This window comes from Cebus imitator, unplaced genomic scaffold (assembly GCF_001604975.1).
Source record: "Cebus imitator isolate Cc_AM_T3 unplaced genomic scaffold, Cebus_imitator-1.0 Scaffold148, whole genome shotgun sequence".
NCBI lineage: Eukaryota > Metazoa > Chordata > Mammalia > Primates > Cebidae > Cebus > Cebus imitator.
The window spans coordinates 1,351,630-1,406,901 of NW_016107463.1; the positions used below are offsets into that span (position 1 = coordinate 1,351,630).

Below are 55,272 nucleotides of genomic sequence, written 5' to 3' on the forward strand. Positions count from 1 at the left end.
ATTGCTTCAGCCCAGGACATGGAGGCTGCAGTGAGCCGAGATCGTGCCACTGCACTCCAGCCTGGGTAACAAGAGCAAAACTCCGTCTCAAAAAAAAAAAAAAAAAAAAAAAAAAAAAAACCCAAAACATAACAAAACACAGATTGCTGAGCCCCATCCTAGAGTTTCAGGTCCAATGGGTTTGGAATGGGGCCTGAGAATGTGCATTTCCACCAAACTCCCAAGTGATGCTGATGCCGCAGGTCCGGGCACCACACTTTAAAGATCAGTTTATATGTAATAATAAACTGAGCAAGGTTGGCCATGTGATGTAAAACCTCAACACTGCTTTGCTCCAATCCCAGAAGTTAAGCCTCAGCCAGCAAAAATATGGGCTAGGGCTTCTTGAGACACAGCCTGGGCAACAGAGGGCGGAGGCTGGTGTCCTGCAGGTGAATCCACTTGTGAATCAGAAGCCAGACTACGGCCAGGAGTCCATGAGTGCTCGGATTGGCTGATCCGAGAAAACTTTTGGGGAAGTTTTCCCTGTGGGAAAACTTTTTGAGATACAAATTTAGGGTTTGCCTCTTTCCCATAATTCCTATTTCTCTAGGAGCTGCCCTACCTGTGCTTCTCTCCCCCAACTCTCCTCATTCCAGGCCACAGCTGGAATAGCTCTATTTTCATTGCATAAAGGAAGGGATGATGTAGTACAAGTAAAAGAAGCAGTCTACTCCCCAGCTTTTGTATATCTAAGTGTGCAGGCGAGGCGGCTCATGAGTGAAGGGACAGTGCAGTTGTACAGGACACCACACTCAGAAGGGCTCTGAACCTGGGGTTTAATGCTCCCTGGTGACTGTCTGGCTATTTTAAATAATTTTTTCTTTGATTCTGCGTCTTGTAAAATCCAATGGGACAATGACATGTGCTCCAGGGGCTTGGAGCCTTGGCTTTCCTGCCTCCTACTTCCTCCAGGAATGCTTTCTTTGCCACTCACTCTCCTGTCTCTGGGTGCTACAGGCCCTACCTGCTTGGCCTTCTCTTTGAGTCCTGCTGTGTGTCTCCTTCCATGCCTGTCACGGACCTGGGCACAGGTGTCAGGAAGGTCAGGGTCTGGTGCACACACCCCACTGCTTCTAGAGGTAGGGTTATAGGATCATGGCAGTGGCCTCTGGCCCCAGGCTGCAAGTGCCACACAATTTTGTAGATAACTCTGCAGAGTCTCTTGCCATTTCCAACCCAGGGGCTAAGTGTGTGCAGACAGGAAAGTTTCAATCCCTTGGTGTTACCTGCCTGCCCTGGGTTGGTGCTGTGGGTCCATGGAAAGGGGAGACTGATTTTGTAATCCCCAACCTGAAATTTTCATTGTTCACTAGTTTCAAAAATGGCATAGCTGGCCTGAAACAGCCCCAGGACACCTCTGCATTTTAGAGCGGCAGCGATGTAATAAAGTGTCGGCAATACCTCGACGGAGATTTTTCACTCTTCCCAGCATTGCATGGGAACAGAAGACTCATCCTTTTCACCTCAAAGAAGTAAATAAGTGAGCAGAGAGAGCTGGAACTGGGGAGCCTTGGGTCAGAGATGACTTAGCCAGACCTAAGGTAAGACAGAAAGAGGGATGCCTCAGGGGATGCCAGAATGGATAGATATTGACCCAGACTAGGTGAATCCCAACAACTGTGCGCACGGTGTAAATTCCACCTCGACAGATTAAATTCCTACCATCAGATGAAATGGGGGTTTGAAGTAGAAAATAAGTTGCATTGTAGAAAAAGAAAGAATATTAAATTCCTTAGCTAGGCATGGTGGCTCATGCCTGTAAATCTCAGCACTTTGGGAGATCGAGATGCAGATTGCTTGAGCCGAGGAGTTCAAAACCAGCCTGTGCAATATGGGGAAACCCTGTCTCTACAAAAAATACAAAAATAAGCTTGGTGTGGTGGTGCCTGCCTATAGACTTGGCTATTTGGGAGGCTGAAATGGGAGCATTGCTTCAGCCCAGGACATGGAGGCTGCAGTGAGCTGCAGTCATGCCACTGCACTCCAGTATGGGTGACAGAGCAAAACCCACCTCCAAAAAAAAAAAAAAAAAAAAAAAAAAAAAAAAAACTATCTCCAAAAAAAAAAAAAAAAAAAGAAAGAATATTAAATTTCTCTTGCCTCCTTGTTCATAGATTAAATGCATCTGCCAAACTTGCCCAAAAGATGGGAAGAGGAGTTTGCATGGGTTAAGAGCATGCAAGAAAAGGAAACCTCTTTAGACATGAAAGCGGGGAGAGATTGTTCAGAGCTGGCAAGAAACCACTGTTCAGGGGACTTAAAAGAGAGCTCTAAAAGTCAGCCACAAAGGCCAAATTACCCCAGGGGTCAAGAAACATAAAGACAGAGGCTGGTCAGAGGAAGCCTACCAAAGAAGCAGCAAGTACGGATGCGCAGCTTTCTTGTAATAAGAGAGCTGTTTAAATTGCTCTTTAAAATATGTTGTTCTATTACAGACATATGTTCCTTTTGTGCTTTATCTGGGAGAAAACTTTCCTTAAAGCCACTTGGATAAATGGCTTGGGGAAAAAAAGCTGGTTGCTAGGGGCAATGCCAGGACTCAGGGGAAAAACACTTGATGAAAATTAACAAGAACTGAGTCTCAGAAAGACTGAAAAGAGTGAAGTGAACAAGAAGCCTGATTCTTATTGGAGAAAATTTTCTTTGAATAATTTTTTTTTTTTTTTGAGTCAGAGTCTCCTCGCTCTGTCGCCCAGGCTGAAGTGCAATGGTGTGATCTCAGCTCACTGCAACCTCTGCCTTCCGGATTCAAGCAATTCTCCTGCTTCAGCCTTCAGCTGGGATTACAGGCACATGCCACCATGCCTGACTAATTTTTGTAATTTTAGTAGAGATGGGGTTTCACCATATTGGCCAGGCTGGTCTCTTGACCAGGCTGGTCTCGAACTCTTGACCTTGTGATCTGCCTGCCTTGGCCTCCCAAAGTGCTGGGAATTACAGACGTAAGCCACCGTGCCCGGCCCGATTTTTCTTTTTATCAATATCTTCTAATTTTTCTTTTTATCTATATCTTCTATTTTAGCTACAGCAAACATGTTTTAGTTGTGCAATTTTTACAAGCAAAGAGACCTCTACATTGCAAGGAGACTCACAGCACTTGTGGTAAAGAGGCATTTATAATTCTAATCTTCTTTTCTCTGAATTTGAGAGAAAAGGAGGAAAAAAAAGACAAAACACCACAGTTTCATTTTCTTCCCCATTGGCTGAATCCAGACAAAAATGAAAGAATAAACATTTCCAGTGAGTAACCAGGAAGAAAGCAGAGGCAGGGAGGTCCCAAAGAGGACCAGGTTTTTAGAGGCCCAAAGCCTATCCTTCGAAGCCGTCCTCAAGGAGTTACTGCAGATTCAATAAGAACCTCCCTTCAGGAAGAACCACAGCAGGTTACTGTGCTTTTGGGATTGTGCTGATTGTGACTGTAGGTGGATTTTGTGACCAGACTAATTCTATGTCAATAAAAATTCTCATATAACCAAATATGTTCCAGATTGCAGTAAATAATACAAAGCTCAGATAAAACAGAAACCACTGCATCAAAAGTGCGGGAATGGTTCCCTGGAGCTCCCTGGAACCGGATTTTACTTATGGAATGTTTTAATTTCTCCACTGGGTGCCAAACCAGCCATAAGAGAGAACTCCTGATATGAATGCAATGCATACCTGTGATAGACCAAGACAGAATAAGCCATTCCAAAAGCTGAAGCACTTAAGGAGAACAAAAAGGGAGACGGGAAATGCGGACTCAGGAGAAAAAAAAAGTGGCATTTGATGACTCAGAGTAGATAACTGATTTGTTCTCAAGAATCGGGTAGGGTGAAAAGAGCTTCTTCAGAAGGGGGTCAGATCCTGACTCATTTGAGAGTGTACACCCTACTTGGCCAGGTGCCCTTCTTTATTGGGGTGGCCTCTATGGAAAGAGAACTGGATTCTGGCTCTCAGAAGCTCATGTTTCCTCTCTGTCAGGGATCTTGTTTAGCTCATGATGGGAATTTTGTCCTTATCAGCATCAGTTTTCAAAATTCTACACACTGATACAAAGTCAAGAGGGAGGGAAGACTCCCTTTGGGATGTTTTATATCATGAATCATCGGTACCTTCCTAACTTTCCTGGGAATTTCATCCACAGACAGAGGTCCCATTGACTTCTGTGGTCCCTGTCAAAGCCAAATTCAAGAATGGAAAAGATGAGCTGGAGTAAATTTCATGTTTTGGACTTATCAGCTAAGTTCTGTTGCAGTCGGGGGTCAGAGCAGCTTAGTATTAAAAAGGCAGAAATAAAAGAGCTTGCTATTCAAATAGCTGGGGGTTTCTAAAACTCTGATTGTAAATGGATCCAATGATTTACATGCAGACCATTGAGCAGGGGATGAATGAACAGCAGAGCTCTGCAGTGTCCTTTTAAACATGCAGTTCAGCCTGTTTTGGTGGTCACTGTAAACATCTATAACTACAGGAAGTGCTGGTGTCAAAAAGCCTTGCCAATTTTATTTTAATTCTACAACACACAAGGGAGGAACAGAGTTTAAGAAAGTTCATTCAAACCTGTGCAATCCAAATGCTTTCTAGAGACATAAGACATTGGATTTTGAAAGACTTATCTGACTTAAAGATTTAATAAGAAAAATTATAGTTTTTAATTCACTTAGGCTAAAGCCTTTCTGTATAATATCGCTCACTCTTCCAGGAAGAGAATGGAGGAAAATTGATCATGGCATAGTTATCAGAAGTTTGTTCCTTGGAAGCATGAGTTGTTCTGTGTTATTTGTAAATAAGTCATAAGACTTTGCTTCATTCATTCATTCATTCATTCATGCATTCATTTTGTTTATTCAAAGAACATTTATTAAGTCCCTTCCCTGTACCAGGCACTGTGCTAAGCACAGGACATATAAAATTAAATAAGATGCATTCAGTTTCATGTAAGATAAAGTAACTTTATCTCTCCCACCGAATGCAGCTATAAGACCTGGATACATTGAGCCGGTATTTAAATAACATGAGAAGTAAAAATTAGCAGGTAGATTGAGGAAAAGACCATAATTTGAAGTAGCACTAAGCTGATGGTGAGCTTATGACGTTTTTTCTTCTGGTATTCCCTGGCCTAGATTCAAGGCAGCCTAAAACCTAGATGTGAGTATTGCCAAGAACAGAGAGAGAGCTCCAGGAAAACCTTTTAGTCCTGACATGAGGAGTGCAAAAGGAGTCTCCTAAATTCTCTATTTTCTTTTGTCCTTCTTTTCTTTTTTCTAATCTCTCACATCACCCAGTCTGTGACGGCCCATAGGCACCTAAAACTCAGGGAGAACAACTTCCTTTCTGAATGGAAGAGCTGTGGTTCCCAAAGGGTGGCACAAATGCATGTTGTTTTTTTCTCTATCCTCCCCCAACTTGGCGCCTGTATTAAAGAGTCTGATTCTATTTTTGATGTTTGACTGCTGACAGCTTTCAGACCTCACCACTCCCCCTTCCCCTTTGGCCCCACATCTGGGCAGGCTGATGTAAGAGCTCAGATACTCCCTTGGCACTGGTTGGAAGTTCAAACCATGTTAGCTCCAGCCCACAAGCAGAAACTCTCACCCCAGCCTTGCCCCCTAGCCATTGTAAAAACGAACCCATCCCCTTTGCTGGCTCTCCCAAACCATTTTCAGATCATCTTGGGCACTCTTTCTGCTTTCCCCAGAAAGCTTCATCACGCGAGTGATAAACCTCTTCTTACCCTCTTGTTGCATGTGTGGCATCATTGATTTTAATATCCAAACTAAATTTGTTTTGGGGAGGGGCCCATTTCATTTTGGTTGAGTGACAACAACAACCCCAGACATGGGCCCAGTTATGGGAAATGCAGAGCAGATTAGGCTCAAAAGGGGACACTCTAGGGAACTTGAATGTGCTCAGAGAAGAGAGAGCTGGGAAAGCGACCCCATCAAGTTGTTTTAAAAACTTGAGAGTGGGTACAGTGGCTCACATCTGTAATCCCAGCATTTCAGAAGACTGAGCAGAGAGGATCCCTTGAATCTAGGAGCTCGATACTAGCCTGGGCAACACAGTGAGACCCTGTGCCTACAAAAAATTAAAATTAGCTGGGCATGGTGGCATACATCTGTAGTCCCAGCTGCTTGAGAGTCTGAAGTGGAAGGACTGCTTGAGCTCAGGAGTTCTGGGTTGCAGTGAGCTATGATCATGACATTGTACTCCAGCCTGGGTGAGACAGCAAGACCCTGTCTCAAAAAAAGGAAAAGGCAAGAAAGGAAGAAAGGAGGAAAGAAAGAAAGAAAGAAGGAAAGAAAAGAATGAAAGAGAAAAACAAACTTGGGCTTATTCAAAAGAGAAAGAAAGAAAAGAAAGAAAACAGGCAAGAAAGAAAGAGAGAGAAAGAGAGAAAGAAAGAAGAAAGAGGAAGAAAGAAGGAAAGAAAGAAAAGCAAGAAAACAGGCCAGAAAGAGAGAGAGAAGAAAGGAAGAAACAAAGGAAAGAAAAAGAAAAGAAAGATAACAGGCAAGAAAGAAAGAGAAAGAAATACAGAAAGGAAAGAAAAAAGAAAAGAAAGAGAAAGAAGAAAGAAAGAAAGAAAAGAAAGAGAAGAAAAAGAAAGAGAAAGAAAGAAAGAAAACAGAAAGAAAGAAAGAGAAAGAAAGAAAGAAGAAAGAAAGAAAGAAAGAAAGAAAAAGAAAAGAAAAGAAAGAGAAAGAAGAGAAAGAAACAACTTGGGCTTATTCCCAAACGGTACATGCATAGGTCTGACCATAAAAAGTCTATCTTTAGACTTTGAGAACTGAACTGTGGGAGAGACCATTACCCATGTGCCAGACTGGCCACTAGGTGGCACGTTCATCAGCTGGATCTGCATGGCTCTGCAAAGCTTTGCAAACAGCTGACATTGAAGCTGCAACCCACAGAAGGTTGGTCAGAACTTGGAGCTTGAAATCAGCTGGTTTGAGTGATGGCTAAAGCAAAAATGTCAACATTCCATCTGATTTAAATAACTCATATGTCTTATAAGATAATATTCAAAATGTCCGGGACATGATCCAAAGTTATTCAGCATACAAAGAACCAAGAAAATATCAATTTACACGTGTTAAAATTCACAAACTGTACACCAAAAAGTCAGTTTTACCGTATATTAATTTAAAAAATGATGCCCTTTGCTTGCAGGGACTACACAATCTAGTGAGAGAGATAGAATCATAAATGAATAACGACATAATATTTAATATCCTACGATGATTTAAAACAAAAACAAAAACAGGCCAGGCGCAGTGGCTCATGCCTGTAATCCCAGCACTTTGGGAGGCTGAGGTGGGCAGATCATGAGGTCAAGAGATCAAGACCATCCTGGCCAACTTGGTGAAGCCCTGTCTCTATTAAAAATGCAAAAATTAATTGGGCATGATGGCACGCATCTGTAGTCCTACCTACTCGGAAGACTGAGGTAGGAGAATCGCTTGGACCAGGGAGGCAGAAGTTGCAGTGAGCCGAGGTCGGGCCACTGCACTCCAGTCTGGCAACAGAGCAAGACTCCATCTCAAACAACTGGGACAAAACATGGATAGGATAATGTGGAAGCACAGGGGGATACCTAACTCATTCTGGGGAGTGGGGATCAGGAGATTGAGATCAGGTCTCAACAAGAACAGATGCTTTAGTTGATTCTGAAAAACAAGTAGAAGAAGTTAGGTAAAGTAGAAGAAAGTATTCATACCTAAAAAAGAGGCAGCTTGAGGAAAGATACCAGGAAAAGTAGGGGCAGGAAGTATAAACAATAAAATAGTACCCCTATTTTATTGAGGTACTAGCTAACAGGCAGGGAGTGGCAGAAAAGATGGTAGATTTCCCAGGACCAGGTCATGGAAGGCTTCAAATACCATCTTATACCACATTTAACCCTATTAGAAATCCTACTGGGCCAGGCGCAGTGGCTCATGCCTGTAAACCAAGCAGTTTGGGAGGCCGAGGTGGGCGGATCACCTGAGGTCAAGAGTTTAAGATCAGGCTGGCAAATATGGTGAAACCCCCGTCTCTACTAAAAATACAAAAATTAGCCAGGCGTGGTGCTGTATGCCTGTAATCCCAGCTACCCAGGAGGCTGACGCAGGAGAATCACTGGAACCTGGGGGACGGAGGCTGCAGTGAACCGAGGTTGTGCCACTGCACTCCAGCCTGTGCAACAGAGCAAGACTCTGTCTCAAAAGCAAGAAAGAAAGAAGGAAAGAGAGAGAGAGAGAGAGAGCGAGAGAGAGAGAGAAAAGAAAGAAAGAAAGAAAAAAAGAAAGGAAGGAAGGAAGGAAGGAAAGAAAAAGAAAGAAAGGAAGGAAAGAAAGAAGGAGAAAGAAAAGAAAGCAAGAAAGAGAAAGAAAGAAAGATCCTAATGGAAATACGTTCTTAGTTTTGTCAACATTAACATGATGGTCAAGAAAAATCATGGCACCCCTGTGGGCCTTGATTTCTTGTGGCAGAAACTGTTGGTATGCACCAGTGTCTCTTTGGTCTTCTCTGTTTTCCAGCTTCCCTTGCCATTAGGTTGGCTATGTGATCAGTGCTGCCTATGGATGTGAGGGAAAGTGATACATGCTATGCTCTGGTTTTGGATGTATCCAGGGTGCCTTTCTAGAAGTCTGTTTCCCTTTCATATTGACCTGAGAGGCCTTGTGTTGAAGGACCTTGAGACAAAATGGAAAGAACCTGGATCACCGAGTCATCAGTTGGAAGAAAGTGCCTGACCAGGAACATCTATGAAGCAGTTTGCAAAAGTGTGCGATAAACCATGCTTGTGTTAAGCCACTGAGATTTCATACTTTGTTTTTTAATACATTATAGTCCAGCTTATTTGACTAACAGTTTCTCCATCTCTTTATCAAGAGCATAAATAGCCTTCCTCCAGAGTTTTTTCCAGCTCCATAAATTCAACTTATTCTAAGGAGGCCCTCCTCCAGTCAGCTGACTCCTTCCTGGTGCTTTGCTCAGGCTTCTCGGGATCTGTCCTGCCTATGTTCTTCCTCTCCAGGATAGTTCTATATCTTACCTTGGAGAAGGATCACAACCCCAGAGACACTCAGGATGGATAGGCTCTCAAAGCTCACTTACTCTACCTTACTTCCTAGTACCTAAGTCACCTCTACACCATCCTTGCCGAGTGGTGGTTCAGGGTCTGGTTGAAAACCTCCAGGACTGTTAAACTCATTGCTTTGACCATACAAAAGTTCTTTCTCTACATTCTAAAAAGTGCATTTCACTGCCCATAATAGCTAATCCCTGTGGACTGTGCCTAAGTTCTCCCTATGTTATTTTTCAAATGAATTAGTAGTGACTCCATTTAAGTGAATGAGTAGTAATTGCATTTGAGACATCTGAGCCTTTTTCTGACCTCTTCCCATTATGGTGAGATTTTTTTTTTTCTTTACACAATGACTCTTACTTTGATGAATTTGTGTGGCCTGTGTGTGAGTTCAGAAATTATCCTTATGTCCATCAACTCCATGTGCCCACTAGCAGAGAGCTCCTTCTTTGAGAAGATCTTATGTGTAATGTCAAGAACAAAGTCTGATGATGAGCCATAGCAGTCCTACAGTTAAAATCTTTGGAATCTTTAAGTCTCTATATGTCCACAGGGAATCTCTAAAACCGCAAACATCTTTAAAATGTCAATACAATGAAAGAAGAAAACAAAAATGAATATCCTTATGTGGCTGGAAAGTTTTAACTCGAAAGAGTTTTGTAGCGAGGGACTCTCTGATGCAGAGGCTATTCAATTCATAATGCCGGATAATTAAACACAAATTACAAAAGGAAAAATTGATCAATTTGAAACTTTTACTTTGAAAAAGACTGCTGAGAGCATGAAAATACAGACTGGAAGAAAACATTTGCAAACCACATATGACAAAGGACTAGTGTTTAGAATATATAAAGAAGTCCCAAAACTAAACAGTATGAGAAAAAATTCAGTTAGAAAATGGACAAAAGACATTAATATAGTTTGGATATTTTTTCCCACCCAAATCCCTTGTTGAAATGTCATTCTCCATGCTGGAGGTGGAGTCTGTTGGGAGGTGTTTGGATCGTGGGGGCACATCCCTCATGGCTTGGTGCTGCCTTCATGACAGTAAGTGAGTTCCCACAAGATGTGGTCATTTAAAATGTGTGTGGCGCCTCTCCCACCTTGCTCCTGCTTTTGTTATGCGAAGCAGCTGCTCCTGCTTTGCCTTCCACCGTGATTATAAGCTTCCTGAGGCCTCCCCAGAAGCGAATGTCAGAGCTATGCTTCCTGTATAGCCTGAGAACTGTGAGCCAATTAAACCTCTTTTAAAAAAAAATTATATATATATATACACATATATATAAATTACCCAGTCTCAGGTGTTTCTTTAAAGCAATGCAAGAATGGCCTAAAACAGACATAAAGAGACATTTCACTGAATAGTGGCAAATAAATCCATGAAAATCACATCATTAGCCATTAGAGAAATGCAAGTTAAAACCACGATGAAGTCTCCCAGTAGTGCAGCTGCCATAACCGCCGCCCTCTGTCCTCCGGCCAGTCAGTCTACCTGCAGTATAAGCAGCCTGAACCTCTACAGCACATCGGTCACTGGCTCCCACAAAATCAAGTCCCAGCAGAGTGAGGTGACCTGATTCCTGGATGGAAAGCGCATCCAATACGAGCTAGTGGACATCTCCCAGGACAACGCCCTGAGGGATGAGATGCGAGTCTTGGCGGGCAATCCCAAGGCTGCCCCACACCAGACTGTCAATGGGGACCAGTACTGTGGGGACTTTAAGCTCTTCATGGAGGCTGTGGAATAAAACACGATGCAGAAGTTCTGAAACTGGCCCGAGTCAAGCTGGCCCACAGTTACCCTGCTGGTGTCCATCACCACACTCTCCCTACAGCCCTCACCTGGCCATGAAGGACCTTGTGACCAAAACTCCCGTCATTCCTAACCTGACCTTAGAGTCCCTTCCCACAATGCAAACCACTTCACCTCCTTTCTAAATGTAGTCTCCTCTTCTCCATTCAAAGGCAATATTCCTTACCCACTAGTCTCAGAAATTGTCTTAAGCAATAGCCCCAAATGCTGGCCGCCCCCAGCCACGCATTGGGGCTGCCATCCTGCCTGGCACTGGTTGATGGGCACCTCTGTTGGTTCCATCAGCCAGAGCTTTTCCAAAGGCCCCCACAATCCTTCTCCCAAGAGGACCCTAAGGACAATTAAATGTTCTGTTACACTGGCAAAAAAAAAAAAAAAAACCCACAAAAAAACAAAAACAAAAGCAGAAACAACAAAAAAAGAGAAAACCATGATGCAATATCACTGCCCACCTAGCAGAAGGGCTCAGATATAAAATAGTGACACCACCAAACACTGGCGAAGATGTAGAGAAACTAGATCACTCATTCATTGCTGATAGGAATGTAATATGGTACAGCTACTCTGGAAAATAGTTTGGCGGTGTCTTAAAAAACTAAACATGTACTTGTCGTATAATTCCACTCAGAGGCATTTATCTCAGAGAAATAAAAATGTATCTTCACAAAAAATACTTGTACACAAATGTTTATAGCAGGTTTATTCTTAATAGCCCAAACCTGGAAACAATTCAGATGGTTAAGCAAACTGTGGCATATCCGTACTGTGGAATACTGCTTAGCAATCAAAAGGAATGAACTACTGATACATGCAATGACCTGGATGAATTTCCAGAAAATTATGCTGAGTGAACAAAGCTAATCCCTAAAGGTTGCCTATGGTGTGATTATGTTTATATAACAATCTTGAAATGACAAAATTGTAGAACTGGATAACGGATGGGTGCTTACCAGAGGATAAAGAGGAGGTTGCAGTGGGTGGGGAAGTGGGTGTGGTTATAAAAGGCCCACAGGAGGAAGGGATCTTTGTGGCGATGGAAATGTTCTGTATCTTGACTGTATCAATGTCAGTGTCCTGTTTGTGATATTGCATTATAATTTTGGAAGATGTCACCATTGGGGGAAACATCATTGAGGGAAACTCTCTGTATAGTTTCTTACAATTGCATGTGAATCTACAACTATCCCAATATAAAACAATTAATTTTAAAAGCACTCCTCTGCCAGGTGCAGTGGCTCACGTCTGTAATCCCAGCACTTTGGGAGGCCGAGGCAGGTGGATCACCTGACGTCAGGAGTTTGAGACCAGCCTGGCCAACATGGTGAAACCCTGTCTCTACTAAAAATACAAAAATTAGTCAGATGTGTGGCAGGTAACTGTAATTCTAGCTACTCAGGAGGCTGAGGCAGGAGAATCACTTGAAACCAGAAGAAGGAGGTTGCAGTGAGCTGCGATTGTGCCATTACACTCCAGCCTGGGAGACAAGAGGGAAACTCCGTCTCAAAACAAAACAAAACAAAACCACTTCCCATACCTAGGTTGCAGCTCATACCAATTAAATTACAATGTCAGGTGAAGGAGCCAGATATCGGTATTTTTAAAAGATTTCCAGGTGATCCAATGGGCAGCAAATTTGGGAACCACTGAATTAGGCATCTTAGAAGCCTCTGAGATGTTTAAGAGAAAGAAGCAAAAGTTTTCCTATAGTTCTCTTTATAGAGACGTCTTTGTAAAAAGGAACAGTTCAGACGCATCCTATTACATTTTGGCCACAGCCTCAGTCAGTATGAGGGAGAGGGCTTGGACATTTCTTATTCATCTGGCTTCACTAACTGAAAACTTAAGCCTAAAGGCCATCATTACTAACTACCTTGCTACTGGAATAATTTACCAAAAATATTTTATTTATTTATTTACTTATTTATTTATTGAGGTGGAGTCTAGCTCTGTTGCCCAGGCTGGAGTGCATTGGTACAATCTCCACTCACTGCAACCTCCATCTCCCAGGCTCAAGCGATTCCCCTGCCTCAGCCACTCCAGTAGCTGGAATTACAGGCATGTGCCACCACACCCACTTAATTTTTTAAAACAATTTTTAGTAGAGATGGGGTTTCACTATGTTGGCCTGGCTGGTCTCAAACTCCTGACCTCAAATGATCCTCCCACCTTGGCCTCCCAAAGTGCTGGGATGACAGGCATGAGCCACCGTGCCTGGCCCCAAAAATGTTTTAAAAAGCCATTTGATGAATAATGCAATTTCTTCCCCTCCATCTTCATCCCAATACAGTAGATATACAGTTTCACTTTCTGGGGTGTTAGCCAATGGCTGTCCAAAAATATTAAGTGGAAAAATTCCAGAAATAATTAATGTTTTAAATTGTGCATGATTCTGAGTAGCATGATAAAATCTCATACCATCCCGCTCCAGCCCACTTGAGATGAAAATCATCCCTTCGTTCAGCATATCTATGCTGTCTACACCACCCTTTGTTTAGTCTTAGTAGCCCCCTTGGTTATCAGATCAAAAAATCCTAGTAGACTGTAATACAGTTCAGTACTATTCAGTTTCGGGCATCCACGGGGGAGCTTGGAATGTACTCCCCATGGATAAGAGGGCTGCTGTAGTCTTTATTCGATCTAGCCCGAGAGGTGAGCTAGAAAGCCGCTCCTAGGTGTCCCGCAGTCTGTGTAAGGTATTACAGGTGTGTTGTTCTGTTTTAAAAGAAACACTTTATCCACAGCTGGGTGGCACTTCAGATCCCTTTAATATTCACTCCCCTTCTTTCCAAGAAATTTTTTTTCTTTTCCTTTCTTTTTTCTTTTTTTTTTTTTTTTGAGACGGAGTTTCGCTCTTGTTACCCAGGCTGGAGTGCAATGGCGCGATCTCGGCTCACCGCAACCTCCGCCTCCCGGCCTCCCGGGTTCAGGCAATTCTCCTGCCTCAGCCTCCTGAGTAGCTGGGATTACAGGCACGTGCCACCATGCCCAGCTAATTTTTTGTAGTTTTAGTGGAGACGGGGTTTCACCACGTTGACCAGGATGGTCTCGATCTCTTGACCTCGTGATCCACCCGCCTCGGCCTCCCAAAGTGCTGGGATTACAGGTGTGAGCCACCACGCCCGGCCTCTTTTTTTTTTTTAAACACAGGGTCTCTCACTGTCACCCAGGCTGGAGTGCAGTGGAGTGCAATCCTGGCTCGCTGCAGTCTCATCCTCCAGGGCTAAGGTGATCCTCCCACCTCAGCCTCCCAAGGACCTGGGACTACAGGCGCATGCCACCACACCCAGCAAATGTTTGGCATTTTTTATAGAGGCAGGGTTTCACCATGCTGCCCAAGCTGGTCTCAAACTCTTGGGCTCAAACCATCTGCGCGCCTCAGCCTTCCAAAGTGCTGGGATTACAGGCATGAACCATCGTGCCTAGCCCTTTCTAAGAAATTTCTTAGAGATCCCACTTAAACTTGTTAAAACAAGCAGCTCTTTTAGAACAAACTATAAAAAGAAAGAGAAAGGGACTGAATCGTTCCTCTCATTAAACTTGTACCCAATTTGACCTTAACAGTGAGCACCTCCCATTGCATTGTTGAGAGGATTTTAGAAGGTTCCTGGATTGCATATTTTCAAGTATTATCAGGCTCTACTTTTCAGTCTAAGCCTTCTCTTGGGACTTTTTCTTTTAAATTAAAAACATTGTTTAAAATGTGATATCAGAGTACCATTAATGTAATGAGAAGAGGCAACCTATCAGACAAGATAATCTGTTTTCCCTGAAGGATGCCATTTTCATTGCATTAAGGGTTGTTTGCTCACAGAGACCTGAAGGAGACGCATAGATTAACCCTGCACATCAAGTCTTCTTTCTCACCAAGCCAATTTTCTGTTTGATTTTTACACTTCAAGAATCACAAGTACAGTAGCAGCTCCATGGGGACAAACAGAATAGGAAAGATTGAGCTATCTTTAATATTTTGTCTTTGGTTTTTATTTCCAAAAAAAAATTATTTTAGAAAAGATGAAGTTGTCTTTTCCATATATGCCTGTAAATGCATGTAAATCCATTTGCCATAGAGAACAACACAATTCTTTTACTATTAAAGCCAAATAGAAGAGTCAGTAGTCATGTTGTTCAAGATAGAGGCTCTTCTGGCCTTCAGTGTGCACAGACATGTAGCATTAAATTCAGTTAAGGGCAAGCTGCACACAAAGATTACCTCTCACCCCATCATGTAAAGTTTTCATTCAGCAACATCTGGAGACTGCACAGCTCATTTGATTTAAATAGAAGACTCAGAGGCAGAAACCATATTCAGCCCTTTGTGAACATAGTATGTTGGTGAACCAATTCACTCTGCTTCTAATTCACAAATCTTCAGCCCTAAGTGGCCTCATTTGGTCCTTATGAGGCACAGAGCCCTTTCCCCACCGAGGGCCTTTGCTCGGACCATTCCTGCTGGCCCGCATTGTGGCTCCCCTGGCTCCTCGCCTGCTGGCTCCCTCTCAGACTTCAGGTTTCAATTAAAATAACAGCTCTTCCCACTCCCCTTACTCCAGAGTTAGTCTCCGACTTGGCGCTCTGTTGATTTCCGAGTCCTATTCCAGGGCTTGACATCTCATAGATATTTGTTGAATTAATCAATGTTAACTTCAAAAAAAATAATAAATGCCTCCTCCAGTTAAAAAAGTAGACATTACACCATTTCTTAACAGAATATTAGTTACAAATAAGAACTGATCATCTCAGCTGGGTGTGGCAGTTACAGCTACTTGGGAGGCTAAGCTGAGAGGGTTACTTGAGCCCAGGAATTTGAGGCCACAGTGAGTTGTAATCTTGCCACTGCATTCCAGCCTGGGCAACAGAGTGAGACCCTGTCTTTTAAAATAAAACAAAAAAGATTATATTTTAGTTAAACATACACCTGCAGGTGTATCAAATACTAAGTATTTATCAAATACTAAGTCTGTAATAATTAGCTTAAGCCATTGAGAAACAGAAGCTGTCTTCTAATGGTGACATGCAGAATGTTCAGGCAGAATTTTAAGTGGGTGCCACATTGAATACCTGTGGCCTAACCTGACCGCGCTCGTTCACAACTCTTCCTCTTTTGAATGCTTCTATGCATTTATTATCTATCCCATTCACCCATCCAATAAGCACCTCTACTGCTTTATGACATGTATGAACCTCTTTCACTAAATTTTAAGCTTTTGTAGAGCAGGAACAACTCTTTTAATAATAATGGCAAATACTATTTTGACATTATTATTGTATCTGCTATTACGTATAGCACATATCTCCTATGTGCTAGTTATGCGTTTTCCCGTATTAATAATGTGGATATTCTTAATGTGATGGAGGTATGACTTAAACCTGGACTGAATGACAGCAGAGTCTGCACACATACACTTTTCTTAAACCTGGATCTAGGCAGGGCACTGTGGCTTACATCTGTAATCCCAGCTCTTTGAGAGGCCAAGGTGGGCAGATCACTTGAGGTCAGGAGTTCGAGACCAGCCCGGCCAACCTGGTGAAACCCCTTCTCTACTAAAAATACAAAAATTAGCCAGGCATTGTGGTGCACACCTGTAATCCCAGCTATTCGGGGGGCTGGGGCACAATAATCACTTGAACCTGGGAGGCAAAGGTTGCAGTGAGCCGAGATCACACCACTGCACTCCAGCCTGGGCGGCAGAGTGAGGCTCCATCTCAAAACAAAAACAAACAAACAAAAACCTGGATCTGACACTTCTTAGCTGTTTGCATGACCTTTGGTGAGTTGCCTCAGCTTCCTCCTCTGTAAGATAGGGAGAATAGAGTGTCTACCTCAAGTGTTGTTGTGAATATTAACAGAGTTGATACTTGTAAAATGCTTAGAACAGTTTCTGGCACACAATAGGCACTCATTAAATATTAGTTGTTGGTTGTTGCCATTGTAACCATTATTGCTTATAGGAAAGTCCCCTGTCTGGGAAAGCCTCAGTTCTGGTTTTAAATTGGGAAGTCCCATGTCTTTGGCAAAAGTTCAAAATGGGTCCAGATGGCAGGCTAAGGTCAGAGAGTCAGCCTGGTGCCCTAGTGGTCACTCTCCACTGGGCTGCATCTTTTTCTGAGCCCACCTCTGAAAAACGTCCCCTTATGTTTTGTAATTGCCACCCTCCCAATATTTCAGGACACTGTACTCCTTAGCCAACAGGGGGTACAGAAATCATATACCTTTTTCGCACATTCTTCTATGTACTAAGCTTGTCCAACCCACCTTATTTCGTTGTTCTGTTTTGTTTTGTTTTAGGCTTTTAGTAGCCTGAGTTACGGCTTTTAGTATCTGTCTCCAATGACAAACTAAAAAGAGGGATGAGGAAGGGGCTTTACTAGCCCAGCCAGAAACAGAAACTAAGAACTCATGACTGTATTCTGTCTCTTGAACATCCCTGATTGTAGACCATCACTCTGTTTTCCCCATTTCCTGTTAACTTTTATAACTATCTGTGAACTCTAAGAGAACACTATTTGGTGACTGTAACTAACTTGCTAAAACGCCTGTGCTAGCTGAATGAAACCCTAGTATCTGGTGCCCCCTGCTGCCCTTTCATAGGAAAGGCAAGAATGATGAAAGTTTGATAGTAAAATTTTAATTGTCGAGATTTCAATAGGAATCTAAATAATTAAATAGGAATCTTAATAATCCTAAATTATACTCACATTTTATCTTTTCTTTGAACTTACTCCTTTGCTTAGTTTTTTGTCTTGCCTTCGTGGACATTCATTTTTGCTTAATTATATATTTTTCTCATTTATATTTGCTTTCCTTGAATTTCCTTTTGGCTGTTTTGCTTTTGGGATGTGAACTTGTTTTGTCTTGGCTGTTTTTCACTTTGGCCACGGGCGCGCGGGGGCGAGAGGCTGCGGGCTCCGCGGGAGGAGGGCGCATGGGAGCCCCTTGGCCTCGGGCCTGCACCTGCGGTCCTCGCGCGGGATCTCTGGGACCCTCCGCAGGGCCCTGGCTCCGAGACACCGCTAGAGGACCACCCCGCCGGGATTTAGAGCGCGGCCAATGGGACAGCGGTGCATGGCTGAGTGTCAGGCAAAATTAGCCAATGAGCATGTAATTTGGGCAAGGTGGGTCCGTCCCCCAACTCGGACCCTATAAAATCCGCCCACTGCTCCCGCGGAGCCGGACTGTCTCACGCTGGGACGGTTGTGGGCTTGCTGGGTGTGTCAGAAGCAAGGGAGAGGAAGACGCTCTTGCGGACAACAGGCGCCACCAAGAACGCACACGAGGCCGCCCCCGACGGTGGGTCGCCAGGCTGGGGCCAGAACGGCGCCAGGGCGGACCAGAGGAACGGCGGCAAGAACTAGGGGGACGCGGGGGAGGTGCTGTGGAGGTGGCGGGACCTGTGGGATCGACGTCGTCCGGGAGCAGCCCGGGGGGAGCGGAGACTCCGGAGGAGGGTGTGCGCTCCGACCCGGGTGAGGGTTCCCCTCGCTCCCTCATCTCCCCTAACCTCCACCTGGGCTCAGAGTCATACTCTGACCGCGGGCTCTGCCCAGGAAGACCGAGTTCCTTGAGAGCGACTCCTGGGCGCCGGGGAAGATCGGGATAGAAGAGACGGCAGCCCTTTAATAAGAAGGTATGTAAACCAACAGCTGTGACGACTGCGTGGGGCGTGGGCCCCGTGAGGTCGCCTTTCCTTTTCCTCTCCCAGCCTGGGGATCTGTGGTGGGGGTAAGTTCTGTTAGGGCCAAAGTGGATCTCAGTAGGGGGGGTAGAGATTTGTGAACAGCTGTCGAAGGTAGAATCTTTGCAGACTCAGGGTGGGTGGGTGTACACTTTGCCGTGGGTGGTGGCTTTATATGTAATCCTTCCAGCGAAAGCTTTGGGAAATCCAGTCCTCCTAAACTCTTGGCCTTTTTGTAAGACTTTATAAGCCCATGGCTTCTTCGTAAGACTTCTCGTGGCCATGTGTCTCACTCTACCATTCCTGTCACTAATGAACCAGAGCTGAGATACCAGCAAAAAGGACCCTAAAGACTATTTTACCACATTTGAAGCGGTCGTTGGCCATCCCCCCAAAATGAATCCCAACACTGGAAGACCAAGAGGTGCAGCTCCTACAGAGAAGGTGAGCTGTGTATTCCATCAAAGGTCTGTGCCTGCGGGATTGGATTTCTAAGAGAAGGCATTCCTGATCATGTCTGAGCTGCATGTGGCCAAGTGCGCTGGGGGAAGCAGAGTTTAAGAACGTGTTCCTGATTAGTGGGGAGTGAAAAGTATTAAATCTATGGGCTGGAGTGGTCCAGGAAGAGGAGAGTGGAAGTTTAGTACCTGTTTCTGTGCCTGTTTGGGCCCCTGCACTAAATGCTTCGCATATAAGAATTAGAAAAACACACCCAAAGATGCTGGAAATAGGCATTTCGGTGCCATTTCACAGAGGAAAAAACTACGATGCAGAGAGGATTAAGTAAGTAAAAGAGACCACATAGTAGAGGGCGGAACATCAAGGATTCCAACTCCAGCAGCCCAGCTTTACGTCTGGAGGAAGCAAGTCTTAGATTGGGCCTGTCAGGCCAGGAAGAAAACTCAAAGCATGGATAAGGGCTCCGAGGGAGTGAGAACTGATTTCTATGTGTTTAGGTAAACCAGGTGGATTTCTGTTTTGGAGGAAACTGGAAAGTCTGGCTTCGGTAGAGGGTAGTGTGTTTGGAGGGGTGAAATATTTTGGGTACCTGTATTTTGTGTATTCCACCTGTAATGGAATCTTGTGGCTCAGAAATAAGGAACCAGCCTCGAGTGATGTTACTAAGAAGTGCCAATGAGAATTAGAACCAGAGTCTACCTAACCCCTTCTCAGAAGAAATTGTCCACGTTTTAGCACTGAAAGTCTTGCATTGTGGGAAACCGCGCAATCCCATTTTAATGCTAAAAGTTTCTTATTCTGGGAAATCCCTTAGTTGTGGCTATAGCTCTGACAGTCCTGCTTCCTAGGAAACTCCTCATTTCTGGTTTTAGCCCTGAAAGTCCCCAAACCCCTTAGTCCCTGGCAAATCTGGATGATTGATCCACCTACCCTTCTGCTGGAACAGATCCTAGATCAGAAGGAGCACAGGTGGGTGGCCATAGCATGGACCCCCAAAAAGCCACTGTCATGAAGAAATATGCTGTGAAGAAAATCTTTACAGGGCATCTGAACCCCCAAAGCCACTGAGGAGAAGGTAAGGAAACACTTTGGTGAGTTTGGGAGGTGAGTTTCTCCCCAGGATGTGGTTTATGCTCCCAACCAGCCACCCGTAGATGCTTTTTTCTTTCTTCCTTGGCTGGTGGAGTTGTCAGTGGAGCTGCTTTCTCCTCCTTTCTTGCCTTTGGATGGCTTTCTTTTCTGAGTTTCCTTTAGGACCTGAGCCAGGGGAAGGCATTGGCCCTGAACTTTGCCTGTGTTTCCAGATGGAGGCCATTGAGCTTTCAGTAAATCTGAAGTCTAACAAAAGACAACGTCTTGTTTTCATCACCCGTTAAAGAAGAGGAACCTGTGAAAAATATTCTGGAGAAGTTTAACACCATTAGTGGAAGCGGGGTGAGGAGTCTCTAGCTCCATGTGCCTCCCCTCCTACCTCTGGAGAGGTAGCCCTTGGGTTCATGGCGACCCAATAGGGTAAGCAGCCATCCCAATTTTAGCTCTGAGAGCATTGTGTCCTGGGAAACCCATCCCTGGAATGTGAATAATCCTGGTTTTGGCAACAAGTGTGGAAGGCTGCAGGAAATGTACAAAATCCATAAGTTTTAGAGGGGCTGAAAGCAACATTGTCTTTAGTATCAAAGGGTTATGGCACAGATTGTCCATCATCTTTACTGTTGTCACCCATTTGACCACTGATGCTGGCACACATAATTTGTAGTTCAGAATGGTCATCCATCCATGTTGCATCATTCAAAGTGATGTGGCTTAAGTGTATATAATGAATATTAACAGTTCATCTTTGACTTTGCCTGCAGATTAATTGGTGTGCTTTGTAACAAGATAGTGCCAGTTTAATTTTTTAACATTGTGAATATTGTGACCATGTTTTCTAAGAGGTCAGATAATGAGAATGATTATAATACCAATGCAACCATGACCCCATCACTGAAGAAGACTAAATGACTATGGATGGAAGGACACAAATTATTAGGAAGGTAAATAACCAAAACGGAGCATACTGCATAATACGCAGAAAAAAACTTGAGATTGGACATGACGGAGAAGGGATGTGAAAGCACATCTGGAGACCAAATCTCACCAGTAAGATGGGACAAGTGAATGCTTCTAAACCAATCAAAAATACTTTGGTTTCTCCAAAAGATACCAATGCTCAGTCAAAAATAGCTGCTGAATTAGCTTGGGCATACCAGGTGGACAAGCATGCCCTTGTCGCAGCATTCCCTTGACTGCTCTATGAAACTGAGTAAGCTTTCATTTCCTGATTCCGGGATTGCAGCTAAAATAGCCTCTGGGCAAACTAGGAGAAATTTTGATAACAGATGTGTTGGCCTCTTACAGTGTAAGACCAGCCTGTCATACCTCACCAACAATTCTGCTTTCTATAGTATATCAGTTTTAAGTAATAAGCCGAATTATGGCAGCAAAAATATGTTCCCTCTGTTAGGTACTTGACTTGAAAACGGGAGTTTCAAGTCATCTCTTCATTTCTATGAGGATTTTAATGAAACTGCTGAAATCACAAACTACTGTTGATATTTTATCTAAATACAAACTAGAATTAGCCTGTCTATCTTCATGATAGATTTACATATGTAAATGTTGGCAAATTGCATTCAGTCTACAAACTTCTTACAAAGAAAATGAAAAGATCTTATCCATTCAATGCCTCATACATCTTACATACAACACTGCTACAAAGGGATGCGAGTTGCTTAAATGCAATGTTGAGACTTTCATAATAAAACAATGAAAAGCTTTTGGTTACTTTTCAGTTTTCTCAAAAGTGCAGAAGCACTTGAGATTTTTGACTTCACAGAAATGGAAGGTGATAACCTTTTTAGACATGTGCCTATAAGATGCTGCCATTGCAATGAGCCACAGAAAAGATGCTAAAATGTTAGGCTGCCATAAGATCATATCTTCAAAGGATAAGAATAATGTCATTTGACATTGTTTGGGATCTGAAAGGAGAAAAATCAAGAATCTGAAGTGGACCTGAAAATCAGTAAGTCCCTTGTGACTTTGATTTTTATGAATCTGTCTCTCAAAAGCCAGGGTGCTCCTGGAAGAACTGAGACAAACTGAGTTTCTGAACATTTGAAAATGAGGAGCAGGCTCTGGATCCACAGGGTGTAACCATCCTTGAGGCCTGCCTGAGCAGCCAACCAGTCTGTCAGTCAGTGAGGCTCTTCTGTTTGCTTCCCTTTCTCTGATTCCACCTATGTACAACTTAGGAAAACTTGCATTACTATAGACTGGGAGTTCTTAAATGGGGATATGTGAATCTAAAGGGGCCTGAGGATAGCAATCAGGAAATCTGAAAACCTCTATGGGAAAAAGAAGTTTTTATTTCTTTCCATTAGGAAAATAGGCAAGAAACCACAGCAGTATTAGTACCTGTGTCTCTCTCATCACTAGGAATCACAAATATCCATGTTACGGATACCTTAAAATAGGTGCAACACTACTTTGAAATTATGATAATAATTAGATCCACCTCTTAGGTCTTATAATCTTTAATATGTTAATAAAGAAGCACATACAGATTTAAATGTTCAACAATTTGATAACTGCATTTCAATAAAATTGACTTCCTTTGCAATCCTATGTATTTTGTGCATTTTTCCAGGCTGCCAAAGGGGTTAGTGTCACATTGAAAGCTAAGAGTCTCTGCTGTGGATCATGCATAGAAAGCTCTGTGAAATGGTTGTGGGGAATTGGCTTGCCTGCATCCTTACCTTGGGCTGCAGCCTTTCCATTAGCTGGAGAAGGCAGCAGCTAGTGCCTTTGAGTTGAGAGGGCGGTGGTCCCTTTGCCTAAGAATCATCCTGTTCCCACATATTCAAGGGAATGGAACTCCCATAATATACAGAGCGATTTTTCTTTAGGGTTAGGAGATACACCTTGAGTAGGAACATCATGAGGCTGTTTCCAGCTTCGAATGTGTTAGTGGCAGGGTGGAAGGGATCTCAGAGCATCTAGTCTTGGCCATATCTTAAATCCGGGCACTGAGGTCCAGGGGGAATTATTTATCCAGGTCACAGCAGATGAAGATACTGAAGCATTCCAAGAAGGTTTTAGTTTTATTCCAAATAGGCAGTGTTCTGAGAGTTTGAGGAGAGAAGGGGAGGAGGCTGGGGTAAGGATGGGCATAGAAGGGGATGGGAAGGAGTGCTGGGAGAACTCAGAACCAAACTTCAGGCTATCACTTTGTTCATGCCACATTCCAGTGCCTTGCCATCAACTCTTCTGTGAATCTTCAGGAATGTTATTAATTCCCCAGGACCCACGCACACTTCTCATAAGTTAGATGTAGTTACATTACTTCTTTGAAGCACTTTTATGCACAGGAATAGATGTAGCAAACAAACTTCATAAGATGTAATCTTTGAGTTTCCTTTTTTTTTTTCCTGACGAATTCTGCTCTAATTCTTAGAGACAGAATCTTTAGAGTTGTTACACTCCTAGATGACAGTGTTCTTCATATCTCTGAAGAGCTGTTACATAAGGAAGAGGGTTGGAGTTATGCATTCAATCAAGAAGGCAAAAAGAATGAGATAAGTTGTTACAGGGAGGCATCATTTAAAGTCAGTTTAAACTGTAATCCCAGCACATTGGGAGGCTGAGACGGGCAGATTGCTTCAAGCTCAGGAGTTCAAGACCAGCCTGGGCAACATTGTGAAACCCCATCTCGACAAAAATAAAAATAAATTAGCCAGGTGAGGTGGCACACATCTGTAATCCCAGCTACCTGAGAGGTTGAGGCAGCGGAATCGCTTGAACCTGGGAGGCAGAGGTTGCAGTGAGCTGAGATGGCACCACTGCACTCCAGCCTGGACGACCAACTGAGATCCTGTATCAAAAAGTCAATTTAAGGTTCATTTCTGGGATTGAGCGGATTGCATTGGACTAGACAAGATTTTAAGTGCTTTCCAACTCTGGAATTCTATACTTTCCCTGTAGATAGCTAAGCCCGGCAAATCCTGGGCCTGAAGTTTAAAACAGGATCCTGATCTTCCAACCACATCTAGATGATCCCATAGTGTAATAAAGGGTGCTCGGGCTCTGAAACCAGGCAAACTCGGATTCTGACCGTGGACAACTAAATCACCTAACCTCACTGTCTTAACTCCCTCCACTGACAATGGAGCAATCTGCTGGAGGGTATGTAAAAGACCTCGGGTTGCCTTTTAGAGGTCCTGGAAATGTCCCTTGAATGATGAATGGAGTCACTTAAATATCTTCGCCTTGTGTCATCTTGGCTGTATGCAGACACACTTCCTGCCAGTCCCAATTCGTCAGGCGGGAGGCAGCAAACCCCAGTCCTGACTCCAGGACAGGGCCGAAGGCAGGACAGACGAAGCAACGGGTCAGGCTGCCGCCGGAGCGTTACAGCACAGGAGCTCCAGGCTGCCTGGCCTACCAGCCGCCCCGATTCCGCCGGAGGGCTGGGCAGCGCAGAGCACTGCAAGGCGAGAAGGGACACGGCGCATGCGCGGCGGGAAGGGCGTCTCCGGGACGGAGCGGCCTCCGCTCCGCGCGAGACTGCGGGGCGGAGGGTGGGGCCGCGCTGGCGCGGAGACTGCTTCCGGTCTCCAGGCATCGTGCTTGCCGGCATCTGGTTCCGGACGTCTGTCTTTTCAGCTGCAGTGAGGGCTCGGGGCTGCAGGTGAGCTGTGCATCCCTCAGTGGAGACATTCCCGCTCTGAATTTTCTTACACAACCGCAGAAATATAAGGCGAATTGCTTAGCAGGTATCCCCTCCCCCGCCCCAAATCTGCACAGCAAACGACGCGGAGGACCTTGAGGGGATTTTGCAGGACCTCGGTCTTCCCTCCCCGGTATCATTTTTCTCCTCCTGGGAATTTCCCGAGTTTCTGCCTTCTCGTATCCCTAAATATCCCACCTATTTCTGGAGTTGGGGTGGTGGGGTGGGCTCATGGACCATTACAAAATGCTTGGCAGGATTTTAACCTCAGCACCACCAGGACCCTACTCGAAATGTGCCTTTTGTGTCCTCAGAGAGCTCAGGGGTAGATAATTGTTATACCTTTAGCATGTGAAAATGCTTTTTATATAATAGTTTACCGAAAATCTCTTAGTTCTCCAAATTTTGGAGGTCTTGGAGCTGGCAGCGAGGCTGGCCCCTGTCACCTTGTTTTGTAGGTGGTATGGTACATGGCTTTGCTGTATTGCATCCAAGATGCTTTCTAGCCCTTCCAAGGCTTGAGCATCGCATTTGTGATGGGAGCGTGTTATGTGCTGAGGACATCCTCGCCCACCTTATCCTTTCCACGTTAACACAGCCTCTGGCTTTAATGTGTGCCTCTGGCCTGGCCACCTCGCCCCGTCATGGAAAAGGTGATTGCTCTTGTCTGAATTTTCTCTGTAAGAACAGAATCTTCTTGCAAGCACTGGGAATAAATTTATTTTACTTCCTTGGAACTACAGTCATTTCACTAAGGAGATTAAGGAGCTGCCCGTTTCCTGCTGATAAAAGCTGTATTGGATAGGTCAGCTACACAATGTCTTCAGGCAGCTGTTTCTTTGGTTCACGCACTCATTTATTCATTTAACAAGTATTTTAAGTACCTGCCTTGTGCAGGGCAGGGTTCTTGGTGCTGTGAGGAGGACAAAGATAAATCGAACCTGGGTTTTCCTATAAGGAGCTTGGCTGGCTGAGAGGTGAGAGAATCCCAACATAAGTAACTCTAAACCAAGTAAAAACGTATGGGTCCCCAAGAGAAGGTCGCAGGAAGAGCTGGGGGGCTCAGGATGAGAGGAATCGGTCTTTCACAACAGATACTTGGCTTTGGGAGAAAATTAGGTCTGAAAGTTACACCTGATAATGAAAGACTTCTTGAAAGCTTCACATTTGTATGTAAGGGTGTTTTCCAGGCTGAGGTCAGCGTTTCAGACTGAATACATTCCACACAGGTCCCATCATTCCTGGCCACCTCCCTCTTCCCCCCACCACATACCTGCTGCTGTTCCTATGTTTTCTGTCTCAGGGAGTAGCATGAGGCTTCCTGACTCCCTGCTTCTTAAGGTCTAAGCCAGACACCTACGGGTGAGTCATCTCTGATTCACCCCTGACTTTCCCGTCCCTCCTCGAATTCAATTCTGCTGATTCTACCCCCTGCACCTCTGAAATCTGTTCACTTTCTCTCCATTCTCATTGCCGTTTCTCTAGATAAACCTACCATTATCACCTAAGTCCTTGCTTACTTTACTGCCGCAGCTCCCCAATTTATCTTCCTGCTTCACTTCACAACCTGTCTTCACTACTTCAACTGGGAAGTGCTTGCTGGAATTTAAATCTGATTGTGAGGCTTCCTTCAGTGATCCTTAGAACCAGCCTCCCTTTACGGGGCTTATGTGGGTGTACAGCCCTGTCTTTCTCACCAGAACCTCCTCTTTTCACAAACCCCTTGCAATTTTCATTTTGAGAACATGCCATGCTGTCTTGTGCCATTACGGCCTTGCACATGTTCCCCCCAGGAACACCCTTCCCTGCCGCCTTCTTCACTTGACTTACTCATGCTCCCCTGTAGGGTAAATGCACCTGACCGCAATAATTAAAGCATACCCTTACAATGACCCTGTGTGACAGATGGACCTGAGTGTGTTTTCTGAACTAGGGAATCCAGGCCTGTCCAACCCAGAGATTTGTTTCTTGTCTATAAAAAACACCTGAGGGCCGGGCGCGGTGGCTCACGCCTGTAATCCCAGCACTTTGGGAGGCCGAGGCGGGTGGATCATGAGGTCAAGAGATCGAGACCATCCTGGTTAAAACGGTGAAACCCCGTCTCTACTAAAAATACAAAAAATTAGCTAGGCAAGTGGCACGTGCCTGTAATCCCATCTACTCAGGAGGCTGAGGCAGGAGAATTGCCTGAACCCAGGAGGCGGAGGTTGCGGTGAGCCGAGATCGCGCCATTGCACTCCAGCCTGGGCAACAAGAGGGAAACTCTGTCTCAAAAAAAAAAAGAACATCTGAGCCCTTGCCCAGCCTGTCCTGTAGAACAAGAGCCTCACAGGGAATTGAGGCCCTGAATTTTGAGTTAAATCAAGGTTGCCAGGTGGAGGTCATTGAGGGGAGGGCTTAAGTGAAAATGCCACATAAATTGCATGATGTTTGCAAGCGGTTGTTTTCCTGCCCAGCCCACTGCCACTGGACTCCCTCCTCTTGTATGTAAGCCCCTAATGAAACCCCATGTCTCATTTGCTGGCTCTGGGTCTCTTTCGGCCTCTTGAACCTGTTGCCTTCCCTATTGAAGTTAATAGGGGTTCGGCACAACATCTCTCCAAGTTCCCATCTGGGACTCTCTCTTATCTGGGCAACCTTCCTTAGGCTCCTAGTCCTTGCTGGATGCCACTACTTGTTACGGTACCCATGCCTCTCCTCTTAGGCTCATTTACACATCTGCCTCCTACTGCTATGTTGTACTGTAGGTCCTGGAGGACCAAGACCATGTCTTAGTGCTTACCATTGCTTCCTTCTGCCTTGCACAAAGAAAATGCTCAATAAATAGCTGTTAAGTTGAACTGAGTACAAATAGATGTTATAATATTACGGTATGATTCATTAACTAAATCATAAATTCACCCTACCTCAGTTTTCCCAGTGTGCTGAAATAGTAATAGCCTTATACACGTCAAGCTCAAAACAGGTGTAAGGGTGAATGAAAAGAATCATTATTATTGGATCAGCTAATTGTTGAGTGCTCAGTATGTGCTAGGCACTGTTCTAAGTGCTTTATAGTATTAACTCATTTAATGCTCAGAACATTCCTATAATGTAGATATTTTTTATCATCCCTATTTTAAAGATGGAGAAACTGAGTTATTGAGATCCCACAGCTAGTAAGTGGTGGTATCAGGTTTGAAGATAAGCATACTTTATGGCATACAGTTAGCTCCTTTAGTAAGCAGGACCAAACGTGAGAAGTTCATGGGGCTGAACATTGTAAGTTACCAGATGGGACACAGTGCCCTGTGGTCACAACTTTAAGCTATGAAGAGCATGTGATTGATCCAGAATTGAAAACTCCGAAGAATATGTTTGATTCACTCGAAAACTCTGAAGAACATGTTTGGTTCACATACTGTATTCACTTTTTTCAGCAGCTAACTCAATTATTAGAGGTTATGTTGCATAGAGGTTAGGACTGAGACTTCCCCTGGTCGGAAATCTTTGTTTTGCTGTATAACCTTCAAGCATTGCTTGCCTTCTCTATGCTTCAGTTTCCTCATCTGGAAAATGGGGATAATCATGATAGTATATACCATAGGGTGTGGTTGTGATTACATGAGTTGATACATGTAAGGCACCTAGAATGCCTTAGAATGGCCCCTAGCACATAGTAATTGCTCAAAAACATTATGAACCTCATTATTATTATTTGTTTAGCCATCATTCAGTCATCGAATGGTTTTTGGACTCAGGTTCTCCCTACATGTTATATCCTGCTGTACCACTTCTCAGGCACAGATGAGCTCTCCTGACTTCTCCTTCCTGTAGACACTGAGCATTTTTCAGTGTTGCCTCCTATTTGGTGCTGTCATATCCTGTGCCTCAGATTCCCTCCCCCATACCCTTCCTCATAGTAAGTGCTAGTTGATGACTCTGAGGTCAGCTCAAAACCCTTTTTCTCCTCCTCCTCCTCCTCTTCTTCTTTTTCTTTCTTCTCCTTTCTTCTTCTTCTTTCTCCTCCTTCCTCCTTTCTCCTTTCTCCTTCTCCTTCTTCTTCTTCTTCTGAGATACCCAGGCTCAGTGCACTCAGGCTGGAGTGCAATGGCACGATCTCACCTCATTGTAACCTCTGCCTCCCATGTTCAAGGGATTGTCCTGTCTCAGCCTCCCAAGTAGCTGGGATTACAGACATGCACCCACCACACCACACCTGGCTAATTTTTTATATTTTTCATAGAGACAGGGTTTCACTGTGTTGGCCAGGCTGGTCCCGTACTCCTTACCTCAAGTGATCCACCTGCCTCTGCCTTCCAAAGTGCCAGGATTACAGGTATGAGCCACCTCGCCCGGCCCCTTTTTCTGTTCTTCTAAATTAATTTGTTACCAATTGCTATAGGAGATAAAAGGCCCATTAACCTAAATGGTAAGCAGGGAGAAAATTGTAAAAATATGCAAGGGATCTCATGTACCATTTCTCTTATTTACAAAGCGAATTACTTTCCCTAAGGAAGAAATACAGAGATGATAAAATTCAAAAATAAAGGCACCACTAGAAATCTTAGAACTTAAAAAGCTGCACGGAACTCCAGAGCTCATCTCATCTATTTTCCTCACTTGCAGGGAGAGTTGGGGGTGAGGGAGGGGCATGGTCCAAGGCCCAGTAGCCACGTCTCTAGCCTGTGGCTGGCACACAATCTACTGTATCTGAGAGAATTGTGGGCAGGGTTTCAATGGAACTTCTCACGACTGGGTGTGTTTCGGCTGCTGCTGTGATGCACAGTAGGATGCTATTGTCATCCATTTAACTTCAGTCAGGGGCTATATTGTATATATTGTATGTATTGTATTCTCTATTGATTAAGTGTAGATGTCTCTGCTACCACAGAAGAGCTGTCTTGCAAGGAAACTAATGACAGCCATCCTTTAAATGGTGAATTTATTCATTTAAAGTGAATTATTCAATCTCCAAGAAGACATACATCTGTAAAGGATGAGAGTACTAATATCTGTACAAACATGAAAGAATTATAAGATGGAGTTGTGGAAGTCAAGGAATTTACAAGAGGAAGAAGCCATTTGCTTCAGATCACTTTGGTAGTACAGGCTAGGGTTAAGGAAATTAGGAGGTAGTTAATAAGGGTAGAAGTCAGGGGAGAAGGCTTAAAGGGAAATGGTGCAGAGGATGGTCAGGCTTTTGTAGGTGGACAGGGAGGGAGGACGTTTCAGTCATGGAAGTGAAAAGTGAAGATTATAGGGTCACAGTTCAGTGAAGAGACCTGGCTGATGAGAGCGGAAGTTTTATTTGGGGAAGTAGAAAGAATTAAACAGCTGAGAGTATGGCAGATCTTGAAGACAGGCAGAGGAGAATCAGCTTGAGGTATCTCCCTGAGTGTGCTTAACAGTGGTGAGGATGAAGGGGACAGTAGAGGGTTGGGAGAGGTGAAGTTTGAATCTCTTTTTTTCCTGTGAGCCTTGTTGAGACAGGGTCTCACTCTGTCACCCAGGCTGGAGTGCAGTGGCACAATCATGGCTCATTGCAGCCTCAACCTCCCAGGCTCAAGCAGTCCTCCCAACTCAACATCCCAAGTAGCTGGGACCACAGGCGCATGCCACCACACCCAGCTAATTTTTTGTATTTTTACTAGAGATGCGGTTTTGCCATGTTGCCCAGGTTGGTCTCAAACTCCTGGGCTCAAGCCATCTGCCTGCCTTGGCGTCCCAAAATACTAGGATTACAGGTGTGAGCACCAGCATGACCGAACCTCCCTTTCTTCAGTAGACTAGAGAAATTAATTTCTCTTAATTCTGTGGAGTGCCTTTGTATTAGTGATTCTCACACTGCTGTAAAGAATTACCTGAGACTTGGTAATTTATGAAGAAAAGATGTTTAATCAACTCACTTATGCCAGCTGTACAGGAGGGATGGCTGGGGAAGCCTCAGGAAACTTACAGTCATGGTAGAAGGCAAAGGGAAAGCAAGGATATCTTCACATGGTGACAAGAGTGAGAGAGAGCGTGAAGGGGGAAGTGCTATGCACTTTCAAACATCCAGATCTTGTGAGAACTTTATCACGAGACAGCACTAGGGGGAGGATGCTAAACCATTAGAAACCCACCCCCATGATCCAATCACTTCCCACCAGGCCCCACCTGCAACACTCAAGATCACAGTCCAACATGAGATTTGGGTGGGGACACACAGCCAAACCATATGAGCATATCATTTTTAGATACATTCCCTCCCCCAGACTTTTTATTTTGTATAATTTGTCCATTCCCCACTTGCTTTAGAATTGCAACCTTGCCAATGGACCTGATCGGTTTTGGTTATGCAGCCCTCGTGACATTTGGAAGCATTTTTGGATATAAGCGGAGAGGTAAGCCTAACCCAAACTTTCATCAAAGGGAATGAGTTGGGGTTTAGAGGTTGTGCTAGGTCATATGAGGGTCTGTAAGTAGGATGAGAAGCTAAGCTAAATATGCCTTAGAGATGGCTGAAGACCAGCATGTCATGGAAGGGACTCATGAAAGGAAGAGGCTTACATGAAAAGCAGAGGGCTGGGCATGACAGAGTGTTCCAGCCTAGGGGTTCTGGGCCTCTCTTTCACCACAAGACTCTTACTTCATCTGTCATTATCAGCTGCATAGTTAATTCATGGACCACTGCTTATTATTAAATAAGATTTTTTTTTTTTTTTTGCTTTACATAATCATGGTACCAAAAACTGAGTTATATTGATCCTGTGTATTTCAATGAAGAAATTGTTAAATTCTCAGATATCATATCCAAAATTGTCTCTTCACCTTTATCCAAAAGAAGGGGGGAGAAAAAAACTCAGGTAATCAACTAAAGGGTTTTCATGGAGAAAAAGGAAAGGTTAAGATTTTTTTATTTTACTTTGTTTTATTGTAGAATCATTTATAGTCATGCTGTCTCCTATTTCTGTTTCTTAGGGGTGGGTGTGTGTGTGTGTGTGTGTGTGTGTGTGTGTACACAACGTTTAATCTTTAATCATCTTTCTGACAAACTGTCTCAATGAAAATTTTAAAATAAGGGTATTGTATTTGTGGCAGTAGTTGACTTGCATTTGAGTTAAAAAGCCAGGTCACCATGGTTACCAGTTAGCTTCCTTCATTAAAGGCTGCTAGGAGTCAACGACCAGAAGCACAGTATAGCTCTTGTAGCTTGGGGGCTGGCACGGTGAATTGATCATCATCTGCGATTCCTTAAAGGCTGTAATTCACCTTGGATTTTTGTTTGTTGTTTCTGTCATAATGTATGTATTAGAGATATGTATTTGAAAAAAAAAAAAAAAGATGATGGCACCAAAGTAAGACCTATAAACCAACTACTCAAAGGTTGATGTTTCGTAATCTACTTTAAAGAGGACTTGGTTTAAAATGCTAATAAAACTGTTTTTGAAAAAAAAAATTTCATTGTCAAAGACAATGTCTAAATAACTTCTGTTACAGAATAGAAAAGAATGTCTGGACATTTTTGCCTGCCTTTTTGAGAGGTGGGAAGAAAGTGGGAGTGGTGGGGGGGGAGAGAGAGAGAGAGAAAGAGAGAGAGAGAGAGAGTGTGTGTGTGTGTGTGTGTGTGTGTGTGTGTGTGTGTTGTGGTGGAAGGGATCACTTTATTATTCTAACCCAGATCTCTTCAATGTTTACCAACTGGTGGGAACACATGGAGTTACATTAGCTGTGAGGTCTCTGATTTCAGGGGCTTGTTGTCCACCTGCATAATATGGTTCCTTGGCCTCCTGCAAGAGCCCCCAACTGAATGATCCTGGAAGCCCCTAAGGGTATAATGGGTTCACAGGGAAGCTCACTCTGTAGTATAATGTGGGTTAAAAGCATAGGCCACAGAATCAAGCATTCCTGAATTCTCGTCTTGACACTACCACTTACTGCACTGAAACTCAGGTCAGGTGCTTCAATATCTGGGCCTCAGTTCCTCACCCGTAAATTAATGTTAGGATTAAATAAGATGATGAATGGTACACGTTTCACATGGTGCTTGGCATAGAATAAACTTTTAATATTCTTGTTATTTATTTATTTATTTTTGGCTGCTACTGCCTTGCCATTGGGAGGTCTGTGAGCCAGTGAGGCGTAATATCTTTTTCTAGTTTTGTATCTAGTTTTGTATTTTGTATTATGTTCTAAGCTGCCTATAGCCCAAATGTCTTCGAATGTGTGTATAAAGTGAGTTAACGCTTCTTTGACTTAGACCTTCCATAGGCATGAGTCCTGTGTAGCTGGGCCAGGAGATCCTGCTACGGGACAGTTATTGAGAATAATCTTGGGTGGGTGAAAGATGTGATGTCGAAATGATGTTTGGTGGGAAGACACAGATGTATCCGAATCCTAAACTAGTCCATCTGTGAGACACAAATTGGGTTAAAGGGAGAAACGGATAGATTTTTATTTTGGTGGGAGGAAAGTGGGGGACAGTGGTGGAACGCAGGGTGCTGAGCACTGTGCTTGCCTGGGCCCTCCCCTCCTCCCAGCTAGGTCTCCAGAGTGGTAGATGACCAGGAAGACGCTATGATATGGAGGCTCCTCCTAGGCCAGGTAACACTGAGTGCCCAAGGCCAAAGAGGACCATAAGGCATTCCCTGCCTTCTCCCACACTAGGGCTGAACCAGACCTTCCACCTTCCTACCTCAGTTGAAGGGAAGGGCACAACACAGCAATCCCTCCAGAGAGGTGCAGGTGCACTTGCTGGACAGGCTGCTATTCTGAGGACCACAAGAGCACCTGCAGGGAAGCTCCCAGATGCATCTTTCAACTCCCTTGAAAACTCCCCTTCCAAGACTGCGCCACCCAGATCAGGCATCCCAGGAAGTGGGAAGGAAAGAGCTTAGAGCTGCTTTTCTTGTAGCCCCCACTATTGGGCACTGAGCTTGTTCTTAGATCCTCTTTGCTTCCTTCCACCAGCATGCCTTTCTTGTAAAATAGCCCACAGTTCCGCCACCTTCCTCGTGCAAGCTGAAATCTCTCAAGAGTCTTCCTGGTTCTTGCTGCTGGTGAGCCTGCCCCTGCTGTTTGCTCTCTGATCCCATCAAGACTGAAGTGTAGACACTGCTACTTTCTCCACATACTTAAGTGTGCATGTATGGTGGTGGTGCGGAGGGTGGAGTGGGGTGATATCTTCAGCATATACAGAAAAGAGCATCATAGAACCGCTACATGAGAAGACACCTTAATGGTTACTTAGTTGTGCATTTGAGAAAATGCTTTAATCTCCTTAACAATATCCTTATTTGTTATCTTCTGCTTGAACATGATCCATAACGGGGATGCATTAAATCAATATTTTCAAGTGTTCCTATGTACCTGGCCCTGTGTCTCGCCCTGGGGAAACAGCAATGAGCAAAAAGAATGGCGCACACAATTGAGTAGGGGGAGACTGACATTCAGTCCATGAACGTCATATAAACGTATGATCAGGAAGAGTGGAAGTCTATGATGGGGGGCCTTTGTTCAGAATGATGGGTCAGAGAAGGCATCTCTGAGGAAGTAACACTTAAGCAGACATCCGAAGGTGAGCTGCACTTGGCGAAGTGAACAGTGTAGACAAGCAGTCCACACAGGAACAGTGTGTCTAAAAGCCATGAGGAATAGAGTTTGGTATATTCAGAGAACTGAAAGGCGGCCAGGGTTCCCACAATATAGCAAACTGGATTTTTTTTTTCCTGAGAGCTTTGGAAAGCACTGAGGGTTTTTAATTAGGAGAGTGACCTGTCCAGATGTGTGTTTTTAAAAGATCATCTTACTATGTTTGAATAATAGGGTTTGGGGAAACAATGTGTAATTTAACACTATCTCCAACTTTAACATTCTAACCCTTTATATATATACGTGGCACGGATGATGTCAACCCTGTTTTACAACTGCTACAACACAAGAGAGGCTAAGTGACTTAGCCAAAGTTCTTTAGCCAGCAGCTGAAAGAATTAGGGCTAGAACCTTGCGTGTTTTGTCTTCTCATTCAGGATGCTGCTTTGGGGGCGGGGTGTGTGTGTGTGTGTGTGTGTGTGTGTGTGTGTGTGTGTTGTGTATATGCATGCATGTGTTGCAGTGGCTCTTAACCCTGGCTGCACATTTGAATTTCCAATGGATATTTAAAAAATAGAGATACCTTGACCGTACCCTCCAGGAATTCTAATCCAATAGATTCTAAATAGGGTGAGTTCCATGAAGCAAGGACTGTGTGTGTCTTGTTCATAGTGTCACTGGCACGTAACCCACTGCCCAATGCGCAGAAAGAGCTTGGTGTTTGTCACAGTGCTCTTGGGTGGGTGTATGGGTTGGGGGCCGGGAGTGTACTGGTGGGTGGGTGCATGGGATAGGAGCTGGGGAGCTGGAGTCAGTACTTTGGTTTTCCTCCTTCTCAGTAGGGTCTCCATTAGTCCTTAAGTCCTGACACCTTGAGGCTTGAAGGTTGTTAGTTATTCAGGATGGAACCATTGCTTGGTTTCTACAGAACTTATGTCTTTACCTCTATGAACTAAAAATGCTTTTGCGTCTTAGATTTTATCATTACAGCCTCATAGTAAAAAGGAGGCAAGGAGAATAGGAAAAATTAAAAAAGAAGGGCTTAAGGAAGTTAAATAATTGCCCAAGATCATGCAATCCGTGTCCAATCCGCCAGCACAAGGCAGGTTCTTTTATTCCCCTGAGTGACATCTAACTCCCTGCATTGCTGCACCTTCAGCGCTCCTCTGCCTTGCGTTTGGGTTCAGCATGAAACAGTCGTCTCCTGGAAAGTATCCACGAAGAGTCCTATTCTTAATTTGGCTTTGTCCAGTTACTGTGCCCAAGTAGCAGTACATTTGAAGGTGCCTGTATCATACTAGAAGTAAATGGAATGAATTCCTTTCATTTGGGGAGTCTCTTTGTGAGCCCCTATTTTTTTCCCCTCCCAGGTGGTGTTCTGTCTTTGATTGCTGGTCTTTTTGTTGGCTGTTTGGCTGGCTATGGAGCTTACCGTGTCTCCAATGACAAACGAGATGTAAAAGTGTCACTGTGTAAGTACGGCATTTTTCCCAAGTTAGAGACTCAAACATTGCAGGTGATCTTTTTGATACCCCATGCTAGATATACTAGGAACATATTTAGTCAAATGGCAAATGGCCGTGCGCATGTAATGAGGCAGAGTGCAGCACTTACTCCTTCCTGGAAAGACCTGATAAAAAATGATGTCACTGCTACCAGGCCTTCCAACTCAGAACAATATTTCTATAAAAGCTTATTAACAGAAAAATTGAATTAGGAAAAGCAAGGACTTGTTTTCAGATTTTCTGTGAACTCTCCTAAATGGATATTTAGCATAGTTTTTACGGTGCAGTGAAAGTAACTAAAAAGAGACAGCCTTGCATCGTTTCATTTAGTTCACTAACAGCTTTTAGATTCTGCACTGCCTAAAGACTTAACCTAAAAAAGCAAGGCTGACACTTTTTTAGCTTCTTCCCTTGTTAAGCTTAGTGGAAGAATATCTACAGAAAAAAATGGAGACCTGTGTGTTTAAACTCACCAGGACACTTGACTTTCGTCTCACTTGAAAGAGATATACAGGGAAGGTTTAGAAAACTATACCAAGGAAATTGTCTCTAGTTGATTTGTTATTCAAAGTGCCTTGGTTGTGTATGGAAGAATATGTAAATAAAGACAAAATTGTTCTACATTTGAAGGAGAGAGAGAGATTTGGGATTTTTTTTTTCTTTAGTTATTTTTAAAAGGGGCTAGGGATATTTTTAGTAATGAGGTCGTGTTAGATGTATCAGCCAGATATAGTGATATTAGGATTTTTATTTATATGCATTTAAATAGTTCACAAGTGTTTATTGTCAGTTATTTTTTATATCAATAGTTTTTCTTTGAAAGCATTGCTGTCTAATCTCTTACATAAAACCACCTCTCCCTTCATATTGGTACAGCTCCACAAAGGCTGACATGATGCTTCTGAATAAAACACGATTGCTTAGACTATTTTTTAGTCTCCAGGCATCAAATTCTCCAAAATGGAATGCTACGAAACCAAACCAGTCAGCCTTCTTTTTAGTATTTTTTTTAATTAATCAGATCTTACTTGTAAGAGATATATTAACTATTTTCTTCGGTTTACTAAACATTTATTGAGTGTCTCCTGTGGGTCCAAGTGTGCTGCTTTGTGTTTCTGAGAGAAGTTGAATAAAGCTCAGTGCTAGTCTTTAAGGAGTGTTCTTTAAATAGAAATTTAGATTAGAAAAAGAATTTCTTAGGCGTGGTGGCTCATGCCTGTAATCTCAACACTTTGGGAGGCCGAGGCTGGCAGATCACTTGAGGCCAGGAGTTCAACACCAGCTTGGCCAACATAGCAAGACCTTGTCCCTACTAAAAATACAAAAATTAGCTGGGCATGGTGATACATACCTGTAATCCCAGCTACTTGGGAGGCTAAGGCAGGAGAATTCCTTGAACCCGGAGGCGGAGTTTACAGTGAGCTGAGATATGCCACTACACCACTCCAGCTTGGGTGACAGAGCAAGACTCTGTCTCAACAAAAAAAAAAAAAAAAAAAAGAGAGAGAGAGAGAGAAAAAGTCTTTATCTTTTGAAGACATTTCAGGAGTAGATTTTAACATGTTTGTTTACCCAGAAACATTTTTGATGAAGTAGATTATGAAGTGTTTTGATAGAGCACTTATCTTTTTAAGACAATGGCAACTCAGTACCTATCTATAATAGTTGTAATGTTAGAAAGCTTTAAACGATACCCATTTTTTTTCCTGCAAGCATTGATAACATGTTTGAAACTCTAGTTCATGAATTAGTTTGGTTTTCAGTTACAGCTTTCTTCCTGGCCACCATAATGGGTGTGAGATTTAAGAGGTCCAAGAAAATAATGCCTGCTGGTCTCGTTGCAGGTTTAAGGTAAATAAAACTATTTTGATCAATACTTTCCTCTGCTGTTCTTTGAAGTGCTGCATTTTTTGGAAAAATCCATTTTAATTTGAAAGATCAAAGTCCTTTTTTTTGTTACAGTAAGCATGACAGTAAAAACCTTGAGATATCGTCATGGATTCAGTGGGTCTTTGATATTGACGTACCCATGAACATTCTTGTTGGATACGCATAGTGTTGCTGTAGTATCTGGTCATAGAGGCATACTTGCCTTTTTCAGAAGAAAGAGCTAAACTCAGCCTCATTTTTCCTCAAGATTCACCCATCTGCAGCAGTAAATGTGTTCATTTAAATCTAATACTCAATCTCTTTTAGAGAGTTTGACAAAGTGACAGTGTGATGCAGTTATTTCAGGTTTTTAAAGGAGAGAAATTTAATATTTTTAAGAGTTTTTAAGAGAGAAGTTTAATATTTTTTAAAAGAGAAACAGAAAACCTCAAGTTTCTCTTAATTTTATCCAGTAATTCTATCCGTATTACCGAATAAAATTTTAGAGATAACATTTTAAAAATTTCTGCAGAAAGCTGACTTTATATGTTGAAAGCCATAAGCATGTTTATTTCCTTTGATACACATTTTCACTTTTTGGAGTTTATTCCAAAGCGATGAGATATACACAAAGACTGAGGTTCATGGCAATTTTTTTTCTAATGAAAACTCAACAGTTGAAAAACTTAGGAATACCCTAACAGTTCACCAGTAAGGAGATGTTTAAATAAATGTTTTGTCCATTTAATGGAATATTGAGTGAGCATTACATTTCATGTTTTCAAAGGTGATTTAGTGGTGTTGGAAAATCTTCGTGACTTAATAAGATAAAAACAGGGCAAAAAATAACCAAATATAGTGTGTTTTAAAATGTTTGTGTGTAAAAAACAGGAGGAAATATTTCAAACTGTTAGTAGTGTTTTTCTGTGGGTGGTAGTGTGATGAATAATTTTAATGTTCTTCTTCCTACTTTTGTGTAGAATTTTCTAGTGTGACTATGTATTATGTTTCAGGGAGGGGAGGGGGGAGTGTAATTACAAAAGATGGCTCTCCAGTTATAGCCCTGTTCTAAAAGTGATTCTTGGTGGTGGGAAGAATCAGAAGTAGGGTTTATGGGCTGGATGTGGTGGCTCATGCCTATAATCCCAGCACTTTGGGAGGCTGAGGTGGGTGGATCACTTGAGTCAGGAGTTCAAGACCACCAGCCTGGCTGACATGGCAAAACCCCATCTCTACTAAAAATACAAAAATTAGCCAAGTGTGGTGGCAGGTGCCTGTAATTCCAGCTACTTGGGAGGCTGAGGCAGGAGAATTGCTTGAGCTCAGGAGGTAGAGGTTGCAGTGAGCCAAGATTGTGCCACTACACTTCAGCCTGGATGACAGAGTGAGACTCAATCAGAAAAAAAAAAGAAAGAAGAAGTAGGGTTTATGGAACCAGAAGATGGCCTCAGTTAATAGAAAGTAGCTGAAATAGAATTAGCAACTCCCTCAAATTAGTCCTCAGTTATTTTTTCAAGTTGCTTTATTTTACTAGCTTTTGAAAATTAGTTTCTTCCCAAACCTTTCTCTTATAAACCCTCATTCAAGATTTTCAGGACAGAAAGTTCTGATTTCTCCTTATTTATTTAGTGAACATTTTTAAGTGGCTAATTCAGTTATGTCTGGGACATTATAATCCTCCAAGGGGTTGAGCTGGGTGAGCCCCCTAGCCAAAGCTTAGTAACACTACTGGGTAGGCGAGCGCATGGCCCTTTCTGTCTTATGCCAGATAAAAGTGACTCTTCCTTTGCCTTTCTTTTATTTTAAATCCAGCCTCATGATGATCCTAAGACTTGTCTTGTTGCTGCTGTGAGCATCTGGAGGAACTGAAAATTAAGTTCATGTCATCCTGCTGTAATGGACAGAGCATATTCTTTGTATTTAAAAGATAAATTCAATATGGAATGCTAGAAACACAAGTAGCTCTGTCACTTCTAATATGAACATGAGTTTGAGGTAGTTTTTTTTCTAAAGCAAAAATTTTGACTGTTTTCTAATTGGCAAGTCCTGTTTTCATAAAAAGTGGCTAATAATCATGATATGCTCTTCCATTTGCTGTGCCTATTTTTTATATAGTTGGTATTTTTTGAAAATTCCAAATATTCATGTCTCAAGGAAGCTTAAACTATAACTTATTACATAAACGAATTGTTAAGTGGAGTTCACAGAATGCTACTGTATCTGTCATTTATGTTATATTTGAAATAATTAGAAATTATACTTTTTCCATTTTAATTGTATTTCTGCCAGTGCTATTTTTTTCTTTAAAAAATTTCATTTTTAGCACACTGTTATGTCCTAACAGAATGTATTCAGTATTCAAATAAAAGACATTTTGGTTCCAACCTGTTTGTTACATGTTAGTTTTTTCTCTGTATATTCAATTCGTCTTTGACATTTAAATGCTCAATTATTAATGAAAAGGGTTGGGAAGGAGGGTTTATTGAAGCCAACACTCTACTTCTTCAGGAGTAGATATTTTCTTTCTCTCTCTGAAAGAGTAATAATTCTGAAACAAAACTGCTTTTGTCTCAAATTACCACTTTATTTTTAGGCATAGTTATAACTTAATGGCCAAGGCACTTTTAGGGCCCGAACTGAACATCACGAAACCTGAATTCCAGCCCAATTCTTCCACCCACTTGATGCTCTTTGGAAAGTCATTTTCTTTCCCTCTGACTCAGTTTCTCATCCTTAAGGAGGAATTGAACTAAATGATCGACTCTAAATATCTACAGTTCCTATCCTGTGGTGCCGTCATGATGGTTAAATGATATAATGTATACTAAAGACTAACTCCCATCTTGGCTCAGTATTTGACCATTGTTATTTTTCTTTTCTCATAACTTTCCCTTAGGTGATGTTTGTTGCCCGTTGTTCCCAGTGCTAAAGAACAGGCAAGTGTTTGTCTCATTACATATCTTCTCTTTAAGCCAAATAGGCTTAGGCATAGGAATTAAGTTGCAGCAAATCTTAGAAGTTACTTGGTAACAATCTAACAGTAAAACAAAATTAACTTAAAAGATCCTTAAAATATCCTTTGTTGCATTATTTAGGGAAACATAATCAAACTCTCTTTTATTACTGCTCACAAGAGTTTTTACATCTTTAGTTTTCAGTGTTATTGTTAGATTGTCACAATTAACTTCTGGATACTTTCGCTTCAAAATACATTTACCATTTAATCTTTTTTACATGTCCCCAGGCCTTATCTAGAATCGAATGCTCCAAGTAGGTAAACTGTGAACAATTTTCAGAAGTCAAAGAAGCAGTTTATGATCTTAAAGCATTTAGCAAACTTAATATCTGACCTGCATAATTTAGACCAAATGTTTACATTTTAAAGATATTTTTATTTATTTTTAAAAATTATTTATTTATATATTTAATTTTTGAGGCGGAGTCTCACTCTGTCACCCAGTCTGGAGTGCGGTGGCACGATCTCAGCTAACTACAGCTTTCACCTCCTGGGTTTAAGTGATTCCTACCTCAGCCTCCTGAGTAACTGGGACTATGGGTGTGCGCCACCAGGCCTGGCTAAGTTTTGTATTAATTATTAGTAGAAACGAGGATTCACCATGTTGGTCAGGCTGGTCTTGAACTCCTGATCTCATGTGATCTGCCTGCCTTGGCCTCCCAAAGTGCTGGGATTACAGGCATGAGCCACCATACCTGGCTGATATTTTTATTTTATCAATAATCTGTAAAACTGTCTTTATTTTCCAAAGATTACTTAAGTTGCATGAACTAAATGAAAAGCATTACACTTCTAACTTTTCTGACAAATATTTGATTTATGTGCTTATTATGATTAAACAATCAATTAAAGCTCTTTTAGATATAAACATCACACACAACACATATAAATACACAGACAGAAGATAAAGGACTCATTTCCTAAGCCAGGAATTGAACCCTAAACCATGATTGCCGTTGTGAAAACAGAAAGCATGGCTACATGGTTACAAGGTCAGGCTCCCAAGGACATACAAGACAAGAGGAAACTTCATCCAGTATTTTTTTTTTTTTTTTAAGAGACCTGTAGCAAAGTTTGTAACTGACCAGTTTGCTGGGCCATCTTGAAAAGCGGGCTTACAGGGGTCCTAAGACCATGTTCTATCCTACGGTACCCCTCTCCATTATAGAACACAGAAAGACACACAAAGCACACCAAAGTTGCTACAGCTTACAACCAGCCTAACAAAACCTTTTAAATTATTGTTAATTAAAACTTTACAGAGGAAATAAACAGTGATTTTTACATTAATCACTCAGTTTGCACAGAGAGGGAGAGACAGAGAGAGGAAGCATTGCCTGAGGTAGGGTGGGGAAGATGAAGAGCTCAGGGAGGCCAGAGAAAAGACCCACCCATTGCAGTGATGCCGAAAATTTCAGGCAGCTGCTTGTCGGTAGTGAAGGAATTTTTTCCAGCAGTCCCATCAGCATTCAAGTTTCCCTTTTTAAGGAGGAAAATGCCCCCCATGTCCCAGGATCCTGTACATGCCTTATTCTGTCACCCACAGCCATCAGCAAACAGTGCAAGGCAGACTAATCCAAAGAGAATAGCAAATAACATCCTGTGGTGCCAAACCCATTCTTAGCCTAAATGGACTTTATCAAGATGGGCCTCTAACCCCCTAAATCTTAGTAGGCCCTCTAACCCTCTAAGTTGGACCTGTAACCCAAGGTCAGTCAAGCATCCTTGCCTTTTATTAAGAGGGGCCTCTAACCCACTCTGTTTTAGGAGAGACTTTAACTTTACTAAGTTGTGCCTTGTATTAGTCAAGTTTCTCTTAGAGGAACAGAACTAATAGGATATATGTGTATATATATATATCCTATTATGCACATACATACACACACACATATCCTATTATATATCCTATTATGCACATACATACACACACACATATCCTATTATATATCCTATTATGCACATACATACACACACACATATCCTATTATATATATAGGAACTAGGACTAATAGGAGATATGTATACATATATATATATATATATATATCTATCCTGGTTCTCTATCCTGCAGATGTGGATCTTGGAACTTCTTAGCCTCCATAACTGTGTGAGCCAGTTCCTGTAATAGATCTCCTGTTATGTGTGGATACGTATCCTGTTTGTTCTGTTTCTCTGGAGAAACCTGACTAATACCCAATGGTATACAGAGCTGGGAACTGCTCTTCCCTTCTGTGGGAGGAGTTCATGGAGATGTGGGTAGCTACACCAGGAAAAGAACGGGAGCTTTTTGGGTGCCTCTCAGGAAGAGGGGTTGCTGGTTGCTCATTTTTATGGTTATTTCATGATGATATGCTAAACAAGGGGTGGATTATTCATATCTTCCCTTTTTAGACCATATAGGGTAACTTCCTGACGTTGCCATGGCATTTGTAAACTGTCGTGGTGCTGGTGGGAGTGTAGCAGTGAGGACCACCAGAGGTCACTCTTGTCGCCATCTTGGTTTTGGTGGGTTTTAGCTGGCTTCTTTACTGCAATCTGTTTTATCAGCAAGGTCTTTCTGACCTGTATCTTGTGCTGACCTCCTATCTCATCCCGTGATTTAGAATACCTTGATCATCTGGGAAAACAGCCCAGTAGGTTTCAGCCTTATTTTACCCAGCCTCTGTGGAAGATGGAGTTGCTCAGGTTCGAACACCTCTGACATTTATGTCCTGATAAACCCATTGTAAGCGGAAAATATTATAAGTTGAAAATGCATGTAATACACCTAACCAACCAAATATCATCATAGCTTAGCATAGTACCTTAAATGTGCCTAGAACACTTACGTTAGCCTACGGTTGGGCAAAATTATCTAACACAAAGGCCGTTTTATAATAAAATGTTGAATAGCCAGTGTAACTTATTGAATTCTGTACTGAAAGTGATAAACAGAATGGCTGTATGGGTATAGAACCATTGTATACCCATACAACCATTCTGTTTATCACTTTCAGTACAGAATTCAACTTGAAGTGTGGTTTCTCCTGAATTGTGTCTGGCTTTCACACCATCGTAAAGTAAATGGTAAGTTGAACCATCATAATTTGGACACAATCTATATACAGTAGAAGGAATTGAAACAGTACTGAACATTTGATACTAAGAAATTACTCTTAATTTTTTATGTATAGTGGTGATATTGTGGTATGTTTTAAAAAACAGAACCTTATCTTTTAGAAACTCCTACCAAAGTATTTCTGGGTGAAATACTATGATAATGAGATTTGCTTCATATTAATCCAGTTGTGAGGAGTGTGTGGAAGTATAGAAACAACATGAGTGACTTTGTGCTGTTAATTGCAGCAGCTGAGTAATGGGTACATGGAGTTGTTTATGCTATTCATTCTATTTTCATAAATGTATGGAATTTTTCATTATAAAAGTATTTTTAATTGCTCAGCAAAAACTGATGCTCTTTATCATGGATTGAAGCTTAAAAGGCCTGAGGTAGCTTCTGAATCATGAGGACATTGCAACGGTGTTCATTACAGCTTCAGAGATGACCATGCGGGATGAATGCTTGCCCAGATGAGTCTCCTCAGGTTTATCAACCCCAAGCCTGTAGACACTGAACAGAGATGCTGTCTGAACTGAATCACTGTATAAACCTTCATTGTTTCTGCAGACCTTACACAGGAAGTTCAACAAAGAAACTAAACTTTTTTAGGCTGGGTGCAGTAGCTCACACCTGTAATCCCAGCACTTTGGGAGGCTAAGGCAGGTGGATCACCTGAGGTCAGGAGTTTGAGACCATCCTGGCCAACATGGTGAAACCCCGTCTCTACTAAAAATATAAAAAATTAGCCAGGCATGGTAGCTCATGCTTGTAATCTCAGCTACTCAGGAGGCTGAGGCAGGAGAATCACTTGAACCCAGGAAGTGGAGGTTGCAGTGGCCCAAGATTGCACCATTGAACTCTAGCCTAGGCAACAAGAGCAACACTGTCTCAGAAAAAAAAACAAAAAAACTTTTTAGTCTGCATTTGATCTTGCAAAAATAACCTCTCTGAGCTTCAGTTTCTTCATCTATAAAATGGGGATGTGATACCAGTCTCATAGGTTATTGAGAGTTTTAAATGAGATGAAGGATGTAATGTCTTTAGCCCTCGGTGAATTATGAGTGATGGTAAGTGGCCCATATCTGTGGGTGGAGGGAAGGGAAGCAGACTCTGGAAGAGGGAGGAGACTGAAAACAGCAGGAACCATTGTCTTAGCAGTGGGACAGCTGGAGATAGAGCAGAGATGGAGCAGGAGACACACTGAGAAGGAGTCCACGGCAAAGAGGTGAGCATTCTCAGAGGTCTCCTGGGATCTAAGGAACAGGTAGCTGAGAGGCTGCCAGGCTCAGAGCAGCGAGGAGGATATGCCTCTGACAGAGAAAGTCTAGACATCTGAGATTGGGGCCTATCAACCAGATGGGGCTAGGCAGAGCAGCAAAGCTTTGATGGCTAATTGTACATGTCAGCTCAACCAGGCTAAGAGATGCCCTGATAGCTGGTAAGATAATATTTCTGGGTGTGTCAGTGAGGATGTCTCTGGAAGAGATTAGCATTTGAATTAGAAGACTAAGTAAGGAAAATCACCCCCACCAAGTTGGGCCAGCACCATCCACTCAGTTGAGGACCCAGATAGAATAAAATGGTGGAAGAAGGATAAATTCGCTCTCCCTGCCTGAGCTAAAATATCCATCTTCTTCTCACTTCACACGTCAGTGCTTCTGTTTCTTAGGCTTTGGGACTTGCACCATTAATCTCCAGATTCTCGGGCATTAGTACTTAAACTGAATTACACCACCAGCTTCCCTGTTCTTTAGTCTGCAGATGGTGGATCTTGGAGCTTCTCAGCCTCCATAACTGTGTGAGCCAATTCCTATAATAGATCTCCTGTTATATGTGGATATGTATCCTGTTTGTTCTGTTTCTCTGGAAAACCCTGACTAATACCCAAACCGTTGGATGGTATACAGAGCTGGGAACTGCTCTTCCCCTCTGTGGGAGGAGTTCTGGGAGATGTGGGTAGCTACACCAGGACAAGAATGGGTGCTTTTGGGGTACCTCTCAGAAAGAGGGGCAAATACATGGGACCCCTGTGAGGTAGAGCTACAACTGGAGAAATAGTGTTGGGTTTGTGCTGTTGTCAGCCAGTTGTAGCTCATGCTGAATGGCCTGGAAAATACTGATTAGAAGTTAGAGGCCTATCCCTCCCACCTCCTCTTGCACCTAGAACAGAAGCTCTCAATGACCGTGTTCTTTGGGCTTTTTTCAGTTCCCAGAAATGCCTGGCTCATTGGAGCTTCTCTGTGCTTGAATGGTGTGTTTTCAGGTGGATGAGTAGATGGATGAATAATGAACAATGTTATTAATAACTAGGACTGTTTGAATAAGAGTTCACCAAACTTCCTGAGCCAGGAGTCTCCCTATGTAAGGAAAGAAGGGAGAAAAAAAGGAGACATTAATAGAATGTGTCATTCACTCATTCAATAACAATTTGCTGTGTGCCACCAGGAACCAATGCTAGGTATTAGAGGTATAATAATAATCGAAACCAGAGTGATCCTTGCTGTCATGAAGTTGACAGCCTGGTGGCCTACTATGTGTCAGTCTGCAGTCACATAATTGTATAATTATTAGGACTATGGGCAGGCCCCCCACAGAATTCTACCTCTCTCTTTTCCTCATCTCTGCTTCTCTCTGTTCATTTCCTTGCATGTGGCAAACGCACATTGGAAGCTTCTAAGTTTTACATATTAGAGCTACAACAACTGGAGGGAGACCTGGGTACATCTCTTGACACCAATTCCAAAAATGCAGGACAAGCAGCTGATCATCTCAGCTGGGATCTAGAGCCTACTCCTTAGATACCCAACACCTGTGAAGAAAGGGAGGAATAGTGTTATAGTGGAACATTGCAATTCCTGCAGGAACTCCTAGGATGGCAAGGGAAGAGGCATAGTTACCAGTTATTTTTCAGGGAGGTGTGGATACAAGAATAATCCTGGACAGACAAAACAACAAGTGCCCTCTGCAGAGACGGAGAGAAAAGCGTGGTGGGGTAGGCTGCAGTGGCACACTGGGTCAGCTGGGGAAGAAAGGCTGTGAGGCACTGTGCCCTGAGGGTTCTTGAGGACCATGGGCAGGCAGGGCCTTGTGCTTCTAGGCAAGTGTGTTGAGAAGTTCAACAGACAGATCTGGGTTTAAATCCTACCTCACTCTTTATTTGCTAAGAAGTTGCTTCACTTTTGAACTTCACTTTCTCCAACTGGAAAATACAAATGGTTATACTTATCCCCACAGGATTAATGTGAGCATTCAAAGAAAGAATATTCTCAAAGAACCGATCAAGTGACAGGCAAAGAGTGGGGACCCAGTATCGGACAGCTGTTGTTCTGATCTGGGACAAAGCCTTCTCTCCAGAGGTGTTTATGTTCCAAAATGATTACCTCACCTGGTTAATAATTATGCTGGCCCAGATGATTGCATTTATGAGCATTCTATAAAATGGATCAACCTCAATGATGACGTTCTTAATAAAGACCCTGGGTTGGAGAGATCATGTGGTCAGTCAATCTGGGCATTGAGGAAATAAGTTCTTAATTTTTGCCCATATTGAATGTCTTTGAGAGAGACTTTTCAGGACATTAGTTTATGATCCATAGTACATATTATTAATGTTTCTCTCATAACAGCTATGGTTTATTAAGCAGTTGTTATGTTGAAGACACTGGACCAAGTAGACAACTTTGGAAGCCTTGCCTTATCCACAATGATGCCCCTTCTCTGAGAACTGCTCCCCATCCCCCTACCTCCTGCATAGGGGTGGTGGGCTCCCATGGGCCATGATTGTGATATATAAACCATACCCCAGCCGAGGTGGGCTTGCCATGTCCATCCAGTCACCCATCAAAACCAAGTCCATCTTCATCCTAGGAAGTTAGCATTGAGACTGAGCAGCTGCGTGTGACTGGAGCTGAAGCACAAGAACTCAGGGATTGTGGGACAGACATACTGTGTCACATGAAGAGAGGAACAATTATAAAGAGAGCAAAACAAAACCAGTGGACAGGAGAGGTGAGGAGACCACAAGAGGGCGCCCAGAAATATAATTTCAGTATGTCATTGCATTAAACTGGGAAGAGCCTATGAGTCAACTCTTCCTTGGATCTGGAAAGCGTGTTGTTCATTATCTTCCAGCACCTACATATGAGAAATGAGTAGAACCTGCTCATTCATGAATTGCTGTGCTACTTTCTCCAAGGTTTCTCTCCAAGCATAGTACTTACTCCCTAAACAGTGTTTGACAAAAGTGGGTGTGCACACCATCTGAATTGATTCCCTCCTTGCCACCTGCCACTGCAGAGTTCTTATAGTCCCAGCATGTTCCAAACTCTGAGAACAGCTAACGTATGATAGTACATTGCTTTTCATATCAGCCTTATAATTATCTTTTTTTGTTGTTGTTTTGAGACAGAGTTTTGCTGTGTCACCCAGGCTGGAATTCAGTGTTATGATCTCGGCTCACTGCAACCTTCGCCTCCCGGGTTCGAACAATTCTCATGCCTCAGCCTCCCGAGTAGCTGGAGTTACAGGCATGCACCACCACGCCCAGCTAACTTTTTGTATTTTTAGTAGAGACAGGGTTTCACCATTTTGGCCAGGCTGGTCTCAAACTCCTAACCTCAAGTGATCTGCCTACCTTGGCATCCTAAAGTGCTAGTATTACAGGCGTAAGTCACTGCACCCCACCTTTTTTTATTTAAAGGATAAAAACCTATCCCGTTTTATAAAGACACAGAAAACACTTCACTCACATATAACATGTCATACCCTTGCAGTGGAGTAATGTCTAGAGACAACCAAGGATTCCATCCACTGTAGCCCCACGCTATTCATCACATTTCCATCTACCCATTGTCTCTCCCAGTTAATCCTCAACTTATCGACTGTCCGAGAAATGAAAATGCTGACACTTTAGAGCTACAAAAGGTCTGGATTTTGAGCTTCAAAATGTGCAAAATATATCCCATGTTCTGACTCTCTATTGCTGCATAAAACATTACACCAAAATTCAGAAGCTTAAAACAGTCATTTAAATTTGCTCACAATTTTGTGGTTTGGGAATTGGGAAGGACTCAGCTGAGTGATACTTGCCTCAGGTCTTTCATGAGGTGTCAGTCAGATGTTGACTAGAACAGGAATCAACCGAAGGCTCGTGTGGGCTGGGCATCCAAGAGACTTACCCATAGGCTGGCAATGGATGCTCCCTATTGGCTAAGAGCTCAGCTGGAGCTCTTGACGAAAGTACTCACCCATGGCCTCTGGATGTTGCTTGGACTTCTCACAGCTTGGTGGCTGGGTCCTGGAGGAAGCACCTAGAGTGTCAGTGTTTAGAGACCAAAGCAGAAGCTCTAAGGTTTCTTCTGATCTAGCTTCAAAAGTCATACAGTGATATTGCCATCATATGCTGTTGGTTTTAAGTAAGTCACCAAGGCCAGCCCAGACCCAAGGGGAGGGAATTATACCCCACCTCTCTTTAGGAGAGAAGCCAAAGAATTTACTGCTATTTCCAATCCTGCAAGGGCCAAAAACAAATGATTTAGAAGAATTGGTGAACAGTGTAGCTACCCTCTGGAAATGAAATTGAGAAAGAGAGTTAGGGGGAAAGGAAGAGACCTTAGATACTCAGGTTGATAGGAAGCCCTTCTCTCTTCTCACATCAGCCTCATCAAATTTTGGAGTAGGCAGATAAAACGCCAGAATCTCAATATAGTTTAGGGTATCTGAGACTGTGGGAAACCTTATGTTAGTTGTTGAAAACCCAGATGACTCACTAGCATTGAGTAGAAATGCCTAGATACTGTGCCTAGGCCAATGGACTTGAGACAGCCTCAGAGCTCTCCTTGTTCCAGCAATGCACAGTTCCAAATGAAACAGACCTGGTGGTGTTAATGAAGTGGGTGCTGCAGTCATCTGCAAAGACTGTCACCTAGAGACTCGATGAGAATGAGGGTGTCTTGGCAGCCTCCTATGTGGACAAATGTCTGATGAGGACAGGATAGGAACTTAGATGGAACCCTGGGAAAAATTTATGGTGTGTGTTGGGGCGCAGACCAACAAATTTAGCTGGGTTAAATTTGGTTTATGTCCCCTAATGAAATGGGACTCAAAATAGAAATTAAACTCAGTTTTAGAAATATATTTGTGAACTGATTTATCTCTCCACATATAACACAACATTTCATTTTCAGAGTAGACATTACTTAGAATTGATTTTAATCATCTGTAAAATATCAATTATAAAAGAAGATAAACCACCCAACAAATGCATTTATGTCACAAGGAACTGAGGGAATATTATCTTGTTTTGGGTTCAAAAGTCTGATCTTCACAACAATTTCTGAGGCTCTGATAGATCTGAGTTTTAGAATCCCAGAAAGATGGCCTGAATAAGATTCATTCTGAAAAAGCAAGACTGGCAATGTTTTAAGATTTTCTAAATCTTAAATTCTAAATCCAAGTGTCTAGCTTTATTGCCTGGATTAAATATTTCAAGTCAAAATATTCTGACTTTTGGGTACTTTTATTGGGTGTATATCTCCCAAAATAAATGATCCTAGATTATGATGGGTCATCTTCAAAAAGAGGTATTATCATTCTAATAATTTGAAGAACATACAATTATATAAAAGTACAAAGCAAAACTAAGTAATTTATATGAAACAACTTCAATTAATCATGTAACCAAAAAGACCTGTAAAGAATTCAAATAAGCCAAGTGCAGGGGCTCAGGCCTGTAATCACAGCATTTTGGGAGGCCAAGGCGGGCAGATTGCTTGAGCCCAGTACTTCAAGACCAGCTTGGCCAACATGGTGAAACCCTGTCTCTACAGAAAATTCAAAAATTAGCCAGTGTGGTAGTGAGTGCCTGTAGTCCCAGCTACTAGGGCGGCTGAGGAGGGAAGATCACTTGAGCATGGGAGGATCAGTTACAGCAGAGGCTGCAGTAAGCCATGATCACACCACTGTACTGTAGCCTGGGTATCAGAGTGAGACCCTATTTCAAAAAAAAAACAAAAAACAATTCAATAAACTCAAAATGAAAACTTGAAACATAAGAAACAGGTTGCTAGTTTACTTAGAAATATATTTTTCATAGTGTATGTTCATGTCTATTTTTCTAAACATTATACATCTAGCATATAATGGCAAATCTCTATTCATTCAAATTAATATCCATATTGATTTGAGGTGAGAGGATAGTGAGAGTATTTAGCTATAACTGAATAAATATGGTTAATTCGTTTTAAATCATTATAGTTGTGATTTGGGCTTTCATTTAAGCTCTTGCTTTATTTTAAACTTAGGAAAAATTGGAAGTAATTCTCAGTATCCATGACTTAAGTTATAAGCATATAGTAAGCACATTCTAGACTATTTCCTGCATTTTTAACAACTGAATTTATTTGCTTGAGAGAAAGTGGTGACTTCCTCAGTCAAATGCCAAACTGAACTCCAAGCAATGGGTATTAATAGAATAACATCTTGCATCAGCTTTCTCTAGCTCTTTCTTTTTTTTTTGTAACCACTTCCAAATCTAGCTTTTACTTAAGGGAGATTATTAAAAGAAGACTCAATAGACTATGAACACCAATCGCTTCTATATACCTATTTGCAGAAAAGGAGAGATGAGAAGCAATTATTGTGCATTTACCTTGTTCTAGCCAGAAGAACTTTAGCAGGCAGAAAAAGCTGCTAAGTAGGTAGTTTCACAGCTTACAAGTATGCCTCTAAAGTAAAAAATCAAGGCAGTAATTCATCTTAACATGTGTAAGAATAAAAGGAATTAAATAGACCAGTAACTACATGGCTTTTAAAAATTATGTTTATCCTCAGCCTAGGATTCTGGAAATGTATCCTCAATCATATCATGCCTCCATTCTGCTTGGTCTACTCAAACTGGGTTTTAGTAGTGTGGATTCTTGGGCAATTTCAGAGAAAGAATAAAGATTTTTCCTTCTATTAAAAAATCAATCCAGTAAGCTAGCACACAGTACAAGCTCATGAGTCCTTGAATATTGAATACTTCTCTTCTGGTTTATAGAACATCTTTATGTCCTGTTTGTGACATAATGTGGGATTTCTTTGCTCCCATGAAGACGTTGCTTGGCACATACTGGTCTCACTAAGAAAGCTTTGCACTTCACTATCCTTGCAGGACTTTGCTTGGCACTAGTAACTAAATTGTTACTAACAGTGGAAAATAAACCTTTGTAAAATAATCAGAGATCTCTAGATAAGCAAACAAGTTAGTTTATTTAAACTGTATTGAAAAAAATTAAACACAATCAAATCTTCCTGTAAGAAATCCCAATGACATGTTGCATATTAATCCAGTGTTTTTAAATTGTGAATCCCAAAACATGGAACTTCATAATTAAGTGCAGTTCAGCCCTTAAGCATTTGGCACATGCTTTCTTCATGTATGTATATGTGCATGGACCATATGTTTAAGTGCAAACATGCGTCTTTGTACTGGAAACTTCATTTTAAGAAAACTTAGCATAAAAATACTAACTTATAAAACATGATATTAGAGGCAGTTATCCACATTCACAGATCTGCTTTTGGTTTTGAAATGATTTGATGAGTTTAAGGGGATAGTCCTCGAGTATATTTAAATTGTTCTGTTAAAATGTTTTGATTGACATTTACCTTCTCTGTGAGCTGTACCTAGAAAATAGTAGTCTCAGTTATAGTTATAAGTTAGTAGCTTCCCTGTTTATGTCAGCATAATTTGTTTATTTTAGAAATTTTACCAACATACTTAGTGCTATGGTCTGAATGTTTGTGTCCCCCTAAAATTCATGTGTTGAAACCTAATCTCTAAGGTGACAGCATTAAGAAGTGGGGCCTTTGGGAGGTGCCTAAGTCATGAGAACAGACACCTCATGAATGGAATTAGTGCCCTTAGGGGCCATTATAAATGAGGTTCAAGGGAGTTTGCTTGCCCCTTCTACCATGTGAGGACTCAGCAAGAAGGCACCATCTGACATGGTTTGGCTCTGTGTCCCCACCCAAATTTCATCTTGAGTTGTAATCCCCGCGTGTCAAGGGAGGGAAGAGATTGAATCATGGGGACAGTTCCCCCATGCTGTTCCCATGATAATGAGTGAGTTCTCATGACATCTGATGGTTTTATAAGTGTTTGGCATTTCCCCTGCTTGCACTTCTCTCTCCTGTCACCATGTGAAGAAAGTCTTTGCTTCCCCTTTGCCTTCTGCAATGATTGTAAGTTTCCTGAGGCCCCCCAGCCATGTAAAACTGTGAGTCAGCTAAATCTCTTTCCTTTATAAATTACCCAGCCTTGGGCAGTATTTTATAGCAGTGTGAGAATGAACCAATACACCATTTATGAAGAAACAGGCCTTCACCAGACACCAAATCTGCCTGAGACTTGACCTTGGACTTCTCAGCATCCAGAACGATGAGAAACAAATTTCTGTTGTTTATAAACACTTCAGTTTATGGCATTTTGTTCCAGCCACTGAATGGACTAAAACACTTATCCACTAGACTCCAGAAAAGTAATTTAATTTAGTTGGGCAAATCCGCATACTATGATTTTCAGTTTTATCTTCATTCTTTTTTTGGTACAGAAGCAGATGGATTTTTCCTCATAAGTTTCAGTTATGATTTCAAATAGCTGTAGTGTGGAACCATACCTCCCAAAATACTGTGTCTTCTGGGCAAAATCTGTATGGAAGAGGGCCAGCTTTTGGATTCCCATTTCACCTAGAATAAAATCCAAACTCCTTGATAAGACTTGCAGGAGTGAGTCATCTGCCACTTGCCATCCTCTCCTCAAGCCACACCCCTGCCCTCTGCTCTTCAGCTAAGCCCCATGGGCCTCCTTTGGCTTGGGATACACAAAGACACTGAGCACATTCTCTCTTCAAACCCATGAAAATGCTAGTTCCTTTGTCCAAAAACCTCCCTTGCATCTCTTTGTATGCCTGGTTTTCCCTCAATTTTTATGTTTCCCTCACAATCTATCTAAAGTAAATCTCTCCCCAACTACTCTCCATTATAGTCTGATATGGTTTGGCCATGTCCCCACTCAAATCCCCAATTGTAACTCCCATAATTCCCACCTGTTGTGGGAAGGACCCAGTGGGAGCTAACTGCATCATGGGAGCATTTTTTTCCCATACTGTTCTCATGGTAGTGAATAAGTCTCAGGATATCTGATGGTTTTATAAAGGGAAACCCCTTTCACTTGGTTCTCATTTTCTCTTGCCTGCCGCCATGTAAGACATGCCTTTAGCCTTCCTCCCTGATTGTGAGGCCTCCCCAGCCATGTGGAACTGTGAGTCTATTAAACCTCTTTTCTTTATAAATTATCCAGCCTTGGGCATGTCTTTTAATTAGCAACATGAGAACACTCTAATACATAGTACCTGCTTAATTTTCTTCACATCCCAATCATAGGCTATAATTATTGAGATATTTATTGCTTTTTCTCTTTTGTTTGTAGTCTGTCTCCTCCCACTACAATATGAATTCCTTGAGGTCAAAGGCCTTTGTCCCATCTTGTTCAGCACTGTATCTCTTTCCAAGTGCAACAATTTATAGTTTAGAAGTAAAAAAATATTTGCTGAATCAATGGATAAATGGAAAAGGCTCTTACCAGCGATTCTGAAGACCTGTGTTCTAGGCTGATTCTACCATTGATCAGTTTTGCAATCTTAGATAAATCTCAACCTTTCTGAACCCTAGTGCATTCATCTGTAAACTAAAGGGGGGTACTAGATGCATTGAGGTTAAGGTGGCTGCAGAGTTTTGATGCTTCATTCTTCCTTCTTTGCTTCCTACAACAATACCAGAACAACCAGTATTGAGGGAAGCCTTAGAAGAAAGCATGCATGGGTCTTGAGGTAGAACAATAGGCCGAGGATGTATAATAGCAGAATTTTAATCAGCTTCAGTGCATCCCCATCTCAAAGGCATGAGTCTGGCTTTCACCTACAGTACCTAATAGCCACTTTCCTACTGTGTGAGAGCTGCTTCTCCACCACTACTGCCATCCCTTCCATATCTTCCCCAGTATTAGAATGACAAAACTATCACTTGAGGACCTGGGAGCAGCATGGAGAGAAACACCACATCCAGAAGGACCTCTTGTCGGAATGTCCAGTATTTGTGAAGGTGTCATGGTGGAGAAGATGCTGATATGGACTGGCAGAGAGAAGTGGGGAGAACATTTCAAAATAAGGAGTGGAATGCCATGAGTGTGGAATAGTGGTCATGCCATTTTGGAGGTGCATCCAAGTTGCCCTACTAAATGCTGTGTTCCCTGCCCATTGTCAGCCTCTGGAATCTTTTCATAGCTTTCTTCACAGGGCTGTGCTATGGAGGCAGGAGGGCTGTCCTTGATAACTTGTTATTTGTTTCATGAAAATTCTGGCCCTTTTTTTTTTTTTTTTT

The 55,272-nt window shown here is 42.4% G+C and overlaps 1 protein-coding gene, 1 long non-coding RNA gene and 1 pseudogene across 6 annotated transcripts; all 3 read left to right on the top strand.

Annotated features, from left to right (window-relative positions):
• Positions 1-10,524: 10,524 nt before the first annotated feature.
• LOC108314088 lies at positions 10,525-10,866 on the top strand (annotated as a pseudogene).
• A 7,220-nt stretch (positions 10,867-18,086) lies between these two features.
• On the top strand, positions 18,087-22,703 carry LOC119473311. The gene is made up of 2 exons (XR_005202515.1): positions 18,087-18,535; positions 19,989-22,703. It is a non-coding gene; the product is annotated as an uncharacterized LOC119473311 (long non-coding RNA).
• A 1,898-nt stretch (positions 22,704-24,601) lies between these two features.
• Positions 24,602-40,119, top strand: TMEM14A (transmembrane protein 14A). 5 transcript variants are annotated; one of them, XM_017542861.2, is made up of 5 exons: positions 24,602-24,716; positions 31,082-31,174; positions 35,732-35,833; positions 37,630-37,717; positions 39,548-40,119. In XM_017542861.2, exons 2-5 carry the CDS (start codon positions 31,105-31,107, stop codon positions 39,585-39,587), a joined length of 300 nt encoding a protein of 99 aa, XP_017398350.2. In that variant the 5' UTR covers positions 24,602-24,716; positions 31,082-31,104; the 3' UTR covers positions 39,588-40,119. The 5 variants fall into 5 exon arrangements, with proteins under 5 accessions (XP_017398350.2, XP_017398354.1, XP_017398353.1 ...); XM_017542865.2 differs by lacking the exon at positions 24,602-24,716 and adding an exon at positions 24,760-24,855 and having other exon boundaries at positions 31,089-31,174; XM_017542864.2 differs by lacking the exon at positions 24,602-24,716 and adding an exon at positions 24,760-24,770 and having other exon boundaries at positions 31,089-31,174.
• Positions 40,120-55,272: the final 15,153 nt, after the last annotated feature.

Excerpts from the sequence above, each read along its gene's own strand:
- TMEM14A (XM_017542861.2), top strand. The coding sequence starts at position 31,105 with ATGGACCTGATCGGTTTTGGTTATGCAGCCCTCGTGACATTTGGAAGC. Across the intron at positions 35,834-37,629 it reads AGATGTAAAAGTGTCACTGT|TTACAGCTTTCTTCCTGGCC; the intron begins GTAAGTACGGCA and ends TTTGGTTTTCAG. Across the intron at positions 37,718-39,547 it reads GGTCTCGTTGCAGGTTTAAG|CCTCATGATGATCCTAAGAC; the intron begins GTAAATAAAACT and ends TTTTAAATCCAG.